Here is a 72,089-nt window from a genome sequence, read left to right on the forward strand (position 1 = left end):
GCTCATGTCTAATCGAGAGCCAAAAGATTTGTGCATTGCTTGCCATAGTTCTGAAGTGAATCGTGCATCCCGATTCGAGATAATAGAGGTTGACACTCCGTGCCTCGAAACAACTTCTTTAAGATATACGTCTGCGAGAGTGGAGAACTTATCCGTTTCCTTAATAGCTAGGAAGTGTGCAGACTTTGTGAGTCGATCCACGATCACCCAAATGGTATCGTTCCCACGCTGAGATATAGGTAGGCCAGTGACAAAATCCATGGAAATTTCTTCCCATTTCCATTGCGGTATCTTAGGTTGCTGAGGTAGGCTTGATGGTTTCTGATATTCAACTTTAACCCTTGCACAGGTCAAATATTTGCTGATGTAGGTTGCGATGAGGGCTTTCATGCTTGGCCACCAATACGTAGTGTTAAGATCGTGGTACATCTTATCCGAACATGGATGTACCGAGTAGCGAGACTTGTGCGCTTCATCTATCACAAGTTCTCGTAAACCGCCATATAGTGGGACCCAAATACGCCCCGTTACATAGTAGGCGCCGTCTTCCTTTTGTTCTAATCGCTGCCTTTAATTGCGTAAGGCTTCAGCCTTGACAATTTCTGATTTCAATGCTTCTACCTGAGCATCTCGTATCTGAGCAGGAAGACTAGACTGAATAGTAAGCTGCAAGGCTCGTACACGCTAGGTGTAGTATCTTTCCGACTGAGGGCATCAGCCACAACATTGGCTTTGCCTGGATGGTACTTGATGGCGCATTCGTAATCGTTCAGTAGTTCAACCCATCGACGTTAACGCATATTTAATTCCTTCTGCTTGAAGATATGCTCGAGACTCCTATGATCGGTGTAAATAGTGCACTTGGTACCGTACAGGTAGTGTCGCCATATCTTAAGCGCGAACGCAACAGCCCCCAGCTCTAAATCATGCGTCGTGTAGTTCCGCTCGTGAATCTTGAGTTGGCGTGAAGCATAAGCAATAACTTTATCCCGCTGCATCAATACACAACCAAGCCCCTGTATCGGTGCGTCACAATAGACCACAAAATCGTCCGTGTCCTCTGGCAATGAGAGGATAGGTGCACTGCAAAGTCTACTCTTTAGGTGCTGAAAAGCGGTTTCCTGGGGATTACCCCAACGATAGGTGACACCCTTCTGTGTCAGCAATGTAAGCGGCTGCGCCATTTATGAGAAGTCTTTAATAAATCGCCTGTAGTAACCCGCCAAACCCAAGAATTGGCGTATTTCCGTTGGTGGACGCGGTGCAGGCCAGTTCCTGATCGAATCTACCTTTGATGGATCAACATGAATCCCATCCTTGTTTACCACATGGCCTAGAAAATTGGACTTCACGAAGCCAGAAGTCGCATTTTGAAAACTTGGCGTACAGTTGTTCCTTTCGAAGAAGTTCCAAGATAAGACGCAGGTGCTGCTCGTGTTCCTCTTGACTCTTGGAGTAGATCAGGATGTCGTCGATGAAAACAATCACGAACTTGTCTAAATAGGGCTTGCACACCCTTTTCATAAGATCCACGAAAACTGCAGGCGCGGCATGACTAGAAACTCGTAGTGGCCGTAGCGAGTTCTGAATGCTGTCTTGGAGACGTCCTCATCCCGGACTCTCAGCTGATGGTAACCTGACCTCAGATCTACCCTTGAGTAGTAGCTCGACCCTTGCAACCGGTCGGATAAATCATCAATTCATGGAAGAGGATAGCGGTTCTTCACTATCACTTTGTTGAGTTCTCGATAATCGTTACACATGTGGAACAACTTCTCTTCTTGAGTATAACGGGGCTCCTTAAAGCGAAAACTAGGTCTGACGAAGCTCGAGTCCAATAATTCCTGGAGTTGATTAGACAGTTCCTGTAACCTTCCTGGTGTAAGGTAGTAAGGTATACCAATAACGAGGGTTACTTCTTGCATGATACAGGTCTGACATCCCACCTGTCGATGTGTAGATAAACCTGACAGTTCTTCGGGTAACACTTAGGGAGAAGTCACGAATAATTGGTGGATCCTCGATCCTCCTTTCCTAAGTCTTGACATCTGTGTTGAGGGTTAACATTGCGGGGTAATCCTTCTGTAGACACTCTTGGCCTTTCTTGCTGAAATGAAGTTAATCGTTGTGCCACTCTGACACGCTGCAGTAGGTAACATTTCTCCGCACAAAGTTTTCCCCCTCACTGGGTGTATGCATATGATATCTAGGTAGCCAATCCACACGGCTACTGCATCAAATCTATCAAGGGTAGCAGAAGGATGGTCGACGTTGATCATTTGTCCCACAAGGTCGAGTTTGCATTCCTACACCCATATGAGTTTTCAATAGGCTTGCCATCTGCCGTTTCCATAGCAGGTTCGGTTTCGAGATGTACCAGAGTTGAGCCGAACAGTGACGAAGTAATTTATTACGAACGCCACCATGTTGTTACAATCTTGGTGTTGTCCAAACCAATCCTGATTGCCCATCGCGAGTACCGCATCCAGTGTTGTTGCTACTGCTACTAGAGCTCCCAAAACTGTCATTGTTCTTTGGGTTGATGATGTTTTAACTTAACCCGTACAGAGGTCGGTAAGGTGCTACGCTCATCCTCCTGTCCGTCGTCATTACGAGTGGTTCAAGTAGTTCGCTATCTGATACGAGAGTGTTGCGGAAGTGATCAGACTTCGGGATCGGTGACGTCAATCCATGAGTTTCAGGAGACGAGGAGAAGTAGGAAAAGGTATCGTTCAATCATTCTACGCAGGGACATCCAACTCAGGGACGTTTGTATAAGCACCTAACATTCTACGTGGTTCGCTAGGTGTTCTGATGGGTGTTCAGGTAACACTCGACAGCATCGAGTTTCGAAAGCATCCAGCTATAAATAAGAAGTTCACGTTTGAGTTTAAGTAGGGGACAATTACTACTATGGCCCCTATAGGTTGGTTATGTTTCATACGGATCGAATAACAGGACAAAACCCCTTTTCCACTTGTTAAGCCTAACTGGGACTCACATGCGCCCCACATTATTATTATGTGTGCACCCACAATAATATTGTGATTTGCATGTTCATCCCAGCTCCTCTTAACTCATGTCAAATGGTTCCCCACACTCAAGTAAGAATCAAAGAGTATCACATAGCGTAGGTTATGAAGGTTTAGGGAAAGACCACCCTATCGGTCACTTATTACGTGAAAGTGTTCATGAATTCATATCGGTGTGCTAAACGTGCAATCACATGCAATATCGTATGTAGGTATTCACTAGTTATGTAGTACATTGAGTATAAGAGAGACGAACCTTGCAATCTGGAGCTGAGTGTCATGGTCGTATTCCCGTTTTCAGAATCTGTTCGGTTATAGTCTGGTTTTACAAAAACAGTTTCCCCTTTTTAAAACCAAGTTCACTATAACCAATGGCTCTGATACCAATCTGTCACACCCCCAAAATCCACATGCGGAGTACAACCGCTTGGAGGCGTGACTGACCAGGATCTTAACCACCAATCACATTGAACATCATAAGTATATTTAAATAAACTTTCATTTATTAACAATAGTGTACAATATTTCCCAGTTTACAGCGGAAGCATATTTAACTCATTAAGTGTTTATAAAATCACATGTAAGCTCTTAGTCTTGTGTTGCGTTTCCTTGTGTCCCGACCCATGACCACTCCAGTTTCCCAGACAGCAAGTTCCTTTGACACGCACCTAAAGGCCTGCAAGGCATGTAACAACCAGTCAACAACAATGTTCAGCGAGTTCACAGTTGGGTGTACGTTTTAAGTGTTCTACGAAAACGTATTTTGTCTTTAGCTGGCTCACTTGCCGTGGGGGTTTCCCATGTTGAAAATATGTTTAACCAGTTTATCTTATTTCCCAAAACGTATCCATAGATGGTGGGGGTTTCCCATAGTGAAAAACATGATAAATCCGTTTACCCTGTTTCCCAAACCTTTTTACGATATTTAGTGGGGGCTTCCCATGTTGTATGTTCTATTAGTGGGGGCTTCCCATGTTTGCATATACACTAGACTATTCGTAACCATAAGTGTTCTTCTTAACCCGAGAACAGTAGTACGTACAAGCTTTACGTAGGTTTTACGTAAGTGTCCTTCTTTACCCGAGGACAGTGGTACGCGTGGGGTTTACGTAGGTTTTACGTAAGTGTCCTTCCTGACTCCGGAAGACAGTAGCATGTGTGAGTTTACGTAGGTTTTACGTAAGTGTCCTTCCTGACTCCGGAAGACAGTAGTATGTACTTGTTTACGTAGGTTTTACGTAAGTGTCCTGCTTAACCCGAGGACCATGGTAGATAGTCTAGTAACCGTGTAAGTACGAGAAATTGTTCAATCCCATCATTCAACCCATTCCCTATCCCCGGGAATCCCATGCCTTGGTAAGGAGTGTGAACTCACCTTGGTTTTCTCGGTATGTTAAATTACTTGATTACAGGAAGACAACCAATCCCTATTGTGATTATTAATAATGATCAGTTATATACGCACATAATTCACACATCCCATGCACCATTTGTTCACGTACATCATGTTCACATATTACTCATTTACCAAACGTGTAGCATGTAGTTCAAGTTGTTCGTTTGAGCTAGCAATTTAATGCCCAAAGATAATCATTTAATAAGCATTCAACTCATAATCAGATTTATGTTCACACACATAACTCTTTTACCCTTGACCACATGTACATGTACAGTTATCAAATTGAGATCTTACATATAATTAGGTACAATTCGAGATAGTATAATCATGCCTTCTGTCAAAACTCATACTATATTATTCATAAAATTCGAACCAAGTATAATGACCAAAATTTCGGACCATGACCCTTATAAAGTTCGGACCTTACAAAATTACAAAAGCTCGGACCATCATCACCCCCCTTAAAAACTCGGACATGTGTATCATCATCAAAAAGGTCGGATCATGCCTATTAACATCAAAAGTCGGACAAGGCATCCTAGTTAAAAATTTGGACCCTTTATAATCATTCTAAAAATCGGACCATTACACACTTGATAAAAGTCGGACCCCTTTACCCTTATGTAAAAGGTCGGACCCCATCTACTAGATTAAAGTTTGGACATAAGATAAAAAGTTTGAACTTCATGTATATTGAATCAAAGTTCGGACCACATGAAGATGTATAAAGTTCGGACTTTTATGCACCAAGCCAAAAAACTCGGACAAGGAAATTACTCTTAAAAACTCGGACCATATATTTATGTTAATAAAATTTGGACTCATATAAAACATGAAACTCAGACTTCATCTCTCATTAAAAGTCAGACTACATACTTGAAATAAACTCGGATCATTCATGATAACAAAAGTCGGACCATATAACAAGCAAAAGTCGGACTTCATGAGTAATCATCAAAACTCGGGCCAAACATCAATCATGCGAACATTCATATGCAGTGTAACAGTTACGTTCTACGATTAAGAAACCCTAATTTCATACATTGGCCAGTGCTGTAATCCAATTATTCTAACATATCATGCATCTTAACATCAGGCAAATGATTACACAACCAATCATATCCATTTCACAATAATCAGAATCAATCAATAAACACAGAACTATTGTATGTAGAACTAGGGTTTTACATGAATCATATAATCAAGGATTAACAACAAACAATCATTAAACGTTTACCTTAGATTGATTCTAGATGGATTGGAAGATCAAGATTGATGCAAGAGAACTTATGTAGCCAAGACTGATAGCCAAGAATGATGTGAGAATGATTGTAGAGAGAATGATTTGAAGTGACGTATGATGAAAACTAGTGAGAATGATTAGGGTTAAGGGGTTTTGTTTTTATTTTCACTATTACCACTAAACACCCCTAAGTATCATCAACACCCACACCACATATGATTTACAGTTACATCACCAAGTTCATGTATTTGTCAAATAACACATAACCATGCAACAATCACAATACACTTTATCATATCACAACATATACAGTTACAAGCAAACAAATTGTATGTAAGCAACTCAACAGACAGTGAACGTGCAATAAATGCGAAAGTGGAATCTCGGAAACTCAACAAAGATCGAAGCAATCAAGAATTGGGAGACTCCAAAGACTCCAACCGAGATTCGACAATTCTTATGTTTGGCTGGGTACTATCGAAGGTTTATTGAGGATCTTTCAAAGATCGCTCAACCATTAACTTACGCAGAAGGATAAGAAGTTTGATTGGGGAATCAAACAGGAAGAAGCATTCCAGCTACTGAAAGACAAACTTTGCAACGCGCCGATTTTATCACTACTGGAAGGAACGGATGGTTTCGTGGTATATTGTGACGCCTCACGTCAAGGTTTGGGTTGCGTGTTGATGCAACGCCAGAAAGTTATAGCTTACGCGTCACGCCAGTTGAAAGTTCATGAGAAGAATTATACCACGCATGACTTGGAACTAGGCGCAGTGGTATTTGCGTTGAAGATTTGGAGACATTATTTATATGGTACAAAGTGTACAATCTTTACAGATCATAAAAGTCTGCAGCACATATTCGACCAGAAAGAGCTGAATATGAGACAAAGACGTTGGGTCGAATTGTTGAACGATTACGACTGCGAGATCAAGTATCATCCAGGGAAGGCGAATGTGGTCGCCGATGCCCTAAGTCGGAAAGAAAGGATCAAGCCCATAAGGGTTAGGGCTTTAGAGATGATTATCCAGACAGATCTTTCCCTGCGCATTCGTGCCGCGCAGAAAGAGGCTCTAAAAGAAAGGAACATTGAGGAGGAATATCTCCGTGGGATGGAGAAGCAGTTAGTGCCAAACGAGAAAGGAATGTTATGTTTCATGAAAAGGATTTGGGTTCCTCTGTTTGGTGGTTTGCGAAAAGTTATTTTTGATGAAGCTCACAAATCACGGTACTCTATCCATCCAGGAGCGGATAAGATGTACCAGGATCTCAAGGATTATTATTGGTGGCCTAGGATGAAAGGCGATGTTGCTGTTTATGTTAGCAAGTGTTTGATGTGCGCCAGGGTGAAAGCTGAATACCAGAAGTCTTCAGGACTTCTGCAACAACCTGAGATTCCCAAGTGGAAATGGGAACAAATTTCAATGGATTTTATAACAAAGTTGCCAAGAACGCCAAGAGGTCATGACATTATTTGGGTAATATGGACCGATTAACAAAATCTGCGCACTTCTTACCTATCAGAGAGAAAGATACCACGAGCAAGTTGGCCGAAATATACATGAGAGAAATCGTTGCACGCCATGGAGTGCCTCTCTCGATCATCTCTGATAGAGACGAAAGGTTTGTGTCAAGGATTTGGCAGTCTTTTCAAGAAGCTTTTGGCTCACAATTGAACCTGAGCACTGCGTTTCACCCACAGACCGATGGACAGAGCGAACAGACGATACAAACATTGGAAGATATACTGAGAGCATGTGTTATGGATCTAGGTGGTAGCTGGGATAAACATTTACCATTTGTCGAATTTTCATACAACAACAACTACCACATCAGTATTGGAGTCGCGCCATTTGAAGCTCTATATGGCCGCAAGTGCAGATCACCGCTTTGTTGGTCTGATGCAGGTGATAGACAATTGGTTGATCCTGCTGTGGTCCAGGAAACCACAGATAAAATTGCACAGATCCGAGATCACATCAAGGCGGCTCGCGATCGACAAAAAATGCTATGCGGACCGAAGAAGAAAACCTCTGGAGTTTGAGGTAGGAGACATGGTACTGTTGAAGGTATCACCCTGGAAGGGTGTGGCACGCTTCGGAAAGCGTGGAAAGTTAAATCCGTGATATATTGGTCCATTCAAGATTCTGGAGAGAATCGGTTTAGTAGCATACAAGTTGGACTTACCTGCCGAACTGAATGGTGTTCACGATACATTCCATGTATCAAATTTGAAAAAGAGTCCAACGCAAGATACTGTTGTCATTCCCGCAGACGAGATTCATATTGACGACACGCTCCATTTTGTCAAAGAATCGGTTGAAGTTACAGATTGGAAGATCAACAAAACCCGCAGGAGCAGTGTCAAACTCGTCAAAGTTCGTTGGAATGCAAGACATGGTCCAGAATACACCTGGGAGCGTGAGGACCGAATGAAAGAAAAGTACCCCGACTTATTTCCAAAGACCCCTGCAACTAGAACCAGAACCTAAAATTTCGGGACGAAATTTTCTTAACAGGGGGAGAATGTGACGACCCTCACCAAATCAGGTATCCGTACGAATTAATTAATATTTAATTAATGCTTAAATACTGTGCTCGCTTACAATTGTGGTTAAACTGCGACATGATTTCTGATACATACATAACCATGCATGATACTTTATTACTGTCACTGCATTATTTACACACAAAACTATAGTGACAAACTTGATGCACAAAGGCATAGTTAGCACAATGAACGGATAACCCAGTAAGCATGCTGATATAGCCAGCACTAGATAGACACTGTCTCTAAGGCTAGTATGAGCCGGGAATAGCTTACTACACTAGTAGGGAGTGTAGGGAGGTGAGGATTGTAAAACTGCGTCACTAGGTGATAGTTATAGTGACCGGATGTGCCTAAAACATCCTCTAATTACAAAATTCTGCACTCTATTACAAAATTCAGCATTTTATTTAACTAGTAAAGTGCAAAAACATGGGAAAATAATACTAGACACTTTCCAAAGTGTCGGGAATTCAGTGTGTCACTAAAAACACTATAAAAAGCACTTTAAAGCTTTACTTTACACTTTAACGGATCAATATCCAACCGAACAACCGGACTTTACCCGGAACATAAAAATATTGTCAATGACATTGTTTTTGCTTTTCTGAGCTAGTTAGGGTCCCCGAACACCCTAACACCCGTTATATTACATAACACACTAGTAACTAATTTAAATTCCTAACTAACATAACTAATCACTTAACTATTTGGTTGAAATCAAACCATAACCCCCCCCCTCAACCGATCGGTTCCCCAAAGGGGACACACCCCTCACATTTTTTAATATTTTATTTGATTATGTCTAATATCTTGTGAACATATTATATAATGGTTAATAGAGTTAAATGGTTTATTAATAAGCTTATAGGATAAACACCTTCATTCACAAAACACCACCACAAAATTGCTCTCTCTTTTCCATCTCCTTGTGATCGGCCGAAACCAACACCCACCATCTCACCATCATTCAAGTTTGTTCTAGCTATTCCACATACACACAAAGGTGAAAGGTGACATACGAGGAGACCCAGTGCTTTCGGAATCTCAAGAACCTCACTACATTGCTTTTATCCACCTTGTTTACGCTTTGATTCTTCCCTAGCCTCGATCTAGTAGTAAAGTGGTTAATAAGAGATTTAACGAATAAAAATCAAGAACACTAAAGATCCAACTAAAAGTCTTGAATGAAAGATGAACTAGTTGGTTAAAGAGAAACAAATGGTGTAAATCTTGTGAATCTTGTTTTGATATGATTATTTTATGTTGTTTGTTGCTAGTAGTGGAACGGATCGTCATCTAACCATGCTAGATCATGTTCATGGAACATGAGGTAGCAATATGTTAAGTGTAAAAGATGCAAGATGACGAACCCTTCCACACATAAACATGAACTTGTATAAAAGTGATTTTCCTTGTAAAATAGAATTCTAAACTAGTAGATCTAAAGATCTACAAGTGGTTTTTCGGAAGAACCAAGTGTAATATACATGTCTTGTTAAAAAGCCAGATCTATCGTAAACTAAAGATATTTTAGTGAAAAAGCAAGTGTGTAAACACTTGTGTAACAAAAGATTTAACAAAGAAATATTTTCGTAATTTTTGGACTAGAAGATGTAAAATTACATATTCTTTAAAAATAAAGTTTTCAAGAAACTGATTTTATTTTTAAAGATGGAAAGATTCACTAAACATGTTAGGAAATTACTACATATTTTTACACAACCTACAAGTTCATGAGTTTGCGATTTATGCTCATTTTTTACTAGTTTGATGTTTGAAGACTGAATATTGATGGTTGGAAAATTGTTTGATTGAACTTTAAAAGAAAATGATACGCTAGTAAGCGTGGCCACCTCCATCTACAGGGGAAATTCTAGCGAAATTTTTCCAGAAAATAACACTTAGAAATATTTTTGACAAGTGTTTATAAATATATTTTTAACTTGTTTTTCCAAACAAAATTCGCCATAATTTTTATTACAAAATAACCAAGTGTCGGAGGTGGATTTTCGTAAATAAAACCTGTTAAATATATATTTGGAATATATATTTCATAGTAAAACGCTTGTGTGATTTTATGATTATTTTGTGAACTATGTATATATTATTTTTAGAGTAAAAATAATATAACTTGAAAAATATTATGAAGTTACGACTTCCAAAATAATACCAACGCCCTCACAATAAATATTTAAGTTACACCGGTATTATTATTGTTACCACACGAACGCTAAAATGTAACTTATGTATTTTCGAAAAATACCCTTAAATGTGTATTTTGATAAAGTATTATCTTGGAAATTATATGAAGTAAAATATATTATTTTTGGGAAAAAATATGTATATTTTGGAGATATTATATTTTAGACAAATGAATTAAAATATATTTTATTAAGTGAGACTTAATAATATATTCTTGAAATTATAAAAACGCACATGTATTAAAACCCCCATCATTGGGAAGTCTATAATTATTAAATAATTAAGAAGTTCAAATACGAAATAGTTTCCTAACTATTTCCCAAAGACATTAAACATTAAGCCAAGGCACGACCGTCCGCCTAATAGAAGTTAGTACGTGTAGGTCGTCACGCAGCAGGTTGATTGAGATTTACTATTTCGAGACGCGCTTCAGTGAGTTCATGTCCCCCTTTTCTCTTAACTGTTTTCAGCTTTTATACTTCGGGGGTGAAATACATGTTACTATGATTACGAATACTCACTACAACAAAAATGGCTTTTTAGGACCTTTTATGTGGGACGCTTGTAAAAAAGGGTCCTAAAAAACTATTTAATAGGACAAATGAACTTTTGGGGTCCTTTTATAATATACTATACTAAATTGGTGTCCTAAAAAACTATTTAATAGGATGGATGATTTTTTAGGGTCCTATTATCATATAATTTAATAGGACACTTAAAATGTAGATCCTAATAAAGTACTTTATAAGACATTTAATTATTAGTGTCCCATTATGTGGTATTGTATTAGGACACTTGATCACTGGGGTCCTATTATAACATAACTTAATAGGACAAGTTGTAGTTAAGTCATAAATGTTCAGTGTTATAGGACCCTTTCTGGTCGAAGTCATATTACAACTTAACTTAATAGGACAGTTAACACTTGGGTCTTATAACTTTAAACTTTGTAGGACGCTTAATCATTGTGGTGTTATTATAATACACCGTAATAGGACACTTGCTATTTGAGTCATAAAACTAATGTTTTATAGGACGCTTATTCACTAGAGTTTTATTATAATATAATTTCAAAAGACACTTGACACTTGGGTCTTTTAAATTTAACCTTTATAGGACGCTTAATCATTGTGGTGTTATTATAATACACTATAATAGGACACCTGATATTTGAGTCATAAAACATCAGTTTTATAGGACGCTTATTCGCTAGAGTTCTATTATAACATAACTTAATATGACACTTGACACTAGGGTCTTATAACTTTTACCGCTATAGGACGCTTAATCATTATGGTGTTATTATAATACACCGTAATAGGATATTTGATATATGAGTCGTAAAACATAAGTTTTATAGGACGTTTATTCGCTAGAGTTTTATAATAACAGTAGGTTATTGACCCGTGATTACACGAGATGGTAGTAAACAAACAATAATTTTGAAACTAAAGTTTCATCATTCATCCTGCTACATTCATTTCCACCCTAGGTTGTGGTTTTCTATGGTTGAAAGTGCGACACAAACTCAATCAAATTTTGTTTGAATGGCCAACTCAAACTTTCATTCATAAATTAAAACCGAGCAAGGTGTTGGGGTATACACCATCTAAACCCCACGGTTACACCATTACATTAAAGTACATAAGAATTTTTGTCTAGCCCAAACATGACAAGTCAAAACTACTCCATCTATTCCAAGTGAGTTCCAACCCCAAGTACTTTATGATAGAACATCCAAGGCAAGATCTGATCTAACCCAGCAGATGTACTAGTTATGAACATATCTGTTCACATAGACATAACTATTAAAAAACAAGCAATAGCGATGAAAAAATAATTATTATCAGCGATGCAGAAAAAAAAATCAAATACAAGTATTGAATATGCGATGAAAGAAATCATATTACTAAATAACTAATTGAAATCATGAAGCAGCTTCAAATAGATCTTCATCTCCGTCAAAAACTAAGGTATTTTTGTCAACAACGGTCCCATTTAAACCCCTTCTAACCAATTCAATATTCATATTTTCATCAAGTTGAGGACCCGTAGATGTGTCACTCTGCAAATGTGTTTCGACATTCTCAAGACATGTTTGTTCATTCATGTCATAAGAATCTCTAGGCGTTGTCTTGATCACAACTTTCCATCCTTTGTCAACACGATCTGCAACATAAAATACTTGTTGTGCTTGACAAGCTAGTATAAAAGGGTCGTTATGAGGGTTCAAACCTTCAAAATTGAGTAGAGTAAACCCATTCTCATCTTGCTTTTTCCTTGAACCATTCGAGATCCAATCACAATGGAACAAAACTACTTTCCTGTCAACAGCATATTCCAACTCAATGATATCATTCAAAACCCCATAGTATGTTACATCTCCCATGACAGGATTGTTATCTTTAGCACTTGAGAAGCTATTAGTCATGGCCTCAAGCATAACTCCACTATTTTGTGTTTTCCTATTCTGTTCCAGATCTTTTGTGTGAAATCGGAAACCATTTATGATAAATCCCTTATATTTTTTCACAAACTCAGCTGGGCCACTTGCCAAGTTTCTTAGATCTTCTGTGATTCTATGATCCCCTCTGGTATGCAGCTCCTCAACCTGAATTAAGGCAAGATGTGTGAAATTTTACGTTATACATTTAGCGATTAGAAGCTTGAAAACGTTATATCATTAAAATTGAATTTTTAAAGTAATACATCTATGTCTATTCCGTACATGATCTTGAAACCACGACTCAAAAGTCTCACTATGCAAACGCTGAATCTCACGCTCACGTAATTTCCGATTTTCATGACGAACATTCGTCAGATGTTCTCTGCAACGTCAAAAGATGATAATGATGATAACAACAAAAACAATTTTAAATATAATATAATAAACGGAACTCACAACTTCTAAATAAGAACTTACATTCGAAATTCATCAACTTCACTACAATTGAATAACACATATGAATGTGCTTTAGCCAAAATGTCAAGGTCAAGTATCTCTACCACTGTAGCACCAATCGGCCGACCCGACATAGAAAAGATAGGCAAAATATCCTCGAAACCACCGTCATCATAATTCCGGCTTGTCTTATTATGTATGGTCTCGACATCACTTGATATGTACAATGAACAAAATGACAAACATTCTTCAGCTAAATATCCTTCTGCAATGGAACCCTCGGGTTTACTCCTATTTTTGAGGTAAGATTTTAATGTAGATAAATACCTGAGTGATAAAAAAAATATTAAGATCAGATTCAATATTATCTTTAAAAAAAGTATTTACTAAAATATAAACGCACACCTCTCGATTGGATACATCCAACGGTAATGAACTGTCCCTCCTAATTTGGCCTCTGAAGCAAGATGAACCGAAAGATGAACCATGACATCAAAGAATGATGGTGGAAAAATCCTTTCTAAATCACAAAGGATTTTTCCAATCTCATTTTCCATTTGAACCAGATCATTTGGATTAAGAACTTTTGAGCATAACTGTTTGTAGTAACGACATAGCTTCATCACAGGATAACGCACGTGCTTAGGTAACACATTTCGCAAAGCAATGGGAAGCAACTGTTGCATCAAAATATGGCTATCGTGACTTTTAAGGCCAAACAGTTTTGGAGGTTTTAACTCTACGCATCTTGATATATTAGCTGCATAACCATCTGGAACTTTAACCTTTTTAAGAACACGACAAAATATATCTTTCTCTTTTTTATCCATTGAGAAACAAGCAGGTGGCAAATACACTTTGTTGTTATTCTGAACTTTAGGATGAAGTTCAGGTCTAATACCCATTTCTTGCAAATCAAGGCGTGCTTTTAAATGATCCTTGGTCTTTCCATCTAGATTCATTAATGTTCCAACAACACTGTCACAAACATTCTTCTCAATATGCATTACATCTAGATTATGGCGTAGCAAGTTAGTTTTCCAGTATGGTAACTCAAAAAAAATACTTCTCTTCTTCCAGTTAAATGGTAGATCAGGGTTGGTCTTCACAAGTTTTCCAAATTTAATTTCAAAACCATTTAGCTCATCAAGTACTTCTGATCCTGTTAAGCCACGTGGTTGCCTCTCCGTTTCTTTTGTGCCATCAAAAGACTTCTTATCTTTTCGAAAAGCATGATCACCTGGAAGATATCGACGATGTCCCATGAAACAATATTTGTTGCCATGAGTTAAGCGTTGTGATTTTGTATGTTTATGGCAGCAAGGGCATGAAAGTTTTCCTTTTGTGCTCCATCCGGATAAATTCGCATAAGCGGGAAAGTCACTTATCGTCCATAACAAAGAAGCACGCATCTTAAAGTTACTCTTTGTCGATGCATCATAAGTCTCTACTCCATTAATATCCCATAACTCCTGTAGCTCAGCCACTAACGGTTCCATATAAACATCTATATTGTTCCCAGGAGCTGATGGGCCAGGTATAAGTAAAGATAAAAAGAAATAAGGTTGTTTCATGCACATCCAAGGAGGTAGATTATATGGCATCAAAACAACAGGCCATGTACTATGAGAAACACTCATTGTTCTAAAAGGGTTAAACCCATCACTCGCTAAACCAAGCCTGACATTACGAGACTCGCTGGCAAAATCAGGATAATTAAAATCAAATGTTTTCCAAGCTGGGGAATCAGCAGGATGTCTTAAGTAACCATCTTTCGTGCGACTCTCTTCATGCCATCTCATGGAGGCAGCAGTTTTAGATGACATAAACAACCTTTGCAGCCGTGGTATGAGCGGAAAATGACGTAAAACCTTTGCTCCAATCTTCTTATCCGTAACAGGTATGGTTAACTCATCATCAGGATCATTTTCATTTGCTTTATACCTTGACGTATGACATATATCACATTCTGTTTTCTTACTGTTTTCTTTCCAGTACAGCATACAATCATTAGGACATGCATCAATTTTATCATAACTAAGTCCTAATTCTCTTATTATCTTCCTTAGGTCATACAATGACTTCGGTATGGAAGCATAAGGGAAGGCTTCCCTCAATGTATCAAGCATCATGCTGAAACCCTTGTCATTACATTTCCCAATACACTTACTATGAAATAGTCTAATGATAAAAGAAAGAACCGAAAACTTCTTACACCCAGGATATAGTTCTTTCTTTGCATCTTCTAACGCTTTATAAAACTTTTTCGCATTTGTGTTTGGCATACTTTGACTTTCATTTTGTGTCCCTATTTCATTTTCATGTTTGTTCTCACCAAACCCGTTGAATGCATCATGCACCAACCCTTGCATGTCATCTTCAGCATCCAACATAAGAGTTTCACATGATTCGGAAATAAAAGGTGCAATTCTGTAGCCTTTAATAAACCCGACACATTGGAGATGCGTTCTAGCCTCCTCCCGATCAACCCATATTTGATTACTGCAATCAATGCATGGACATGATATTTGACCATTTTTACCCTCGGTAGAAAAGATAAAATCAAGAAATTTGTCAAGACCGTTTTCATATTCAGTAGTAGCTCTTGGTAAAGACATCCAACTCGTATCCATCTTAAAACTGGATTAAACAAACAATTAGTTATTTCATAAGTCATATATACATGCACCCAATTCATAAGTAACTAAAGAATGTATTTGGTGGCCTCAAGTAAACTAAAAATTTATTTAACACAACTATAACACTTGAATTAGCAATTAAGCAAACTGCCTTTTAATTTATAACACTTAAAGTACTAATTAACCAAACTATCAGAGAAGATGAATCAAAACTAACCAAATTTTAGATTGCCCTCTACATTTGCCTATTGATCTTCTTAATCTCTTGAGTAGACCTGGCAAACGGGCCGGGTCGGGTCGGGTCATGGGTCAAAACGAGTTCGGGTCAAAATGGGTCAACTAAAAAAAAGGCTAGTTTTGGTTTGGGTCGAAACGGGTCCGGGTCCGTATCGTCAACTTAATACAAAAATAGCACTGCAAGTTAGGAAAATAAATTAAATTACTAAATATTAAATTATATTATATTAGTTTTTCCGTTCCCCCGTTTCCGTATCGTCAACGTACCCCGGTTCCGTACCCGTTCCAATGCTACATAGTCGGTAACAAGTGGGTAAAATCGTCCCCGTATCCCAGTCCTAGTCCTGTACACCGGTCCCGTACCCGTTCCGGTGCTATATAGTCGGTAACCAGTGGATAAAATCTGTCGATGTTTAGTGAAGTGGCCATAGATGATCCGTTGGTAACAGTAATTTATCGGTGATATTTGAGTGAAGTCTTTACCTATAGCTGAATTTCTCACAAGTGTTTGCACTGACAGAGTATCGAGGAATGTTACAAATATTGATGAGTTGAAACTTCACTAATCTGTAGTGAATTTCTCAATTTGTGGTGTGATGAACACATTACTACTTTAGACTAGGCAACATAAAGAATCTAGTTATGTGAGTCTACAGTCTTAAATACTAACTGTGGTCAAGAATTGGGGTAGCATGCCACCGTCCCTCCATCTGGTGCTTTGCAGCAGGTAATAATGGACAACTAACAAATCACAGCTATCTAGTTTTATATAATTCAAAATGCAACTGTTTTGCCTATCTGAATGCATTTACCTCATCCTAAAAAACACATTTCTCTAACTTTATGACTAAATTAATTTGTGATAAACTTTTACCTAACGAATTCGAGTCAAGACCGGTCTGTGTCAGAACCTATTGCGCCCACAAGATCCACTTTAAGGCCATCCGTAGTCATAAACTCCTTTGTGGGGCGTTATGCGACACGTGTCGTGCCACGTCACACAGGGGCTTTATGGGGCGTTATATCACTAGAGCCCGTAGTCATAAAGCCCCTACCCATCATAATTTTCGTTTTTATTAATTAATTATAAACACCCATGTTTTTTTGTGATTGGTCTAATTTTGAAAAGCATCTCCAAAACGCCGTGATAATAATGGCGCCTCCCCCAAATTTCTGAAACATGGCGCCCCTCGTTTTGGTGTTCGGGGCGCTATGGGGGCTTTATGAAGGAAAAGGGCGGTATATGGAGCCCCATTACACATGCTCTAAGCCTTTCACTCTTCCACCAATATACAAATTCATACCAAAGCTTGTGATCTCAAACCAAAAAGAAGAACTAATAAGACATTCCAAGCAAATAACAAAACTTCTAAGTCACGATCTACTGAAGTTAAGAACTCTTATAATCAAAATAGTTTTGCAAGTAATAACAAAAATCAACTACAAAGTAAGACTAAGTTCAAATTTATAATACCTAAATACCATATCTCATAATCATATAGCAACTTTCAAGAATTTAGACACAATAATCAACAAATCAAACAACAATTTTAGCAAATTGAGTGAAAAAAGTTATAGAAAAAACACCTGAGAGTGAGAGAATTCAAGGGCAGGTGGGCGGTGGCTGCAGGAGTTGGACGAACGGGGGAGGTCTCGATGACGAAGGGGCTGTTGATTTTGGAGTAATGGTGTGGTTTTGGTTTTGTTTCTTCGATGGACAGGGAAACCAAGGAAAGGAACCAATGAATTGAACATGAATACAAAAAGTCAAAAGCCCTAATGCATTTATTTAGGTTTTTTTTTTTTTAAAAGTGCAAACATGGAATGTTTGTTTATTTATGTAAGTATATATAATCTTTTTATTTTTTAAAACTTTTGTTTAAAGTCCTTTTTTTAATTTTTTAAAAAGGTTGGATATTTATGTTATTACACAATTAGTCCGTGCAAAGTGAATTGACAAAAATGCACTCATCTGCAAGGCACATGACCAGATTTAACTGAAACATCTAACTGGGTTAGGGCTAAAGGACATAACGTGCAAGATTTTAAAACATTAAGTACAAGACTCGTCAATTTGAAAGATAAAGGACACCGTCTAAAATTCACTATAAAGATAAAGGACAAAATTTGAAATTCACTCTAAAAGAATCGAAAAGGTGTGATTGGCAATGGTTAGACACTTGGTAAAGTGGTAAACAATATAAAAAAAGAAAAAATATGTGATTGGTTGAGATTGGAATGGACCCCACCCCACACTACCCCCTCTCTCTTTCCCTTCCCTTCTCACCGATCGGCGTTTAGTTACCGAGCGACAACGAAACCGAGCGGCAAAGGGTGTTGGCGGCAAACCCCCTTTCCGCATTCGTTTCCCGCACTACACCGTATACCCTTATGACTTATTAGGACTTATCAACTTAGGGTGTTAGGAGTGGTTAAACACTTGAGAGTGGCAAACTAAAAAATCGACCAATCAGAGTGCGCCACGTCAATGAGTGAAAAGTGTTTAAACTTTGGTGAAAAGTGTTGGCAATGGTATAGACATCTGGTGAAGTGGTAAACTTTTTAAATAAAAAAAAAGAAAAAGCTGTGATTGGTTGAGATTGGAATGGATCCCACCCCACACCCCCTCTCCTTCTCCTTCCTCCCTTCCCCGCGTAGGTTATGCCTCACCGAATCTGTGCCCATTTCGTCAAGCACCCATGCGGCAAAGGTGTTGGCATTGGTTGTCGTGGGTTTGCCGATCGGTGCCGGGTGGGTTTGCCGCCCCCACTCCGGACATCCTTATAACTTATCCAAAATGAGTTTTCAAAAAAAAAATGTTTCGATTAACTTATGTGGTGTGAAAAGTCAATAAGGCCCTTGGGTATACTTTAACCTAACTTAACTCCACCTAAGTGACACATCAACTTTTTTTCTCAATTTCCCTCTTCAACTCCCCTCTTGCCTTTAATCACAGTGGGTGGTTTAACCCAAACCATTTAAAAAAATAGTGAATTTCAAATTTTGCAATTAAATATAAAAGAGTTGTATACGTTTCGATATAAATTTTATTGAATATAGAGTTGTATTTAAAAAATATTTTCGTATCATAAATTATACCAAGTACTGGTAACGTATCAATACCATGCCACTACTAGTGATGTACCAATAGCGTATCGTTAACGTATCAAACTAACTGGCTCCAACCGAACAACATTGTTACTAGTGCCGTATTCATTTATTAGTGTTTTTGGTTTCAATACGAATCAATTTAGTTATTTTTTGACAACTTTCATTACCGTTACCCGACTGGTTTATGCATATACCGAATTTCATTCGCACTACACAAGAGAATTTTATAGTACAAAGAAAAGAGTAATGTTAATACTATTTATGAGTATTATGATGTGATTTTAGTAGATATTTAATAAATAGGAAAAATATTATTCATGAGTATTTTTTTTGAAAAGACATTCATGAGTATTATGATATGATTTTAGTAGATATTTATTTGACTCTACCAGTGACTGACTGAGATCACGTGAGTCTATTCAAGGAAAACACCATATTTGCGATATTGAGTAAAAAAATTAGAAACTCCCTCCATTTTCATTCTTTTAATTCCCGTCTTAATAGGATCTCAAACTTGCACTCAATTTCGTTTAACCCTTGTGGAAAAGCTCAAGGAAAATCAAAAGCATCAAACACTGAATAATCTTCTTCGGCTAAGGTATTTTTCAGTTTTAACAGTCTATTTCATCACCTCCATTCTATAGTTTGATTTATGTATTGTGTGTATTAACTGAAGAGAATAGTATAACCCTAGGCTTTCAAGCTTTAGTATAACCCTAGGTTTTCATTCTTTGAATTCCCTTCTTAAGTCAATTTATATGAACCATCATGTTAATTACAGAATACAATAGTATAACCCCTAAGTTTTCAAGCTTTAGTTGAGTCTGCGATTGATGAAGATTCATTTAATGAAAAGGTTGAGCATTTATCCAATGACCATCTTAGACTATGGGTTATGGGGTGGGGGTTGGGGCGTGGGTTGGCTGAAAACGCCCAAGTCACCGCTCCGGGTGGGCTTCTGTTTGGGCGTGGCCCCTTGGGCGGGAGTTTCAGTCCGGGCGTTGGGCATGCCTAGCGGTCCTACGTGGCCAGCTCTTATTCGCTTGTTGGATAGGTCATAGCGGGCCATGTTTAAATTTTAAAATCATAAACTCCTTTGTGTAGATAATTTTTTTTCTTTTATTTTCCATTTTTTAACAACATGCTTCCCAGTTAATGGTGCAGATACCCACTCTGCATTAGTTTGTATAGAAGCAACAGAACCCTTATTTGACAACCCTTATTTGACACTGAATGTCCCCCTTTAGTGATATCTACAACCACAGGTGTACTTTTTACCTCAGATGACCCGTTCATCTTCAATCACCATTTCAGAATCAACTTTCGGTAATACAAATAACTTCCAAAACGTGATCGGTAATACAACCACAGGTGTACTTTTTACCTCAGATGTCCCCCTTTTTACCTCAAAAGACATCAACCAACAGCTTAACCGCTGCAAGCTGGACCGGTTCTCACCAACAGCATACAGCAACTATAGTACATTTCAAAAAACTTCAGTAATATGCATGCAAACATGAAACCAGACACTCACAAATATCCAAAAGGATAACTCTTTAACACAAATAAAGAAAGAAATCCAGACTGCAGAACATAAAAAACTACATACGCAAAGAGTACAACGGAAAAAGGTTTAACCTTAGAAATACGCATATGAGTTCAAGAATTCATCCAGCTCATCAGAAAAAGGAACATCGCTTTTAATTCATGCAGTCTTCAACGATTTACTTCACTTTTCACTCCTGTAAAACAAAGTTCGATTATCAAGACCTCATGAATATAACTTATAAGCTACAGCCTACTATATGTTTTGAAAAATGATAACAATACATATATAAAAAATACTCACGTCAGCATCAGATCGTTGTGGTGATGGGCTTCGAGAGTCAGACCTGCCACGGGGTGAAACACTTTTTGGAGTAGGCGACCGCTCCTTTTCATCACGAGCTACGGGACTTCTGCTTCTAGAAGGTGACCTGCGCGGAGACACGCTCTTCCGCGGGCTAGCACTGCCCCGAGCAGGAGGAGAAACACTCCTACACAGTTCAACAGAGTATCATGAAGCATTCATTCATACAGATACCAATGTGTATATGCAAGTGTGTGTGGGTGTACCTGTTAGGAGACGAACTTCTGCCCTTATCATCATCGTATCTCCCTCTTCTACGTTCTCTGCGATAATCAGGACTTCTGCTGCGACTTCTGCTTCTGTAACGATCCCTGTCCCTACCTCGATATCTCTCATCATATCGGTCCCGGCTTCTGCTACGGTCTCTCTGCCTATAAAGCGAACGAACTTTTTTCGACCCAACATCGAGCCCATATTTTCAGCTCGCTAAAATTATCGAATTGAGCCCAAGCCCACTCGGGCTCGGTTCGGCCCGGCTCGTTTACAACCCTAATACCCTAGTTCATATATAATTCATATATAATCCAATAGTATCGATACTTGTATTCTTAGGGTTGATTTACATTCTGATGGTTGCAAATAATATTAAAGAAACCCAAACACTAGGTGTTTGCAGTGATTTAGCAAATTCTATAGAATAAGCAGATCTATAACCGTAAATATTTTTATGAAAGCTAGTATTTACGTTGACTGTAAATATCTATGACTGTAAATATTTTTATGAAAGCTAGATATGTATTTTATTTTTAGTTTTTATTCTTTTATCTTTCTTTTTATAAATCTTTATTTCTTATTTATTTGGGCCTTTTATGAATTATTTAATGAGATTTTTCTTTTTTTGTGTACACCAGTAATGGAAGATAAAAGTATGCAAGGACAAAGCTCCAAAAGACAGATGAATCCTTATGAAAAGAGTAGAATGTCAAGGGTTCAAGAGAACCAAAAAAAATTACAAGCTTTGGGATTGAAAAATATTGCTAATTCTTTGACAAGTCTAGTAGAGAGTGACAAAACAAAGAAAAAGAAAAAGAAATCAATGGATACGAGCGAGAAAGATATAGATGTAGAGTATATGCCTGGTTCTGATGTTGATGTTGAGCAAGATTATCAAGAAGCTGCTACAAAAATCTCTAAAAAGGTACTAATATCAAATACTCATAATATAATTTCTTTCGGTTTCTTCTCTAACAATTCGACTTACAGAAACAACGTCGAACATACATTGCTCCGCAGTCCCTGAAAAGATATACTAATTTAGCACAGAAACGATTCATTGCTCCGACTGTCTCCCGTGTGCTAACTTCAGAATCTCATATGCAAAAGGGACAAGTAGTTGATACAAGAGGGAGATCAATTGTAGCTAAGAGAAAGTTATTAGCAGTTGACAACGATGATGACCACGGGGAGCGTGACATGAGATTTCATGGTACCTATGTTTGTTTTTCAAATATTTTATGTATGAAATTTAATTAATATTATGTCTAGATTCAATTAACTGTTTTTGATGCTTACTTTTTTTTGTAACTATAGATATCAATGAAGAACAAGATGATGTTGAATCTGATGATATTGAAGATATAGATATGAATGAAGATTATGAAGAACAAGATAGTTTTAAAGATGATGGAGATAAAGACACGGAAGATTTAGAAAAGGTGAATGATTTAGAAAATCAGAACGATGAAGTACTGGTTGAAGAAGAACGTGAAGTTCCAGAAAATGAAGATGAGCATGAAGTTTCACAACAAGAAATTGAAGCAGGTTTATTTGATATACTTGTTTGCTTCATTTTTTTTGTTAAATCATATATTTAGTATTTTTAATGTATACATGTACAATGTAAATCATTTTCACTTTTTGTAGTTCGGAATGTACGTAAAAGAGTGAGAGGACCAACGCGTATGCCAAAGGTTTGGGCCCAAGAAAAAGGGGATAGAATTCCTATTTTAGTTAATGCACACGGACAACCTATTAATGACAAAAGTAGTCAACTGACCCATTTCATGGGAACCCTCTCAAGGAGTGGAAAGTATTGTCCGATTTATAAACCATGGAATAAAGTTAAGGCCGCCAAAAAAGAAGCGTTGGTTGCACTCTTAAAGGTACATAATTAAAAATATGTATGTTAATGACTTAAGTATTTGTTTTCTCATGTAACCTGTTTCATTTTTAGACAAAATTTGATATTCCTGAAGTTGCTAAAGGCTGGATATTGCAATCATTTGGGCGGAAGGTGAAGAACTGGAGGGCAAGAATTAAGGAACTATACCATGATCCGTCTTTGTCACTGAAGGAACAAATAAGTTCTAGGCCAAAACAAGTGCAAAAAAAACAATGGAAGAAACTTGTGAAGTATTGGAATAAAGAAAAGTCTAAGGTATGAAATAGCCTACCACTTTAAATAACATTAGTTTATTTCCCATTCTGAAATTTCACTTGTCTACTGAAGCTCGTAAGTGAAAAAAACAAGGCGAATCGGGCAAAGAAGAAGATGTTTCAAGTAACGGGTAAAAAAAGTTATGCTCGAGTCCGCGAAGAGCTAAAGGTGATTGTATGAGATAGTGCAATTATTAATGTAGCATGTCGATATCCATTGTTAATACTTATTTTCTTTTTATTCAAACAGGCATCTAAGGGACAAGATCCAAGTCGATTGGAAATGTTTCGTGCATGTTTCTCCAAAGATGGAACTACCAAAAATTTGGAAGCTTCAAATGCAATTGTAAGTAATATGCTTATATATTCATACACATATTTTTTCTATGTGTTCTTGATGCTGTTAAAAATACATACCTTATTTTTGTGACTATGCCTAATATAGGCACAGATGCAACAACTTAGTTCTAATCTTCCCGAGGGCTCGATCGATAAGCCTGGACCAGATGATGTTTTTTCTAAAGTAATGGGTAATGATCGAAATGGTGATGCGGTTATGTATGGTCTGGGTGTTCGTGCTGCTGATGTTTGGGGTGTAATACCAAGTCGTTCAGCATGTCATAGAGAAAACATCCAATTGAAGTCTCAATGTGAAGAACTTACTAGTATTGTGGTCCAGTTACGAGCCCAAGTATCAGAGATGGAAGGGTCGAGGGGTGGTTCCAGTGTTCAACCTCTTGCATCACAACATTTCCCCAATGTAACCAATGGACATCAACGTTTACGGGTATTTTTCTATATAAATCTTTAAAAATCAATTTTCCTTAGTTTTTCTATAAAAATTTTAGCCTGCTAGTGTAAAACTTTATTAATTTTTTGTAAAATGATTTTTTGCACTATTATGACTAGAGTTTAATAAATATTTGTTGAAAACTAAAATCTAGGTCGGAGATGAAGTTTTCCTCAAAAGCATTCTAAACTCTACCGAGATTGTAGCAAGAGGAAGAATCCAGAGCTTGGACCCAAATGACCTAGTTGGTGGTACAGAGATTGGACCAGAATGGTGTGAGGTAAACGTTCAAGTACCAATAAAAAAAGATGAAAACTTGGTAAGACCATATGGTTTATTTTCTACAATTCAAGATTGTATTGGCGCATCCATCGCATGGCCGTATCCATTCATCTCGGTATGCATTTGTTAAATTTGTGATACAAATCATTTTAATATCATGGAACTTAATGCTTATACATGGATGGTTTATTTGTAGGTAGTCCATGAGGATTGAGGACGCATGATGACTCAAGATTTTATGCTTCTTATTTCATTTAATTGCTTTTAATTTCTTTGTTAAATGTTAAGACTTTATGTTAGATAATGTTATAATTTATTTATGGTTAGTGTTTTTGTTATGAACATGCTTTTTTGAAATATAATGAAGTTTTATTTCTTTCATTAGTTGATTTTATACAATAACTATTAGGATGTCATATGTTGATGGTCTGTTTATAAAATTGGTTTTATAATCTCATTTGTGATATTAGGACCATTTTCTTGATATTAAAGTAGCTATAACGTTACATCATAAGGGTCCTATAAATTAATTTTTAAGGACGCTTGTATGTGTATCAAAAGATTAAAAGTAGGTAATCACATATTAGAACATTGTAAAAGTGTCCTAATATGTTCCTTTTTGGACGCTATTTAAGTTGTCTATATACATATTATGCGACCGTAAAATTGGTTTCATGATCTTATTTGGTATATTAGGACCCTTTTCTAGGTACTAAATTAGCTATAATGTTACATCTTAAGGGTCCTATTAATTAATTTCTAAGGACGCTTGTAAGTGTATCAAAAGATTAAAAGTATGTAAGCACATGTTAGAACATCGTAAAAGTGTCCTAATATGTTTTTGTTAGGACACTATTTTGGTTGTTCAAAGACATATTATGCGACCATAAAATTAGTTTCATAATCTTATTTGAGATGTTAGGACGTTTTTTTAGTTCCGAGACTTTTTACGACCCCTTTACATGAAACGCTTTTACCATTGGTCCTATTAAATGAAAGGTCCTATAAAATAACATTTTATGACGCTTTTACGTGTACTAAAAACCCAGTTTTCTTGTAGTGACTTTTTACATGGTATGGTTAGCGTAAGGAGGGTTACTACTTAGATCATGTGAGTGAGTAGGCGGAAACTGGAGGCCATTAATCCTCATTGTAGGACCGAGGGTCATTAGCGGTAGATCTATCTGGGTGTAGCGAGCCCAACTCCAGGCCCAACAGAACGGACCGAGGGTCATTAGCGGTAGATCTATCTTGGTTTGAGTCTTCCTACTGCACTTCACACATATCATTGGCCTTGCAAACCAATGGTGATCGCATTTTTCCTTATTTGCTACATACTAGGGATTTTTATACCTACAAATGTATTACAAAGGTTTTACATACTCACTTTACATGAACTCGCTCAACTTTTGTTGATTTTTCAACTTACATGTATTTCAGGGAATTAGGGATCTGGCGAGGTATGCTATGTTTTCGAGCTGCGTAAGAAGGGTGATGTCATCCAAGTTTAGGGGTTGTGGCTTTTACCTGGACGAGTCATAAGTCTTAAGTTGTGTTTATTTCATGTTTGTGGTTGTGTCTTTCGAACAAGATTTCATTTTGTTGTGTTGTATTTTCGTTGCATGTGTCGACGTTTGAGAACAATGTTGTGGTATTTTACTTTTAAAACTTGGAGTAATGGATGATTATCTCGGTTTTATTTTTATATAGCGTTGTTGTGATTAAGCTATGGTATTAAGAAGTCACACCAAATAAACCCACGCTTCCGCAAAGCCAGGGTGTAACATTCCATTAGAATCTCGGAGATTAAAACAACAGTTGGTGTGGCTGCATGTGTTACATCAACAGCAATCGTTAAACTCATGTGTTTAAGTGTGCATTATGTTCTTGATGACTATTAGCAAAAAAATAGAGAAATGAATTATTGCATCTAACCCATCCCCAAGGCTGTGAGCTTGACGTTGTTGTAACGCTTGATGTATTTCTGTCATCATTAACAGATTAAGTCAATACAAGAAATAACATCATTAAACACATTTCAATAGTCAATCTACCCAAAAGAACTTCAGGAATGATCCCATTCAAGAACATAAGCGAAAACACAAATCTATCAATTTCTCTATCAGGGTATGACAATAAGCACTTGCGAAAACATATGATAATTAAACACGTATCATTGTGACTTACAAACCCTAATGAAGAATGAAATCACACATGATCATGTTTGTAAACTAAGAACAGAACCACACCAGATTAAGAAAGTTCAATAGCCAGACTAAGAATAGAATTCAAATGCAGTTCCGTTTGAAAATTGTGTGCATAACCTTAGGAATGATCCCGTTGCATTCCCCATTGTAGTTTGTGCCCATTGTATAAATTTTACCGGATCCAGTATATAAAAACAAATAAACAGTAGAAAAAAACAATCTTCAATTTTGTAACACAAGTACTTATCTAGTAATAAAAATGCTAAAAAGCTTAACCTACATAATTTACCATAAATAAACAGATAATGCACAAGGAATTGTAAAAAAAAATATACTTGTCCATAAGCTAAAACTGATGCATTATACCCATGGCGAACCGGTACTCCTGTAAACATAATCAAAGGTAAACGTATGCGAACCAATTTGTACCTAAACAACAGATCCAGTACATATACAAATCATTTTACACGAAATTAAACAATTATCATACACAACAGCCTCACTATATATGAATCATGCCTTGATGGAGACGACATTTGTGTGCTGGAGCAGTAAAAAGATCCAATACGCAGAAACCCTAGGAAAAATCATTTGAAAATCAAAATCAAGATGGAAGGATAAGAGATGGATCTGAACGCAGAGGAGATATATGAATCAAAAACAAAAATTCGTTATGAAATCTAACAAAATAAAGAAAGAGATTGGATTATAAGATGAAATCATACCTTGAAGATGAAGATAATCAATTTCACAAAGAATGGACGGGAGGCAGAGAACGGCGGGTTGGAGTTGCAGAAACCCTAATCGATTTGAAGAAATAATGAAAACTATAGACGGGTTATGAGTATTTATATGGATCCGATTGTAGTTGGATCTGGTAATGCGAAATAGGGCTTCATTGCATCCAGATGTCAGATTTGCATATATTAAACTACACAAATAACAAATATAAGTATGAGAATATGAACACGTGATAATGAATTTGATGAAATTAAGGATAGAGATATAGGTACCTTCATTGGACACGAAGGAGAAGGAGGAGGCTGAAGTGAGAAGAAAACCAGGTGCCTTTGATGAAGATTGGTTGGGGATGTTAAGGGATTTGGAGTTTTAAGCAGGTGTGTTTTGGTGTGTTCATGGTGGATTAGGGTTTGAAGGTTTGGCTTGAAGTAGAAGGAAGAATCGTGAAGGAAAAGATGTGGGTGTAGGGTTTGAGAGCATTGAAGAAGTGAAGGAGCGTGATGTTTAAATAGGATCCGAAAACATTGGGTCGGGTAGCTCAAATCATGCTCCGCGTCCCATATCTTGACCCAAGAAGTTTTCCCGCCAAAAAGCAAAATTTAGAGCCCTCCTAGCATGACACATCAGCAAAATTTAACACATTTATTATATATAATAGATATCAAACACTTTTTGACACAAGATTTTCACTTATCAACTCTAGTAGTCGGACGAGGTATTGCAATATGTGCACAAGCCATGAATTTGACACACTCACAAAACCTATGTACTCGCCAGCTTTTTATGCTGACTCTCTTTTCACATATGTTTCAGGAGCTGTTGTTTGATGATATGATGCATAACATAGGATGGACGCGAGCTTTAGTGACTTAAAACTTGAAATACAATATGTTTGAACTTGTTTCTTTTTATTCTAAGACAATGTAAAACACTTATCAATTCAATAAAACGCAAACTTTAAATGCCTTGTGTTGTGAAACTATTTATCCTGTGATGTGACTCCCTAAAGTTTCTGTTGTGGTTTGTTGTTTTACGCAGTCGGGGTGTTACACCCCCCAAATAACAAAACAGTTAAGTACAGTTAGGTTAAAGTCAGTATAGTCAGAGTCTAGTATACATAGTTAGTATAGTCTCATGGGTTCGATACTCGGACTTACTTAGGTATACTGCATTGACCGGTACACTTGCCGGTTGTGTGGTTTAGGTTTAAATCGAGCCTAAGTTTATAAATTTAAAGCTAAGAGTTTACACGACCAAACGAGTCGTTCAGAAGAGTTTTTGTCCAATACGAAAGGCGGAAACAGACGTATTGGAGTAGAAACAGCTTGATATTCACTTTAAATGTCTTTTTGATTGATATAACAACTTTTTACAGTGAGTAGACTCTTCAGCAGCACTTCGGCTCTGGAATCGAAAAGTTACAATTGAGGATCAAGACACTAACTACTATTTATAGGCAGGGTATTCTGCACGAAATCATTCAAGCGAAATGGATAAGCTCATTTCGTACGAAATGAACCTTTTAACATGTTTTCTCGTTTTTCGTGCCCTGATCTATCTATTCTAATACAAGACTCGATACAAGACGAAGTCGACAGACATATGCACCAACAGACTCCCCCTTGGATGTTGACGAAGTCTTCAGTGTCGAGTCTTCAATCTTCAGTCTTTATCAGTCTTCTTGTTCTCTCTGAAATATTTGACACTGTATAGCATCCTCAATCTCTCTCTTCTCTTTATCAACTAATCTCCCCTTTGGATGTTGATCTATCATCTCCATTGCCTTAGAATCGCAATCTGACTCTCGATCTTTCTAATTCTCTTGATCAGGTCTCTTGATTCGTTCAGTTCATCAGTATCAACAGTTAGCATCTGGTTCTTCTTACTTCAGACTCCCGTTTGCTAGCAGACTCCCCCTTAAGTTGTGCTTGGGATTGTAGTCTGGCTTTCATAGAATCAGAACCGTAACCTGACTCTCTATCTCACTCAGAATCAGAAACCTGGCTAACCTGCACATCTTCTACCTCATAATAAATTTCATAAATTTAAAATTTGACAAATTTATAAGCCATATTGTAAGAATCAAACAAACAAAACATGATTTTACAATTTTAATCTCTGATGAACCACTTGCAGGAAATATCATTTAACAAACTTTCCCAACCCATTGTCCATCATGTTTAGCACTTGGAATTTTGAAAATCAGCTTTTCAATATCAGTTGTCTAAAATAAGATGAAATAAAATCTTTTTAGATTTTTCAAAATTTTATGCTAAAACACACTTCAAATCTTTTTGGAATTTTGAAAAGTAGTAAAGAAATATTTACAGACAATATTTTTATGAGTTTGTGTAAGAGGATCATATCAGTTTAGTTTATGAGACAAATCACCAACACCGTTAAGCTTTAAACATTTTAAGTTCTAAACGATTCACTTAGATTGTCAGTATACTGATCCACTTAAATTTTCACACAAAGTTCAACTGTTTCGAGATACAAAAATTAATGTTTTAAGCACTTAAACTTATTCGCGTGTACCACCTCAGAATATACTCCCGTATCCAGACTACTATATTCAGTCTTACAGGTGAATGTACACTAATGATATCTGTAAAACAGGTAATGCGAGACCATGAGAGCTCAGGTTAGAACTTCCGTTCAGACAAAGAGATGATGGCTCGTCTTTAGGTGTGTCCCGTTTGGGGATCTTTTCTTCAACAGCACATGATTAGCATTTTTCAACGTTTCATCATTTTTTATGCTGAGGGTGGGCTTTATATAATTAAAGCTATTCAAAGTATTATACGAGGACTAGGCTATTGCTCCCGCAAAATCAGAAGTCCTGGTATAATACCCCAGATATCATCACGCACAAAGACCTAGTATGTCAGAAATAGAAAGCCCTTCAAACAAGATTTCAGGGGTTACCTATATATCCGAGAGATGTTCCCCACGAAATAAGCAAGTTTGATTTTTAGGTTTATATCTCGAAAACAATCTACTGAATGAGTAAAAACCTATTGGCATATCCGCAGTGAGATCATTTATCACATTTGACTTTCCAATTCTTTAGCGTGCTGTGATAGTCCAGTGATGTACTATCATTTCCTCTTTTTCACAACAAAACTCATTTTTGAATTTTTCGATGTTTTTGGATTTTTCAAATTTTCTAATGTTTTTGGATTTTCTGAAATTTCTTACTCCCCCTAAAATTCAAAACCATTTAAAGAAAATTTGACAAACTGATTTGAATTACTTCAATTCTCCATTCACTTGGCATAAACAATCAGAACTCCCCCTGACAACAAACTATTTTCCCATTATGATTTCAAAACACTTAAGTTTGTTTTAATCAAAATGGTTTTTCCATAAATTAGTTTTGATGTTACCACTTGTAGAATAGGGGATAAACTCATCACTTTGTTTCTCTTTTTCTTTGTACGAAAGTGAAATCAAGTTCAACTTAATGACCTTGATTTACCATTTGAAGATGAAAACCTCTTTTTCAACCACATGTAGGAACCAACACTTGTAGGTTCACTAACCAACCTTACCATTTGTAAAATGAAATATAACAATTTCAAGAAAAACTACCACTTGTAGGTCGAAATATCACAGATGTGAATTTCTCAAGAAAGATGCCGATTCCTGCTCCACGATTACCAACTTGGGAGCTCCGGCAAGTCAGGATTTTACATATAAAAAACAGACATCCAAGCCTGACCAAACTTGGATGTGACCTTATCACCTTCACTTGGGATTTGAACGTTTCTTTTTTCTTCATAAAAATCTTTTACCCCTTTGGCCTTTCCTTTGACCATCTTTCCAAATTTTTTTTAACTTTCCCATTGAATGCTTTCTCGACATCAAATTCTTTCTTTTCAGAATAGAATTGATTCGAGATCTCAACCTTTCCAACTTTTTGTTTAAAATTTTCAGCCCGCAATGGTGGAAAGTTGACATCATCCATTGGCGGTACTGAATTTTCTTTCTTTTGAACAACCTGTGGCTCTTCTGATTTTGTGGAATCAGATTCATTGCCAGATTTTACATCTGATTTCTTAACAACCCATGTTTATTGTCAAGATTTCCCCTTCGTTTGTAAAACGTTTTTGAACATTCACCAACTTCATATGTTGAATTTTTAAACACTTTGAATTTTTCAATTGGTGGTTTAGATTGATCAACAACTTTTTCTTTCAGTTTAGAAACAACTTCCTGTTTTGTGTTGGTAGCCATTGGACAGTTCCAGACGATGTGTCCAACTTCATGACATCTGTAACAGGTTCTTATCTCCTTTCTCTGATAGGCTCCATTCTTTTCAGACTTTTGTTTTTCAGCAATAAACTCCTTGTTGGATTGCTTCCAGAATGAGCTCTTTTCTTCTTCTTTAGAACTTGTCCCTGAAACAAATACAATATTTGTTTTATAAATTTTCTCATTTTTATGATTTTCTGGTGAAGTAAAACCCAATCCTTTCTTTTTGAAATTACTGTTATGGTTTGGTTTCTTTTGAAAACCAGAACCAGAACTTTAACCTTTTTTCTTGTTTATCCTTTGTTGAACTCTTGAGGTGTAAGGTTTAGGTTTTTTAGAAAAATTTACATCTTTTATTTCAGAAATATTAATTTCTGTTAATTTAAAAACCTTTTTGATCACATCAGTTTTAACACCTCTTATTGGAAATTCTTCATCAGAATATAATTTGTCTGAATCACTCAAAGTATATGCCACTTTGATTGGTTCGTCATTCAAATTAAATTTTGATAACATAAATTCTTTATTGTAAACTCGTTTGACTGATAACTTTGATGATGAACTTGAACTTCCTGACTCAGACTTTGACTCTGACTCCTCATCCTTATCCAACACTTGATCGACCACTTTCTTTATTAACACAGACTCATGATCAGTGTCAGACGATGTGAATGTGACGTCAATGTTATCTGGTAAATCATCAGTTGTTTCGGACTTTAACTTTATATTGACAGCCTTATTGACCTGTTCCTCATTTGGTTTTCTGGGAGAATAACCTTCCCAGATTGGAGGCGGACACTTGTTATAACTTGTACTTTGTTTCTTACCAGTATCCTTCTCTTCAGTCTTCTTATCTTGAAAAGAACCTGCAACAGTTGGATAAATTCGATCAATCAAATAATCAGAACTAGAATAACTTTGCAGTAATCGTCTGATTCTTTCATTCTCTATTTTTTCAGTTTCCAACTCTTGTTTCAACTTAGCACACTCCTCAATGTAATGGTTGATAGCCTTCTGCTTAGACATCATTACTGCATTTATCATGTTTAAAGCATCTTCTCTTTCAGAATTTGTCCTTTGCAAACCATTCACCGTTCTGTTCAAGACATCATTTGATTCTTTCACATAATTGACATCAAACAATAACTTTTCTTTCATCTTGTTAAGCTCACTCAACTTCTCATCTTTCTCTTCACACTGCTTGCAAGATTCCAAACACTTTAGACATGGTTTGATGACCTCAACGACTTTTTCAACTTCAATAATCTTTTCAACTTCCACTACCTTCTCAACTTCAACCATCTTTTCAACAACTTTAACTTCTTCACCTTGTTCACACTTCTCTTCCTGAGCAACCTTTTTGCATTTCGCCTTTTTCTGATCCTTTGCTGCTCGTTTCTTTTTCAGCTTCTCCAGTCTATCTGCAAAATAAAATTTAAAACTTTCAGGAGATAATTGAGTTTTTTCAATGTTTATATATATTTCTTCTTCATCATCACTGCTATCAGATGATGATTGATAAAAAACTGTTGTCTTTTTAGGACTTTCTTCTGATAAAAAACTCTTCATTTTGTCTTTTCTCAACATTAGCAAACATGCCCATCCATTCCTTCATTAAATCTGGTTCTTGAACTATCTGTGCAATGAATGCTCCTAATTTTGAATTCGGTGGAACATACTTGTCCTAACTAAAACCTGCTGCCACTTTCTCATCATCTTGATCAATTATGCCATAATAAGCTTTCTTATTTGACTCTTCGATCACCTTCTTCTTTCCATCTTCAATAAAATTTGATGATGATGGTTGTTGAGCAACTTGTTGATATATTGCTTTTCGATAATAATCATTATTTCCGAACGGATTCTTAGCTCCACTTGCTTCCCGATTGGTACATTCCCTCTTAAAATGTCCTTTTTCCCTGCATCGAAAACAAGTAACTTTAGATTTATCAAAACCTAAAGTAGTAACATTAGCCTCACGAAAATCATCTCTTCCTATAATTATCTTAAATTTCTCAGCTCTCCTCAACACACTAGCTAAACACCACTTAATATCCATCAGCTCCATTTCCTCTGCATCGATCTGATCGTAATCCTCTTTTGTCAGCATAGGATTCCCGATCCTTCCTGCAACCAAACCCTCATATGATTTTAACACTGTAGCTAACAAAGCCATATGACTTTTAGCCACTTCTTCATAAAAACTTTGACCGTTCTGAAGTTGCAACGCAATGTTGCATTGTATCACATAACCATTTCCGTTATTTGAACCCTGAGACTGATAAATTGAGGTTGAAACATTTGGATTAACATTCGAATATGGAGAAAATCCACTGCTACTGTTCGGGCTTTGATTAACTGATCCAGATGAGTTTTCTGCGCTGAAAGCAGTTTGGACTTTCGGACTTGCTTCAACATTCTGAACACCTCCTTTGAAGTACATCTTGACATCCTGTTGACCACTAGGATTATTCATTCTTGCGATCTTTTGTTGTTCAAGATCTTTTCCTTCAATCTTTTCAATAAACTGGGAAATTGTCAATTTATCATATTCTCCAGTATTCTTTAAAATCATCAGATATGTACCCCATTCTTTCTGAGGTAAAGCGTCAGGTAATTTGTCAACCCATTCTTCATGATCTTTGTTAATATCTAACAGTGACATAGATCGCACTAAATGACAATATCTTTCAATCAGCATCTTTGTTGTTTCACTCGGTAAGCTTGTAAACAAGTCAAATTCTTTCTTTAATAGTGATTTCTTGCTCCTGATCATCTTCTCACTTCCCTCAAACTTAACTCGAAGTGCTTCCCAAATTGAACGTGAAGTATTATCATGTTGAAGTAATACAAAGATGTCTTCTTTCACAGCTTGTTGTAACAGATTAATCATCATTTTTTCTGCTTTGTACATGTCTCGTTCTTTGTCTGACAACTCAGAAATCGTTTTGTTTACACCCAAATCTGTACGAGGCTTAACATACTTCTTCTCAATACACTCCCAAGATCTCAAATGATTAGCTTGAACCCAATTTTCAAATCTATCTTTCCAACCATAGTACTTTTCAATACCCATTAGCTTCGGAGGTTTTGCAAAGTTCCTGTTTCATTTTCCAAGTTCATACTCTGTGCAATAGTAACAGGAGTACTCGGGGATGTTGCAAACGCATTGTAAAATTCCTTTTCCATAATTCGGTTCTCCCACAAACAAGTTTTCAAACGAAATGACAAATTTGGTGCGGACGATTCAAATGAAGTGAAATCCTTGAAACGAAATAGCCTGTTTCGTGCGAAATAGATGATTTCGTACGAAATAGGTGATTTCAAACGAAATGAAGACTGAAACTTCCAATTCATGCGAAAAGAACCAACAATAGTGATTTCGTGCGAAAAGAACAATGGCTGAGACTATTCCGTGCGAAATGAGAAGCTCATTTCGTGCGAAATGTTGCTGATGTCATCATGTCGGACTGTTTTTGCCAAAATTGACCAAGTTTTAAGCTGATTTTCGGTCTGATTCTTTCAAGGCTTTGTTAAAACATAGTTTTGCTTATAATGTGAGAAAGTCAAGCCATTTTAACCACGAAATTTTGTTAATTTTGAAAAAGAAGGTGTAGAAAACAGAATTTTGAGCTGAATCGGTAAGAACTCTTCCTCCTGAGCTCTGATACCACTTGTAGGATCGTTTACACGACCAAACGAGTCGTTCAGAAGAGTTTTTGTCCAATACGAAAGGCGGAAACAGACGTATTGGAGTAGAAACAGCTTGATATTCAATTTAAATGTCTTTTTGATTGATATAATAGCTTTTTACAGTGAGTAGACACTTCAGCAGCACTTCGTCTCTGGAATCGAAAAGTTACAAATGAGGATCAAGACACTACTATTTATAGGCAGGGTATTCCGCACGAAATCATTCAAGTGAAACGGCCAAGCTCATTTCGTACGAAATGACTTGTCATTTCGTGCGAAATAGCTTATCCATTTCGTGCGAAATGAACCTTTTAACATGTTTTCTCGTTTTTCGTGCCCTGGTCTATCTATTCTAATACAAGAATCGATACAAGACGAAGTCGACAGACATATGCACCAACAAATTTAGGTTAATATAAGATAGTTTTATTTGACCATATTTAGCACATCAAGTTTTTGGCGCTGTTGTCAAGGACTCTTTGGCAATTACGTTAATTGCTCTGTTTAGACTTGCTTAATCTCATACGTTCTAATTATTTATATATTGAGTCGTAGGAGTCTAATTGTCCATGTCTTTTATTTTTTTTTTTAATTTTATGTTATTATTTTGAGTTTAACAAATAAGTGTAAAATTTGTGGAGGGGCCCATTTTACAGTTAAATGCCCACAATATGAGGGGTCCTCTGCAGATTATTATACTAACCCCTTTGTGCAGCCGCAGCCATACGCTTCGCAGGGGTATTCGACATATCAGTATGATGACCCATATCAGCAGCCATATCGAGCAGAAATAACCTATACTATGGAGAGATTATTCGTCAGCTAAAGGAGGCAAGAACTGAATTAGCAGAAATAAGGAGAATAATGAACGTCCCAGAAGCATAAGTAGAACCGAAGACCATAATGGACGTCTCAATCCCACCTCCAGTTCAGCAGGAAGAGCGAGAAGAGAATACGGGTAATTTCATAGTTAATTTTTCGTGTCGTAATGAAGAGATAGATGCTCAACTGGTTAGATATAGGAGATTGATGGGAGAAGACCCAGAGAGAGAAGAAGAAGAGATAGAAAGAAAAGAAGAAGAGGAAGAAGAAGTTGAGCAGCCACCTAGTGAAGATCAGATGTCCTGGGAAAATGAATTTAGGGAAGAACTAGATGAGCTGCCGGTGGATGAAGAGGTAGAGGAGTTTGATCTGAATGGGGGCCTTGCTTACTTAGAAGCTTTACTTGAAGGAAGCCCAATGACGGACATCAAACAAGAAGAAGAAATGGTAGTAGAGAAAGAGTACCATAGCTGGCCGTTGGTATTAGTGATAAATGAAACTTCAAAATCAACAAAACCACGGGAGAAGGCATGGAAAATAAAGAGAAAGGATCGAAACCGGAAGAGGACCGAAGGATGGCACAAGATGGAGAAGAAGAAGACATTGAAGTTAAAACACGACCAATCTTCTCGTTACATGTCATGCATCCGGTTAATTCCAGGTAAGTTTAAATTTTGGTGGTCTGACCCGTTAAGAATTTTTAAAATATTTTATAGTTCTGTCGTTAAATTTTTAAATGTTTATGAGGACCGAGTGGAATTAAATGGGTTAGATAGTGTCGAGATCAAAGAAAAACCTCCTGATCAAGTTTAAGTGTGGGGTGGTTTTGTAGAGTTTTGTAATTTTATATATTCGGTGTATTTTCTGTTCATTTACGATATGTGTTTATCTGTATTATGAGTCTTTTATTCTGTACTATGAGTCTAATTTAGTAGTTTTTAGTCAGTTTTTTGTGTCAAGGCGGTACTGCTTTGGTTTTGCTTGTTTTTGATTGTGCAGGTTTGAATAAGTACCACCAGTACTCAATCTCTATTCGGGTGATTTTGGAGTTGCTTTTCAAATTTCAAAGAATTTACCAAGTGTACTAGTCAGAGTCAAAGCTGGATTGGACGAGACTTTGGAGCTTACGCGTTATTAACCAGCTAAGTCCTTTTCATTTTTGCCCTTAGTTTTTTTTTATATCTTCTTTATTTTTAGTTTTTTTGAGTCGGTTTCTATCCTACATTGAGGGTAATGTAGAGTTTAAGTATGGGGATGAGAAACTACCGTTTGAGTTTGTTTAGTGTTAGTTTGAGTCATAAAATTTGAAAAATACAAAAAAAATTCAAAATTCAAAAAAATTGAAAAATAGAAAAATGTTCCTGATTTAAGAAGTTTTGCAAAAAAAAAAGTGGAAAATGATAGAAAAATCGGGCATATTTGGGCTTCAAATAATAATAATAATACGAGTATAAAAAGTTAAGCTTGTGTCTAACTTGGGATGTGTGAGTAGGCCCGATTCGGTTTCTAGGTTCATTTGATATTAATATAACTAGTTGTTAGTTTGCTACTGGGTTCTCATCTAGGAAAAATATATAGCCGAAACCCCCAATAATAGTATAAGAAATGCCGTTATAAGCTAAAATTGTTAGAATTTTTGATCAAAAGAAAAATAGAATAAATGAGCTAGATTGAAAAACGAGGCCTATGTAATCTTTGTTGCGGATGGTGACTCTGACTTAGATTGCCTCTAGGTTAAGTTAAGAAGAAAAACAAATTATTACCGACATTCACGTTGTCGCTTTCGGGGATGGTGACTCTGGTTGAGACAACCTCTAAGTTAGGTATGCAAAGTCTAGTGTTCAAAAGAAAAGAAAATAAAAAGGGAATTTTTTTTGATGTTAAATTCTTTTAATTTTGGTATAAAACGGTTAGTAAATAGTTTAATGACTGTTTCTTTTGTTTCATGAGCTTGAGCCGAGATTAGGCGAAACTGCGGCTTCTAGTGTGAGTTTAAGTGGACACATATACTTGCAATCGCGGTTAACACGAGTTTCAGTTAAATAAGTAACCTAGATTTTGAACCCGGATATTTCTGATTCCGATTTTGTTCGAATAAGTCTTTTCCATGGACGGAAAAAGTTTAAGTGTGAGGATATTTGATGTGCGGTAAAATACACGTATTTGTCCCATGTAAAGTGTATAATTTTCGTATAGTTTTTATTTGTTCTTTTTAGTTTTTTAGTATAGTATTATACTATTTTGTGTTTTGCTAGGTCCTGGTGCAAATGGAGCAAAAACGAGTAATATGGAAATAACCAGCCAATTAAGCAGAGTAGAACGTCAGTTACCGAATTATTAATTGCAGCTATTTTCTTTGGGTGGGCCGAGTCCACTATCTCCATTTTATAATTTTATAAGTCAAGAGGACGAATTTGAAAGAGAAATGGTTTGGGCCTACAACTAAAATATTAGTGGGCTATAAAAGTAATTAATTGAGAATGACTTGGGCCTTGATCCAGATGTTTTATGTTGACCTTAAAAAAGGGCTTCACAAGACAGTGGCTAGAATATATACTACATCAAATTAAAAAGAAGCTGCTGGCATATCATGATTGTGGATGAATCTAATCTAACTTATAATAAAAGACTTCAAATAATGACACATGGCATTATCTCCTTCAATCTTATAAATTTTATTTATATTTATTTATTTAATAAATTTCTTTTAATATTAATATTAATCAATAACCAACATATAGATATCACTTATTTTTATTCTTATCTTTATCTAAAATTAATAAATAACTTCATTTTAGCAATTTAGATCCTTTGTTTTTTTATTTTTAACCCAAAGTTTTTCATTTTTTTCCAATTTAATCCCAACTCTTTTTTATTTTCAATTTGGTCCACCATACTTTTCATCTTTCCCAAGTTTTTCGTTTCGTTCTAAATTTTGTGAGTTAACGCACCGCAACGTGCGTGTGGGGTTCAACATTTTTTCGTATATTTTTTCCCGTTTGACTGACCCGTTGCATCACATCTATTTTCTGCATTTGACAAGTTCGTCCAACACGCGGGTCCTGGATGGACTTAGTTATTTTTTCTATGTTTTACGTTTCGGTTTAATTTCTCAGCAACGAGCGTGCGTGATTCAAAGATTTTACGTCTACTTTTCGCTCGGCGTTATTTTTTTCCCGTTTTTATTTATTTTGTTTTTACGAGCTTTTCCGGTGTTGGTGGTCGCTGATAAGGGTATAGTATTGCTACTACTTAACACAGTTTTATGACAACCGCTGCAACGCAGAGGCAGGGGCTTAATACTTGTGAGAAAATAAAAAAAAAGCATATTATATATATAAGGAGAAAAGATATTATTGTAGAAGGCTGCCATATTGATGAGAGTTGTTGGCGACTGTTATAATTTATTGGTGGTTGGCGGCTCCAAAATCAAAAAAAAAGAGAAGATGCAATTGAATAAAAAGCAAAATCGAAAAAAGAAAGAATTATTTGGGACTACGTGGGCCGCCAGAAGCAGACAAGCCCAGCAGTAGTTAATTCGTGAATGTGATGGAGTCTTGGGGCCATGTGAATGAATGAATTAAACATTGTACATATTACTTCTTGAAACCCTAGTCCACCCATAATATACTTGGACGTGAAATAAGGAACTTAAGACGAAACAAAAAAAAAAAAAAAAAACTGAATTCATATATTATTATTAGATAGGCTATTATTATCAATCTATACTTTCTATAAAAGGAGAAATCCAAGTGACATAAGAAAAACTGATGTGTCAGCAGAGGGTGTCTAACAAGGCTTTTCTTATCTCATTATTATATCATAAAGCCTAATATATAAATCACTTTAATTTGATTTCAGACCACTGTCTTGTGTATTCAAATGGTCTGGCCCACATTCGAATGGGCAAGCATCTGCTCTTCTATAAGAAAGTAGCAGATGCTGCCTTTGGCAAATGTATACCTAACAACAGTTGTTTTGAAAATGCGGGTAATTTGAAATTCAAAATGCATGGGGATATGTAATTTTCAGTTAATGCATGTCACTCACTCACTTCTGTCAATTATCTTCTTATATAAACGTGTTCTCTACTTTTGTATTTTCAAACCACATTTTTAATGTATCTCTCCCTCAAACCCCTTCTTCTCAATATTCGGCATTTGTTCATAAAGGATAACAGAAAACTGAAGTTCTCTCTGTCCCACTTTCAGAAAAAATTTTGGGGATATGTGGTTTTCCTTGATCATGGTAATGTGATATATATGATTATGTTTGTTTTTCTTTTTGATTTTTACTAAAGTTTTGTTATCTGAGTTATGACTAAATGATGATTGTGAATGATCTGCTGCAGTTGATGATGATGATGATTGTTCTACAGTTGTTTCTAGTGTCATTGTTTCAGCATGGTGTAAAGTATGTGTTTTTTGCTACTCCAGTTTTGAAATTTTGAATTCTTAATTTTGAAGTGATATACTCTAATTCTCGGTTTATATTTCAGTCTAATCCCAGTTGTTTGAAATTCATACAATCTGCTACGGGTTATTATAGGTTTGTATTAAAAGAAGCATAAAGTTAAATTAAACACAAAGAAAGATTATTAATAATGTTCATTTAAATGATGATTATGTGCATGATTTTGGGCAGATGATGATAATGTAGAACCCGTAGTAGTTCCTACTAAACGCAAGAAAGGATCTGCTACTGCTGTAAGATAACATTTTATCTTACTAGAGTAATGGTCTTTCCTGCAGATGATGATGATGATGATGATGATGATGATTGTTCTACAGTTGTTTGCAGTGTCATTGTTTCAACTTCGTGTAAAGTATGTGTTTTTTGCTACTCCAGTCTTAAAATTTTGAATTCTTAATTTTCAAGTGATATACTCTAATTCTCGTTTTATATTTCAGTCTAATCCCAGTTGTTTGAAATTCATACAATCTGCTGCGGGTTATTATATGATTTTGGGCAGATGATGATGATGTAGAACCTGCAGGAAAGACCTTCTAAACGCAAGAAAGGATCTTCTACTGCTGCATCTTGATCTGTTCACGAGAGATCAGGTTTTTAGAAACTTGATGTTGATGCATTGAGTACTTCCGTGGAGTTCATGGCGATTCTCGAAGATATACATTGATGCAATTTAAAGCTAAAAGCACTAAATTTGTAGCTAAAAGCACTAAATTTTAAGCTGAATTAGTATTATTATCTAATTTTTATTATCATCGTGTAATTGCAGTTTGGGACTTTTGATGTATAAGTGAAATTGTTTCTGAGTTTAATTAGATTATGTTGATATTGTACCAATTTCTGTTAGTGTATAGAGAACATCTGCTCTAAATCATCATCTGTTGATCTAACGACTGTTTGACTTGCTACTGTTGTCAATTGCTATCATCTGTTGTTGCCAACATCTGATTGACTTGCTACTGTTGGAAACAGGAGATACTTAAACAGATGTTCGCAATATCTTTGTATTTCAAACTATTGCTCTATATTTAAATGTCAAAGGTCTGGCCCACATTCAAGAGTGTAAACTACTGCCCATAACTAAGAAAATATAACTTAGCAGATGTTTCCTTTGGTAAACATATAGCATAGCAGTGGTAAAAAAATTGCCGGTAATTTCAAATTCAAAATACCTCGGGATATGTACTTTGCAATTAATGCACGTCACTCAATCACTTCTTTCTTATGTTAAAGGCGTCTTATCGGTAAATGAATAGGTTATTTTTAATTATAATAACGTGTTTAATTTTATATTTTTCCCATGTAAATGCATTAAAAGCCTAACGACTGTCGCATCATATGCTTTAGTCATAACCGCCTTCATTGGGTATATAAAATACATTGGGCACTGGTTTTGATCATTACCGTTTTCATCCATTTACTCAATCATCTTCAAAAGTTTGTTGACGAGATTTTCACAAGGCTCTCTTCAGAATGGAAAGAAAGGCTTTCAAGTGATTGTTTACGAGATTTTCACAAGGCTCTCTGCAGAAGATATTGGCTGTTTCAAATGTCTTTCCAAGAATTTTTATAGCGAATTATCAAGTCATGCATTTCAGATGATGCATACTCTCCGAAGAGGAGATTCAGTACAAAAGAAACTATTATCTTTTAAAGACACGTCAATTGTCATTGACGACGTAGTTGCTGGTAGTTTGAATGTTGTTAGAAGCAAAACCTTAAGTTTTCCTAACAATGTCCACCCTAGCAACTTACGTATTCTATCGTCATTTAATGGTTTGTTGTTAGTTTGCAATCAAGGGATTTGCTGTCAGTTGATTCTTTGGAATCCAACTACCAGGCGCTATAAGGTTTTGTGTGATGACTACTTCAATTACAATCATCATCGAAAGTCTGATATTAGTGGAACTTATTTTGATCAGTTCAATGATCTGAAAGTGCTGAACATCGGATGTTACACTAATGTAACTGCTGCTCGTGTTTACTCACGACGTCGTGAGTCATGGAGAATAATAAATGCCGGTAGCGTAAACAATTATGGTTCAAGTGGTTATTCATGGTCTACAGGAGTTTATGCTGATAAAACCATATATTTTATGGTTTCAAATTATTGGTATCCACTAGGTGAGAGGAACATCGTTGCTTTTGATGTTCTAAGTGAGACTTTCAGAATGCTTCATTTTCCCAAGAGTATTGTAGTCAATCCTTGTCAAGGGCATTTTTTGACCATCGCAAAGAGGCTGCATATGATTGTTATTGGAAAGTCTGCTGAGCTAACTGCTGATTTGCTCAGATATGAAGAAGAAGGCTGGATGAAGGTGTTTGTTTTCAATAATCCTCGTGTAGTTGATTATGTAGATAGGCGCCGAAGGACTAATATAATTGAAGACAACAAATGGCTGATAACAAGCATCTGGGGGGATATAATTGAAGTTGATCTCAGCAATGAACTTCTGAAATACCTCCAACATGTTGACAACTTCAATGGTCCGAAAGGAGCTTTACTTATCGAGACTACTGTTTCACCAATTGATTAGGAATTAGGATCCTGTATTTTATTGAATGCTATTTGCTGTTTTGACAATTGTATTTTATATATAATTAGTTATGTTAAAATTATTAATCAAAGCTCTGTTATTTGCTGCGTTAAAATTTTATTGAATGAATATTGATGTTTGAGAGTGTAAAAGCTTGTAATATTGGCAACGGTCTATTTAAATGATCAAAGCTCTTTTATTGCGAACAGATGTTTCAAAATAAAACAGTGGTTGATACATCTGTTGACTTGGGTCAACAGATGGATGAACTTTGTATGCTGTTTGACACTTGTAGTTTTTATATAATTAGTTCTGTTAAAATTATTAACCATGTTTGTTATTTAAATTAAGTAAATAAATATTTAGGTTAGAGAATGTAAAACTTGTAATATTGGCAAAGGTATGTTTAAATGATCAAAGTTCTGTTATTGAGGACAGATGTTTGAAAATAAAACAGTGGTTGATACATCTGTTGACTTTGATCAACAGATGTATGAAAACAGATGTTTGTAACTACTGTTGAGAAAACTGTGGTTGAAACCGCTATTTTGTTAAAATGGTGGTTTAAAACCACTGTTGTGTTAAAATAGTGTTTTGTGGAGGTTGAAGGGGATTGAAATGACTGATGGGTTAAAATATTATTTTTTTGGATAAGGAAGATTCTTGAATTACTGTTTATATAATGACTGTAGTTAAAGCTCAGTGTTTTAATCCACTGATAAACTATCCACTGATAGTTATAGTTAGCTACTGTTTTCATTTTCAGCACTGTAATATTGGCAAAGGTATGTTTAAATGATCAAAGCTCTGTTATTGGGAACAGATGTTTGAAAATAAAACAGTGGTTGGTACATCTGTTAACTTTGTTCAACAGATGGATGAAAATAGATGTTTGGAACTGCTGTTGAGAAAACTGTGGTTGAAACATCTGTTTGGTTAAAATGGTGGTTTAAAACCAGTGTTTGGTTAAAATAGTGTTTTGTGGAGGTTGAAGGGGATTGAAACGATTGATGGGTTAAAATATTGTTTTCTGGGAGAAGGAACATGCTTGAACCACTGTTTATAAAATGATTGTTGTTAAAGGTCAGTGTTTTAATTCATTGGTAGTCTATCCACTGATAGTTATAGTCAGTTATTGTTTTCATTTTCAGCACTGTAAACTATTGATATTGATTCATCAGTGGTTTCCTAACAACTGTCATCCATTATCCATCAGAGGTTCTCACGTGGATAGTACTTAGCCGTCAGATCTTTTGTAACCGCTGCCACGTCAGCATTCACTTTTTCCACCTATAAAACCTTGATCAAAACCCCAAACAGGGTTTTTACTGTCGAGTCGAATTCAAAATTCCTTTCAAAAGCAGTTTTCATCAAATTCTCTCAAATCACTCATCTTCTTCCTTTGTTCTTAACTACCTTTTATTTATCATGGATCTGCCATTCAAAATCTGTCATAACTACGTGAGTACACTTGCAAAAACAAGTAAAAACACAGGTTTTCATTCCGTGATTGATGCACTTTCATCTTCAAAGTACAAAACTTTGTTGACTTGCAATGAAACCATCTACGTGGATACCCAACGAGAGTTCTGGAAAAATGCAAAGCTTGAAACTAAAGACAAAAAGTCCTTGGCTATTACTTCATCAATAAGGGGAATTCCAGTGGTCATTACACCTCAAACCATTTAAGAGGTTTTTGAAATCAATGATCTTACAGGTAAAAGCTCTTTCCCAAAAACAGAGTACCAAACTGATTTCTCTGAGAGAGGGTATGAAGAAGAAATGAAAAAGGATATTTTAGAAAAAGGCAGTTTTCCTCCTGCTCCGAGGTTTTTATTTCATACCCTCTTGATTTGTGTGTCAAATAAAACAACAGCTTTTAATGAAATACCATTGAAAATTCTATACCTGGGCTATGCTATCATGGCTGAACAAAATTTTAACTACTCTTAGGAAATTTTCAATGATATGGTTAAGAATGTTAATAAAAAATCATTTTTATTGTTTCCAAGGTTTTTAAGTTTTTATCTTCAAAAGAAATTTTCAAAGGATAATGCACATGTGCTTATCCAAGGAAATCCTATTCAAATAAACAGTCTAACTTCTGAAACATTCACAAGGCTGTCAAAACCTTTAAAAACCCAAACAGAGGTACCTAAGCAGAATTTAGTAGTAACAACTGCTCCTCAGGCCCCTGTTGTTGAGCCCACTACTCCTGGTGATCACAGAAGCACAACCACATCTGTGAAACCCACACAAAAAATCACCAAAAAGACTAAAAAGAAAACTATCCAAAAGCCCTCCAAACCCACCAAAAAGGTGACTCTGGAAGACGAGATTCCAGAGGTAACACCTGTGACAACACAAAAGTCACCTGAAACCACTGCTACTACTTCCTCATAGCAGATGGAAGAAAGATCTCAACCTGAGCCTAAAACTCCTCCTGCATCATCTCAAAAGGATCAGGTTGTATCAACAGGGACACCACAATCAGTGATACGTCTGTTGGATGCACTGGATATAGCTCAGATAAAAATCGGTTCTTCTCAATCACCTGTCAATGAGGATATACCACAAGTGACTGAGTCTCGTGTTTCTATATCTGTTAACCTACCAACAGTTGAGAAAGCTACACTGCAGGAATTACAAGTAATTCCTGTCAGTAGTTTAAGTGGAGCAGCTACTACTGTTGTTGAACCCACTGGTTTACACCTGGACAGTAGTTTCATTAGTGAGATTCCCTTGAAGGCAATTTCTTCTTTGGGAACCATAGTGTCCACTGGTGTGTTTCCATTATACGCTGGTTACCTTAAAATGGTAAGCTCTGCTGAAGAAAGAAGTCCACAGTACCGAGAACAAGGGGCATTAGTGGATGATTTTTGGGAAATTTTTCCTAAGTCAACCTTTGATAAAACCACCACTGGTGGGAAATCAGATGATCCCATTAACTTGGGTGATGGTTTAAAGTACAAAGAATTGACGGAGAGGGTTGATAAACTTGACACATCTGTCACACCCCCAAAATCCCACACGCGGAGTACCACCGCTTGGAGGCGTGACTGACCAGGATCTTAACCACCAATCATATTGAACGTGTAATTTAGTTAAGTGTAGCGGAAGCATTTAAGTAACCCAATATAAATAGTAATGTATGAATCATCATAAGTGTCGAAATAGCATTCACGAGTTCTTGTCCACAACGACCCGCCTCTCCTCTGGTGCAAGCTCCAAGTATACCTAAGGTCCTGCAAGGCATGCAGCAAATAATCAACAAACTAGTTGAGCGAGTTCACAGAAAGTAAGTTCATAATCATAGGGCGTGAGTTAACTAGTGGGGGCTTCCCATGTTTATCCAGGCTAATGAGGGCTTCTCATTAACGGTACTTACTAGACTAACTTCCGACCATGTGTTCTTCTTTACCGAGAACAGGAAAACGTACAGGGTCACGTAGGCTTTACGTGACGTGCCCTTCCCCGAGGACAGTGGTACGCGTGGGGGCTACGTAGGCTTTACGCAGCGTGGCCTTCCGACCTGGAAGCCAGTGAATGGTATTGGGTTACGTAGGCTTTACGCAACGTGTCCGTCCCGACCCGGGAGACATATGGCAAATATACTGGGTTACGTAGGCTTTACGTAACGTGTCCTGACTAACCTGAGGACGATGGTCTATAGTCTGGTATATGCGTAAGTACGAGTAATCATTCCACATTCATCATATCCAACCCAATTCCCAACCCGGGAATCCCATGCCTTGGCTGTGTGAACTCACCTTGGTTTGCTCGGCAGATACACAAAGAGTATAGATAAGCTAGTAAATGGTCAATCACGTCCTAGCAGGGTTACCACACAAGTCAGGATTTGACTAAGATAATGCACGTATGACTCACATAAGTTAACACGTCACTATCACGTATAGATCATGGCAACGTTCGACAGATAAACAATACATTCAACCCGTACAGTTTGAACAAATAGGCCCAAACTATCCGGCCCAATGTGCATAAGTGGCTTGTGCGAGTCCGTTGGGGTTGTGCGATTTGGGATTGGGCTTGAGGCCCAATCGGTTAAACAAATAACTTATGAAGTTAACTCATTAGGCCAAAGTAATCGGTCCAACATATAAACAAGCAGTTCAACATAAACGGCCCAACTAGAAAGTCAAGTATAAAGGTCTCGGCCCAACATAACATCGTGTAACTCTTGTGCGACCCGAATGATCTTGTACGATCAAGTTGGGTTGTGCGAGATGTCTTGGGCTTGTGCGATCTGATTGAATCGGTCCAATAACATACGGCCCAAAGTTACTCAACATATAACAACCTGCTAACATATCAGCCCAATCGAATAACAATCATGTGCGATTAGCTAGCTTGTGCGTTTTATGTGGATTGTGCGACTGGTCTAAGCCCAACAGCTATCCGGCCCAACTATTAGATAGGACAGGTGACTTATGTGACCCATCTACTTTGTACGATCCGGGGATCTTGTGCGTGTGTGCTCTTATGCGGTTTGTTTAGCATACCCGAAGATCAAGCAATTCAGTTACAGTTTGCTTATCAATTTCCAAACATACATCAATCAATTAACGTAACATTCAACTATTCGGTTCACCTAACACCGATCAATCAAGCAAAGATTCAAATGTTTTTATCCAGACTCTTATGAACCCTAATAACTCATGCTCATGAACAATATATCTAAACCCTGCATAAACATGCGGACTTAACAACATAAAGCCAATTTATGAACATCAACAACACTCTACATCATGTCCGATTCAAAAGACAAAAGCATATCAGCCGATTAGCATCTATTCATTATTAACCATCAAATCTAATACAACCCAAACCTCGATTCATCACAACCGAGATCATATATATATTCGGTTTAGTTAACAACTAGTTCACGCAGTTTATCAATCCTATAATCAATCATGGCCACAACAAACAATCAACATAAACAATAGAAATCATATTAACACTAACCGATAGAGAGGAGGTGAGTAGGATTTGATCCGAGCTTGAATCCTTGATGCCGTCGGCTTCAAGAGAGAGAAAGGGACGAGAGAGAGGAGAGCTAGGGTTTGAGTGTTTTTGTGTTGGTGACCACAATGAGAAACAAGACCCCCTTACCTCTTGTTTGTTCACGTGAAAGGGAAATGGGCCGGAACCCCTAACGGGTCGCCCTATTGGTCCGTGTGCAAAGGTAAGGCCCAACCGGCCTTGTGCGAATGTTGTGGGCTTGATCGGTTCAAATGGTGTTGTGCATTTGGTTCGTGAACAATTCGCTTAACATACATACATCCCATGCAATACATACACATATGCACAAAATAATAAAATATCCACTAAATCATGGTATCACATAATAAACATCATGCATATACACAACGTTCACCCCATTCAATCATAAAAATTAAGTTCACATAAGCACTTAGCGTTATACAAAACGAGTCTAAAGTTCGAGTTGTCACATTATCCCCAACTAATTGGAAATTTCGTCCCGAAATTTGGTATGCACTCACTGAGGAAGCTAGGTAAACTGTACTGTTCACTGATTTTCCTGGGGTGTCACATCCTCCCCCCGTTGATCTGGAATTTCGTCCCGAAATTCCGAAGTAGTAGCTTCAGCCTCAGTAGTGGTTGCCTTGTTCCCGAATAACTGGGGGTACTTTTCTGTCATCCTGTCTTCGCGTTCCCAGGTGTACTCTGGGCCACGTTTGGAGTTCCAACGAACTCGAACAAGAGGGATTCTCTTGTGTTTGAGGACCTTCACATCCCGGTCCGTGATTTCTACTAGTTCCTCAACGAACTGCAACCGCTCGTCGATAGTGAGTTCCTTAAAAGGAATGATGAGGTTTTCATCTGATAGGCACTTCTTTAAGTTCGATACATGAAAGACATTGTGAACCGCCCCGAGTTCAGCTGGTAGGTTCAACTTGTAGGCAACTTTGCCAACCTTTTCTATGATTTCGAAGGGTCCGACGTATCGCGGATTCAGTTTGCCCCGTTTGCCAAAACGAACCACACCCTTCCAGGGTGAAACTTTCAATAAAACCCGGTCCCCGACCTCGAATTCCAATGGCTTTCTACGCTTGTCCGCGTAGGCTTTCTGACGGTCGCGTGCTGCCGCCATGCGTTGTCGTATCTGTGCAATCTTTTCTGTGGCGTCCACAACAATCTCTGGACCCGTGATCTGACTATCTCCCACCTCTGCCCAACAGAGAGGTGACCGGCATTTACGCCCGTACAATGCCTCGAATGGAGCGGCTTGTATGCTGGTGTGATAACTATTATTATACGAAAACTCCACTAAAGGGAGATGCTTTTCCCAGCCGTTGCCGAAATCGATAACGCATGCCCGAAGCATGTCTTCAAGTGTTTGAATCGTACGCTCAGACTGCCCATCCGTCTGAGGGTGGTATGCTGTGCTCATGTCTAACCGTGAGCCGAAAGATTTGTGCATCGCTTGCCAAAGTTCTGACGTGAATCGTGCGTCGCGATCCGAAATGATGGACGTGGGCACCCCGTGCCTCGAAACAACTTCTTTGAGGTATACGTCTGCGAGAGTGGAGAACTTGTCCGTTTCCTTAATCGGCAGGAAGTGTGCAGACTTGGTGAGTCGATCAACTATGACCCATATTGTATCGTTCCCACGCTGGGATCTAGGTAGGCCTGTAACGAAATCCATGGAAATTTCTTCCCATTTCCACTGAGGTATCTTAGGCTGCTGAAGTAGACCAGCTGGTTTCCGATATTCGACCTTGACTCTCGCACAGGTCAAGCACTTTCCAACGTACGTAGCAATGTGGGCCTTCATACTAGGCCACCAATAAGTAGTACTGATATCGTGGTACATTTTATCCGACCCTGGATGTACCGAATAGCGAGACTTGTGTGCTTCGTCCATCACAAGTTCGCGTAGACCGCCATAAAGTGGGACCCAAATACGGCCCGTTACATAGTAGGCGCCGTCTGCCTTCTGTTCCATCTGCTGTCGTGAGCCGCGTAAGGCTTCAGCCTTGACATTTTCGGGCTTCAATGCTTCTACCTGAGCATTTCGTATCTGTGTAGGAAGGCTAGACTGAATCGTAAGCTGTAGCGCTCGCACGCGCCGTGGTAGTGTGTCTTTCCGACTGAGGGCATCAGCCACAACATTGGCTTTGCCTGGACGATACTTGATAGCACATTCGTAGTCGTTAAGTAACTCGACCCATCGTCGTTGACGCATGTTCAAATCCTTCTGCTTAAGAATATGCTCGAGACTCCTGTGATCGGTGTAAATCGTGCACCTGGTACCGTACAGGTAGTGTCGCCATATCTTAAGCGCAAAAACAACAGCTCCCAGCTCCAAATCGTGCGTCGTGTAGTTGCGTTCATGAATCTTGAGTTGACGAGAGGCGTAAGCGATAACCTTGTCGCGCTGCATTAACACACATCCAAGTCCCCGAATGGATGCATCGCAATATACTACGAAGTCATCTGTGCCCTCTGGCAAAGAGAGGATAGGTGCGCTGCAAAGTCTATCCTTTAGGTGCTGAAAAGCAGTCTCCTGGGGCTCTCCCCAGCGATAGGTAACACCCTTCTGTGTCAGTAGCGTAAGCGGCTGAGCAATCTTCGAAAAGTCTCTAATAAACCGTCTGTATTAACCCGCCAAACCCAAGAGTTGGCGTATTTCCGTTGGCGTACATGGTGCAGGCCAGCTTCGAGTCTACCTTGGATGGATCGACTTGAATCCCATCCTTGTTCACTACGTGGCCTAGAAAGTAGACTTCACGAATACTATGACGAACTTGTCTAGGTAGGGTTTGCACACCCTGTTCATAAGGTCCTTAAATACGGCAGGTGCGTTCAATAATATCAAACCATCCATCATATCAAACATAAAGTATAGTAGTTAAAGTAATTCATAAAACCCAATACGATTGATGTTTAAACCAAACTTTGTTTGAGTAACAGAGACATAATAATGAAAACCCAAAATAAGTTATAAGTTCAAATATCGTCCATGGCGTCTCCTCGTCCTAACACGAAAGCTCGACCTCTTGCCTCGTTGCCATTGTTGTTGTTGTTGTTGTTCCCGTTGCCCTGGTTATTGTTGTGGTCATGATTCTGGTTCAACTGAGGGCAATCGCGCTTGTAATGACCTTCCGCCCCACACTGGAAACATCCCCGATTTCCACGCTGTGGCTGCTGCTGCTGTGGGTTCTGTGGAGCTGGTTGTTGTGGTTGCTGATCCTGATTTACAGGCCGTGGGCTCCTACAGTCTTTGGCCTCGTGACCCATCTTGAGACATCTTTGACAACGACCCTTGTTGCACTGGCCGCTGTGATGCCTGTTGCAGTTGTGACACTTGGGGTGAAACCCTTGATACCTTCTCTGTCTAGGACCACCAGAGGATTGCTGACTGGGGCTCTGATTGTGGTCAATCTTCTGCTGCTGAGCTTGAGACTGAACGGGTGCTGAACTTTTACTAGAGTCTCCATCCCACTTTCTTTTACTGTCACCAGTGGTAGCAGGAGTAACTGAGGTGGTGACGTTAGCAGTAGCATTAACACGCTTGGGCAGTTTATTCTGATCCACTGCCTGATCGGTGATACGATGAGCGAGACGCTGAATTTCCTGGATGTTTTCGAGGTTAGCCGACGTCACGTGGCTCTGAATTTCTGGCGCCAATCCCTTGAGGTACAACTCAATGCGCTTGTATGGAGGGTCCACCATAGTAGGACACAGAACGGCCAACTCATTCGACCGTTTAGTATATGCTTCGATCTCAGATCCCACCATCCTTAGATTATACAACTCGTCTTCCAGCTTGTGAATATCTTCACGCGTGCAATATTCCCTCTTAATGAGTTCCTTGAAGTCGTTCCAGGGTGTGGCGTTAGCAGCTGCCAACCCCAAGATTTGAACTTGGGCGTTCCACCAAGTTAGCGCGATTCCTTCCAAGGTGCCGGTGGCAAACTTGACCTTGCGAGCCTCAGGGCACTCGCACATTTCGAATACTGATTCTAGCTTCTCAAACCAATGGAGGAGTCCCACTGCCCCCTCGATGCCGCTGAAAGAATTTGGACGACAGTCCATGAAGTTCTTAAAGGTGCAAACTTGCTGCACTGGTTGACCTATTGTGTACGAATAGGGCAAAGTTTAAATACAAGGGCTAGTTTAGGAGTGTAGGATCTAAAGATCCTAGCGTAAGTTATGACTACAGGATATACTACCTGCTTGAGCAGCTGCAAGTGCCGCAGCAACTTGAGCTTGAACGAGAGCCTCTAGCTGGGCTTGTGTCATGTTAATTCTTCCAGACATGATCTTCATAGTAAAAGTAACGTAAATGAGAGTGGTTCGCGAGTAGGGCGATGACAGAAAAGTGTAAGCACGTAGGGATTCTCATGCTATAGTATCATGTGTATCTAAACGTAATGCGAGCAAAGTACTAAGCAGTTCTAGCAAACAGGCAATAAACATAAACCTTATTACCTAGGATGTCGAGTCTTGCACGTGGAGCGAAGCGTCGTTGTGGATCGTTGAGAGCACTGTTCTGGTTATAGTCCGGTTTTAATAAAAACATTTTCCCATATTAAAACCAAGTTCTCTATAACCAATGGCTCTGATACCAATCTGTCACACCCCCAAAATCCCACACGCGGAGTACCACCGCTTGGAGGCGTGACTGACCAGGATCTTAACCACCAATCATATTGAACGTGTAATTTAGTTAAGTGTAGCGGAAGCATTTAAGTAACCCAATATAAATAGTAATGTATGAATCATCATAAGTGTCGAAATAGCATTCACGAGTTCTTGTCCACAACGACCCGCCTCTCCTCTGGTGCAAGCTCCAAGTATACCTAAGGTCCTGCAAGGCATGCAGCAAATAATCAACAAACTAGTTGAGCGAGTTCACAGAAAGTAAGTTCATAATCATAGGGCGTGAGTTAACTAGTGGGGGCTTCCCATGTTTATCCAGGCTAATGAGGGCTTCTCATTAACGGTACTTACTAGACTAACTTCCGACCATGTGTTCTTCTTTACCGAGAACAGGAAAACGTACAGGGTCACGTAGGCTTTACGTGACGTGCCCTTCCCCGAGGACAGTGGTACGCGTGGGGGCTACGTAGGCTTTACGCAGCGTGGCCTTCCGACCTGGAAGCCAGTGAATGGTATTGGGTTACGTAGGCTTTACGCAACGTGTCCGTCCCGACCCGGGAGACATATGGCAAATATACTGGGTTACGTAGGCTTTACGTAACGTGTCCTGACTAACCTGAGGACGATGGTCTATAGTCTGGTATATGCGTAAGTACGAGTAATCATTCCACATTCATCATATCCAACCCAATTCCCAACCCGGGAATCCCATGCCTTGGCTGTGTGAACTCACCTTGGTTTGCTCGGCAGATACACAAAGAGTATAGATAAGCTAGTAAATGGTCAATCACGTCCTAGCAGGGTTACCACACAAGTCAGGATTTGACTAAGATAATGCACGTATGACTCACATAAGTTAACACGTCACTATCACGTATAGATCATGGCAACGTTCGACAGATAAACAATACATTCAACCCGTACAGTTTGAACAAATAGGCCCAAACTATCCGGCCCAATGTGCATAAGTGGCTTGTGCGAGTCCGTTGGGGTTGTGCGATTTGGGATTGGGCTTGAGGCCCAATCGGTTAAACAAATAACTTATGAAGTTAACTCATTAGGCCAAAGTAATCGGTCCAACATATAAACAAGCAGTTCAACATAAACGGCCCAACTAGAAAGTCAAGTATAAAGGTCTCGGCCCAACATAACATCGTGTAACTCTTGTGCGACCCGAATGATCTTGTACGATCAAGTTGGGTTGTGCGAGATGTCTTGGGCTTGTGCGATCTGATTGAATCAGTCCAATAACATACGGCCCAAAGTTACTCAACATATAACAACCTGCTAACATATCAGCCCAATCGAATAACAATCATGTGCGATTAGCTAGCTTGTGCGTTTTATGTGGATTGTGCGACTGGTCTAAGCCCAACAGCTATCCGGCCCAACTATTAGATAGGACAGGTGACTTATGTGACCCATCTACTTTGTGCGATCCGGGGATCTTGTGCGTGTGTGCTCTTATGCGGTTTGTTTAGCATACCCGAAGATCAAGCAATTCAGTTACAGTTTGCTTATCAATTTCCAAACATACATCAATCAATTAACGTAACATTCAACTATTCGGTTCACCTAACACCGATCAATCAAGCAAAGATTCAAATGTTTTTATCCAGACTCTTATGAACCCTAATAACTCATGCTCATGAACAATATATCTAAACCCTGCATAAACATGCGGACTTAACAACATAAAGCCAATTTATGAACATCAACAACACTCTACATCATGTCCGATTCAAAAGACAAAAGCATATCAGCCGATTAGCATCTATTCATTATTAACCATCAAATCTAATACAACCCAAACCTCGATTCATCACAACCGAGATCATATATATATTCGGTTTAGTTAACAACTAGTTCACGCAGTTTATCAATCCTATAATCAATCATGGCCACAACAAACAATCAACATAAACAATAGAAATCATATTAACACTAACCGATAGAGAGGAGGTGAGTAGGATTTGATCCGAGCTTGAATCCTTGATGCCGTCGGCTTCAAGAGAGAGAAAGGGACGAGAGAGAGGAGAGCTAGGGTTTGAGTGTTTTTGTGTTGGTGACCACAATGAGAAACAAGACCCCCTTACCTCTTGTTTGTTCACGTGAAAGGGAAATGGGCCGGAACCCCTAACGGGTCGCCCTATTGGTCCGTGTGCAAAGGTAAGGCCCAACCGGCCTTGTGCGAATGTTGTGGGCTTGATCGGTTCAAATGGTGTTGTGCATTTGGTTCGTGAACAATTCGCTTAACATACATACATCCCATGCAATACATACACATATGCACAAAATAATAAAATATCCACTAAATCATGGTATCACATAATAAACATCATGCATATACACAACGTTCACCCCATTCAATCATAAAAATTAAGTTCACATAAGCACTTAGCGTTATACAAAACGAGTCTAAAGTTCGAGTTGTCACAACATCTGTTGGAGAAATCAAAACTATGCTGCAACAGTTGTTACAAGCTCAAAAGGCTACACCCACTATTGCACCATCTGCAACATCTGATCCATCTGCTGCTGAGCTATGGCATCTGTTTCAACCCTTGTTTCATACACAAAGATAATATGCAGATCAACAGCATGAAGTTCAACTTCAAATGGTCAGAAATGTCATGGAAGCTAGGTACAAAGATACTCAAGCAGATATCAAAGCCATTAAAGCTCATCTGCTTCAAACTACTGGCACTGCTCCTCCTTCAATCATCTTTGTTGAAAATCTTGATGATGTCAAAAAGTGGGAGAAAACTAAAGGGAAGAAGGGAAAAGAAGATGGTTTATACATGCCAGCAGATCGAATGTCCAAACTTGTGGTAGAAATCCCAAGACCAGATGGTTCCAAAAAGGTTGATGAGACTGAAAATGCATTTGCTGCATTAAAGGCAAACATGAAAGGATCTAAAAAGTTTGAGGAGGAGAAGAAAGTTTTGATGGAAAAAGAAGAGCAGGGTACTTCTAAACCTAAAAGAAGACAGCCTACCAGAAAAGTAAGTCAACGCAAAACCACACCTTCCAAAACCACCAAACAAACTCCTCAAATTCCCAAAATTTCCTGTCATCAAACCTCCAAACCAACAGATGTTAAAACTCATGTTGTATCAACAGTTGTTGGTACTTCAGTTGTTTCAACAGATGTTATCTCAACAACTGCCATTACTACTACATTAACCCACAGTCAATCCACTGTCATACCAAAAACAATATCACCATCACAAAATCCAGCTCCCAAAAAGCAGAAAACAACAATTGACACATCAACTGTTGTAGTGACCATAGTGGTTGGAAAACCAGTTGTTTCAACAGGTGTTAATCAGATACCAACTACTTCAATCTCTGCCACTGAAACCATAAATACACCACCAACTTCTCCAAAGCACAAAAGGAGAAAGATAACAAATAATGTAGTGGAAGATGACACTTCCCCAACTCTAACATCTACACAACCACTGTCCCTTGTCACCATTCGAAACCCTGTTCCATTATCTTCAGTTCAACTCATCAATCAAAACACTGCCATTGACCGTGCAGGAGTACAATATCCTTTAGATCTTCCAGCAGTCAGGGAGGAAATCAAATCCTTCTACTCTGAAGATGATCCTGAAAAGAGGAAACTCCCATCTGTTCAAGGTTATCCTTTGCCAAGAAATATAGAAGAATATCTCAAAATAAAGGCCCAACAAGCAGAGGATATATCTAAAAGAGATACAGAGGAAAAGTCTGACAAAGAGATTCAAACAAATTATCAATATCTGCTCAGTAAAGTTAGAACTTTAGAGCAGTTCTCAAATGTCTTTTGTCAGAAATTATCAGAAAAATATGATGAAAGCATGAGAAATTACTATCTTGAATACATAATAGCATACAAGAAGTACAAGGCAGAAAAGTATCAATACAAAGAATGGACCATCAGTGAACTGCAAGAGGAGACAGTCAGAATTCAAAAGATGATTCAAGACAACGTAAATGGGCCAATTACAAGAAAAATGTACCAGAAAGGACCTTGAAACTGAAAAGAATGAAAGAAGAGCTGATAGCTGCTGATTATGGGTCAAGAACGCAGGTTACAAGGTGGAGAGAAGAAAAGGTGTTTGCTACCTACAAAAAGTTGGAAGAGTTAAGGAAGAGAGATCCTAGTGCTGCTAAAAAACCTGATTATCCGAAAGCAGTGGTTCCAGTCAAACAACAAAAATTGCCAATCAGGAGACCCACTGCTCCACATGCTAGCATCCTTTATCAAAGAAGTAAAGAAAAGCAGATGGATGAATTAACAAAAGAAGACAAGGCCCAAGAAGATTACATCATCAAAATGGTTTTTCAGACATTTACAGAAGAGAAACAAGACTCAGCAGAATCTAAACTTTAAGTTTTTATACTCTAAACTTTAAGTATTTACTGACTGACTTATTTATTTATTTATTTATTTTATTTATAAGTCTATATAAATATAACTATAATCTTTGTTTATATTTGTTATGCATGGTTTTCTAAGAAACCACGTGTATTTGCACAATCTAAACTTTAAGTTTGTTAGACATCTTTTATTAAGTTTGTTAAAATCTTTTATATTTACTTATATAGTTGTCTTTTAGCTATAATAAATAACACATTTTGGTAAAATATCTATACACATATCTATATGTTCTGTCAATATGTGTTATGCATGGTTTTCTAAGAAACGACCCGTATTTGCACACGGGTCTTACCGCTAGTCTGCTATAATAGAAGAAACCAAATTTTGGACACGTATCTTTCATTGAAGGTATCCTCAAATCTTTATTTATCTTATATTAACTAATTAACTAAATAAATAATAAATTAATATTAAATGTTATCATACTTTAATAAAATATTATCCTCAAATCTAAATTTTTAATTTAATATATTTTTAAAACAAATACCTCTCTTTCCTATTTATCTTATATTAAATATATAAATAATAAATTAATATTAAATGTTATTCTAATTTATTAAAAATACAACTTTTTTTATTATTTGTTATACAAAATTATATTTATTCGACAAGTGTAAAATGCGGGGTTTTGAAAACTTTTTTTATTATTTACTATACAAACTTACATTTATATAACCCGTGTAATACAAGAAGTTTTTAAAGATATAACTTTATATCATTTGCTATGTAAAATTAGATAATGTTTTTATTATTTGGTAGATTTTTCAACCCAACTATACACGTGTTTTTTAAACATACGGCGTTTTTTTATTTCATATACAAAATTACATTTATTTAATATGTGTAATACACATGATGTTTAAAAGATATAACTCTTTTTTAGATCTATTCAACACGTGTAACATACTGGGTTTTTAAGGATGTAATTTTTTAATTATTTGGTAGATTTATTCAACCCGATTATACACCGTTTTTTTCAAAGATACAACTTTTTTAGTATTTAGTATACAAAATTACATTTATTTAATCTGTGTAATACGCATGGTTTTTAAAGAGATAACTTTTTTATTATTATTTGATATATAAAATTACTTTTATTTAACCCGTACAATATACGGGGTTCATAAAAATATGACTTTTTATTATTTAATATATAAAGTTACATTTATTCAACCTATACGGGGTTCATAAAAATATGACTTTTTATTATTTAATATATAAAATTACATTTATTCAACCTGTGTAATACACGGGGTTCTAATCTAGTTATTATAATAAAGAGGAGGCTGCATATATTATAAAAGGAGGCTATTATTATTATTATAATAAAGAGGAGGCTGCATATAGTATAAGGGGAGGGGGGTGGTCACTAGTGAGAAAATTTCATCACTCACAATATCCAATCATGTTCCGCCATGTCAGCAACCATTATTCCATCACTCACAACCTTTTTTAGTGGGGGTGGTCATCACTCACCACCACACCCAACAATTTCCCCCCAACCAACAATTACCCTCACAAAACTAAACAATAACGCCGTGAAGAAAATAACGAAAATTGATTTCGTGGAAAATATCATGCGTGGAACTTTGTTGTGGGGGTGGATATCACGCGTTATATATTGATTTCGTGATATTATCACGCACCGCCCCGGGCGGCCTAAAAGGAGGCCGAACGAACAGAAGCTGGGGGGACACAAAATTGAGAATCAGAGAGGAGGGAATATAGAGAATACAAGAAGGCAATTATTTTGAGGGTTCAAGCCGCGATCAAGACTTAAGTCCGGGTTTGCAAATAGCTAGTGTTCAGTTTTAATAACTTTGTGTTTTTTTTTAAATTGATTGCTATGACTTATTTATTATTTGAGACTTGTTTCTTTTTCTTAGTTATGTTTCTTGGCTAGTTCTTTTATACTGCCTAGGCTATGATGAACACCATGTTTGACTAATTAATTTTTATTTGGTTTATAGATTCTATTTTGTGGATTTAATAATTAAAGTAAAGACTTGGTTTTTATGGGTTGATGTATATGCGTATTTAATCTGGTTCATTAAATAATTATTATCCATCATGTAGCTACTTGAATGTCTTTCAAATAATAGTTGCATGCTAAGTCGATTACTGTGTGTCTTTGACTATTAGATGGTTTGCTAGACGTAGTGATCCATAGGGGTATAATTATAATTTGAATAGGGTTAAGTATTCTATCAATCTCGATGGCTGTGAGGTGAGAGGTTGTCGATATGTCTTTAGTATTAGATTGCTAGGGTTAGATACTTTGTAAGAAGATCCCCTTAGTTGCCCTTTCACTATTTGCTTATCGAGTCTAATCATAAAACCACAGTTACCCTTGACTTTTGTGCTGCATGGTAGATTGTCGAATAAGGGTACTTTATTATTACATTAGGAAATACTACAAGGGAATCCTTTAAACCGGTATTAGAACAGCTTAATAGGTTGTTATAGGTGTCTTCTCGAGAAGGGTCGAGGGTCCTATTCGGTTGTCCTTTAAGTTTAGCATCTTAAGATCCCGGTTTCCACAATTAATTCCATAACCAATAGAAGTTGTCATACATGTTTAGGATTCTGACATAGGTGGTGTACTTCTCATCTCTGATCGTTTCTTAAGTTCTCAGCCTTAGTTCATGTTTCCTTTAGCTTAAGTTAATTTAGTTAATTCTAGTTAATTTAGTAGTTTTTTTGAAAACCCCCAAACAACAAAACAGTTAATACAGTTAGGTTAAAGTCAGTTTAGTCAGAGTCTAGTATACGTAGTTAGTAGAGTCTCGTGGGTTTGATACTCGGGCTTACGTAGGCTATACTGCATTGACCGGTACACTTTCCGGTTGTGTGGTTTTAGGTTTAGATCGAGTATAAGTTTATAAATTTAAAGCCTTGAGTGTCTAATTTAGGATAATATTAGTTAGATTTATTTGACCACATTTAGCACATCGCCTACCTCCGGTGTACGGTAAAAAGAGACGATTTAAGATTGGAGATTTATTTTTCTTTTTAATAGAGAAATATCTAAAAATAGAAAGATCACTCGAAAGGACTTTATAAGGAAAAGAGAAAGCTTTTTATTTCATGGTGGATGATTTTACAATGGTTGATGTTTGGACAAGATACAAACGCTAAGAAAAATACCACACACTTTTAGTACATGAAATACTTTTTTAAAGACTTGTTGAAGCTCGATGCCCTTTATTCCTCCTTCTTCCTCTTTTTATATCCCTTTTTTTCTAGATAGGCTTCAGGTCTTTTTACTTGTCTTTTTCTCTTCACATGCCCTTATTATGATATGAGCCTTTCTTGTAACTCTAATTTTGTCAGGAGGTCTTGAAAGTTATCGTTTAGAAAGAAAGTCCACCCTTAGGAATTTGGATTTCTTTAGTCATTATTTCCTCTCTTGCCACATTCATGCTTGTCACATAAATTTGGGGGACATGGGGAAGGCAAATTTTGACTCGATGCGAGTCTTTAAGACTTAGTTTAATGCCTATATTCGTAGGATATTGAATCAGATTATAAGTTATTTGAAAATCGTATTTAGAGTATATGATTTATAGAATCCTTAATCATCATATATTTGACCCTCATTTTGAGAATCAATACTCATGTTGTCCTTTTGTTTAGAACATATTGGACATATATCTTTTTTATGATTCCTTAATAAGCAAACCTTTTCTTGAGCCCGAGGACTCGATTTTGTTTTGAATTTCTCCAAAAATTGAATTTTCTCCTCTAAATATTTTTTGGCTGACGGTGGAGTATTCCTTGATGGTGAAATCATGACAGAAGAAGACATATTTTTCTCACCATAAGTCCTAAATCCATTTTTAAAGGTAGCTTGTAATGCTTGGATTATTAATTTATTCATAATCCTCTTCTATAATATATATTATTTTCATTAAAGTTTTGAAAAATCTTTCTTTTAGCTAAATTAACCTTTTCTATCTGAATAAAGTAAAAAGCTAGATAATAAAATTCATTATAAAAGTCAGGCCCTGCAGAAAAGAGTTTTAGAGCCATGACATCTTTTGAAGTAATTGTAGGGTTATTTAGATAACAATCCCTTACTCCATCTTTAACCCATTTTGGTAAAAAAGAGATTTTAGGAAAATAAGGTAAAGTAAAATATGTCTTATTGATGGCTCCAAAATCATACTAGTACCTTATCTTTTCAGCAGAGTTTCCTTGTAGATAATTGATTCTAGGGAATATCCTTGTAAAATCAATATATCTTATATCTGTATTTTGAAGGTTATATAATTCCTTCATCTTAAACCATTGTTATTCAACAGAATTTGGTTGAGTTTACAATTCTTGGAAAATATTTTTAAAGGTAGAAGTTTTCCTTGTATTAGGGTTAAATGAAAAAGATTTTTCTTTAGGTTCTTCCTGATCAGAGGTAAGATCTACCGTTTGTATTCCTATTGATGAAGTGGAAGGATTATCTCTTTTTTCCCTTTTTACTTCAGGATAAATCTAAATGAAAGAAAGCTATATTATTTCTTTTATTTGATGCTTTACCAGAAGCTTCATACTGGCAAACTCATAAAATGATATCTTAGAAATTATGAGAAGACAATTTCTCTCAATCAAATCCTTTATATCTGGGATCTTCTCAGGGATTGTTTCTATGATGTTTAACATTTCTCCCATATCTTTTGCAATTGCTTTTATCGACTTTATTTGTTTACCCATATCTTTAATATATTTAGCCATCCTTTGGGCAAATTCTTGCTTCTTCATCCCTAGTTTGGAAATCTGCTAAAACATTTTTATCGGATTTGATTATTTTTATATCAAAATGATACTCAGATAATAGTGTTTGTCATCTAATAAATCTTTTATATTCTGGTTTAGAAGGCAAGTTATTTTTAATAAAAGCCTTTAACTGTGTATTATATGTCCTTGGCAAAAAAATATTTGGTAATAAAAAATAATAAAGCTTTTGGCGACTTTTAATAATTCTTTTTCACTTATATGATACCTTGTTTCAGTATCACTAAAATTACCCAAACAGTATCTACAAATAATTTCACTTTTTCTTAAGTATCCCACTCCAATAGTATTCTGAGGCACCAGTTTTTAAAATAAGATTATCATTTTCTTTAGAAAGTTGTAATTTTGGTAGGTTTTTACAATATTCCTTAATCCTTTTACCTTGGTATTCTAGATTTTTATCAAAAGTAAATATTTTATTCTTTTTAAGTAGATTTTGAAATAGTTTTCTTAATTCTGCAAGATTTTTATAAAATCTAAAGCATAATTGAATATACCAAGAAAACTTTGTACCTATTTTTTTATCTACTAACTTTTATGGAAATCCTGTGATGTTTTGCAAGAATGTGGACTTTGGAGTTCTATTCCTTTTCCATCCATTTTCATCCCTAAAAAGTCTATTTTCTCCTGTAATAGACTAGTTTTCTTTTTAGACAAGGCTAATCCATGTTTTATACTTAAATCTACGAAAATATCAAGATGTTTTAGAGGTGCATTAATTAACATATCATCTACGTAAACAAAAATAAAATTATAATTTCTGAATATTATATCAATTTTCCTTTGGAATATTTGTGGTGCATTTTATAATCCAAAAGGCATTACAAACCATTCAAACTGCCCTTGTGGAGTAGAAAACGTTGTGTATGCAACGCTACCAGGATGCATTTTTATTTGTCAAAATCCACTTTTACAATCAAACTTAGAAAATGTCTTTTCATTTTTGTCCAATTTATTAGACTTTCTTTATGAGGTAAAAAATATCCATAAAAAACAGTATTATCATTTAATTTTTGATAATCTATCACCATTCTAGGCTTACCTCTCATAATTTCTGCATGTTTTCTTACTATGAATGCAGGAGAGTTGTGAGGGCTATGACTAGCTTTGGTTAACTTTAAATCCAGGAGCTCTTTTATCTAGGAACTAAATTCCTTTCGGTCTTCTGGATTATATCTCATAGGCTTTACTCGAATTTCTTTATCTTTGTCTTTCATTTCTAATTTTGCTGTTATCTAATTTTTACTCCAAAATTGTAAGGGATTATCTATATAACATAGTTTTAACTTATATTTTATATTTTCTATATGGGTATCTAAGTTTCTTAGATTTACTTGGTAATAATGTCACACCCTCAAATTCTACTTGCGGGGTTTTACCGTAGCGCGTGACAAACTAGGATCCAAGACGCTAGTCATATAGAATGACCTTTATATGAGTTTAAAACTTTCCTGTTTGCTCATTCCTGAGAAAATATTGTTTACACATCTAAGTTGCGGAAGTGTTAATATTTACAAAATCAAATAGCTAAAGTAATTAAAGCTGAGTCGAAATGTTTGATGACGTCAATGTGACTCCATAATGCATCCTAGTCCTGATGTGTGATACCTTAGCAACCCGAGAAGACATGCAAGAACAATTGTCAACACATAATGATGAGTGAGTTCACAGGTTTTGTTCACATATGTAAAAACATTCATTGTTTCAATTGCTTACAATTCGTAATAGTGATTAGTAGTTTCTTGTTATACTTGTTGGTAGCTAACCTATACGTTATGTCACTAAGCGTTCGCAACTGAAGCTGACTGATTATGCGTTGTGATAGGCAAATTAACACCCGTTTTGGCCATTACTAGTCGAGTTAGTGTGACTATCTCGGGTGGGGCTTGTCAGGCCCAGTAGTATTACTAAAAATTCCCTCGCTATGCTCCAATAATAACGGTCCGAGATGAAGGACTTACTTGTGATAAATGTGCACTTTTATGATCATAACTAGTATAACAAAAACTCTAATAGTTGTGGCGTTACTTTTCCATAACGTTATGACATTACTCTACTGTAATGTAGTGCATGCTTTCTCCCCCTGTGTTTTAGGAAAAGTTAAAAGAGTAGGGGCCATGAACTCACATTTGATTTTTTTTTTCTAATAGAATTATGTGACTACGAGTTGTTAGAGTAAACACGTCCTGATACGTTTACATGTTGTTATTAGTTAAATGGTTTGGACAACACGTTGGGGCTTCACGTATATTATCGTACAGACATTCTACATCAAGGATCATGGCAAGTTCATGCATACACATACCATGTAAACACACGTAGATCCTAAATGACATTTATTCATGTTAGTCACCTTAAGAACACTTTAGGTAACAAATTAGATACATTCACAAACAATAACATAAAGTTCAGAAACTTTTACCTTTGCTTCAGTTTTTAAGCTTGTTTGAGTATTTTATAAATAATAGCAAACATGTCAGAAAAATAAATTATGAGATGTGTCAACAAGTCCACATTGACATATATATTTTTCTGAAGGCCTAAATGTTCACAGAAAAATCATCAAAATTCCTATAGCACGTAAAGGTTAAATTCATCACATTCTGTTGATAGTTTATGGTTTATTTTATCTAAAAATCCTCATTGACCCGATTGACGAAATTACAGTTGGAGAATTTCATAATCTCCTAGGACTATCTAACGTAAAAATTTTGAGACATTAACTCCAATTATTGACCAAGTTTATCACTCAATGGACTGCGATTTCTGTAGAAAAACGCAGCTTCCACATATGTTTTCATTTAAATCGTTTAACTAACCAAAACATGTCGGAAAAATTCAAATCCATGGTGTTTAAAAGCTATTTCCGTGAACTTGACTCTAGACTTAAGAACCATTCGATTTCATTATGATTTGACCAAGAAAAGCCGTTACAAGTCAATACAAAAATCTGGACAGAAGCTGAAATTCTTTCAGCTCTTGTTAAAACGTGTTCATGATCCTTTTAACGTGTTTTCTGGTATCCAAATCAAGCACATAAAATCACCGATCAGTTCTAACACATATATCTATCAACATCATCCTATAATGCTAAACCCTAATCAAGTTTACACAACTAATTACACACATACACATGAAATTATACGATCAAATCACGTAAACACCAACGTTCAGGGTCAGACTCGTGTGTGATTCAGTAATTCGATAAATTCGCCGAATTGCTGTTACGTAGGTGAATATATACGAACTGACACAATTAATTAATCTTAATTAAGTGTAATGCAATAATGGATGTTTTAAATCATGTTAAAGATAACAAAGTTGTGTTAACGAAGTTAACCTAAAAATGTCGGGTGTCACAGGTAATCTAGTGGCTCTTCTAGATAATATTCCAAAATTGGTATACCTTTTTCAAGTTTGGAGTTTTGTTTGTATCCTAAATCACCACGCTGGCTTGCGCGTATTGTAATATTAATTGGAAATTTTCTCACATATGCATTTTTGTTCTTTTTACAACTATTAAGTGGTGACATGGTGTTTTTAATATTATCTGGTATGTTATTATATCAAAAGTTATTTTGTTAAATATTTCTAGAAAATCATTCCCTAATAACACGCCTGATCCTGAATTATAAAAATAAAATGGTGGACATTTAATCATATCCTATTAATATTGTTGGATTCTTTATTCCTATTCTTAAAGGGAATATATTTTTTTTGAAAAACTGATACCATTACAAGGTGTTAAATCTTCATGATATTTTTTTTCAAAAGCAATCGAGTTTACATATACATAACCCTGATCCACTATCTATATAAGAATCAAAGTATTCCAATAAGGATGTATATACTTCTAGGACTTGCCATTTTGGTATTTATATCATCTTATCATTATATGTGATTTTTAATCCATAAGAGGTTATTTGATAGGGTTTAATATTTCCTAAAAAAGGTTATTTGATAGGGTTTAACATTTGCAAATGGTCACAAAGTTTGTGATTAATAGAATTTCCATTTGCACTTGTATATCAGTATATTTATATGAGAGAATTTCCTTCCATTGAAATATTCTCCTTGTATTTCACAATTTCTTATGTTATCTTCTTTAGCATCAATGATACTATAAAATCTACTAGAATTAACTAACCTTGTAAGAGGATGACTAACTACACCTTTATTTGATAAGGATAATCTAGAGAGGGTCTGGTTAGTTAATAGAATTGGTTTATCTTGTAAATCAAGATTTAATAGTCTTGAATCTATTTCATCAATTTTAGGTAGGGTTGGTATTTGTATCTGGCATACTTCATTAAATAAAAATGGAAAATTAATAGTATCTTTTGTACCAAAACAATCAGAATGGTGAGCATTCGATATAGCATATGTAATAGAATATGGTCTATTTTGTTGTCTAAAGAAATCTTTTCTCTTAAAATCTTGTAATAAACTTAAAGTTTTATCAAAATCTTTGTCTTAGATATAGTAGGAAATTCTTGGATCTATATTAAACTTTAGTTTACCATATTGTAAATTTCCTCTTAGTATTCCTAGACATTCTTCTTCTCTGTTTTGAATTCTATTTTCCATAACTGCTAATTCTGTAGGGGTATCTATACCTTCTTTAAAGGTGGATTATTATTTGGATAGTTCCTACGTGTACATATTCCAAAGTATTCCTTATTTCAGGTTTTATCATTTGTAGTTTTTCTTGGTTATTTTTTTTGGACAGTAACGGTATCATTACTTTGTTAGATGTTATATTAATATCTAAAGCTCGTTCTTTAATATTCAAGCCATAATATAGATAATATAGATGATGATTTCTTGGTTTTTTCCCCAACTTTTGTAAAGTATTTATTTTAAATCCCGAATAATTTAATGATAAAAAATATTCATGTTGTGTTTGTTTTAATTTTTTTTATCTATTAAAATTCCCTGTTTATATTTGGCTAGTTGCTCTTCTTGACAATCTATTATAGCATTATCTGTTTTACTAGTAGTAGCTATATTAGATTTATTCCTTCATTTTCAGGGGATGTATATTCAGTTTCGGTTAGAATAAATATACTTTCATTAGGATCTATATTATAAAAATTGTTAATTTATATAAATCTCCTTGGTCTATCATTTTTACAATATCTTCATCTATTTCAAATACTTTAAGATTTTTTAAAACTTATTAGGACTTTTTATTTTGCATAATGTCCTTCTCATGACAAATAAAACATCTACATTTTTTAGGAATTTGTTTTCTTTTGTATGTAGGTTTGAAAGTCTTTTTGTATCCTTTTCTTGTATATTATTTGGTTTTACGCTTTAAAATATATTTTTTTTCTAAAATGGCTTCTTTTCTTGTATTTTCTTTTTATCTTTTCATAGTAATAAGAACTATCGCATCCTATCATTAAAGACATTTTTGGGCTACTACAACATAAAGATATCTTTCTTTCTTTTTAAGCCTTTACTCATTTTAGCTAATACGGCGTCTGCACACCATTCGCTCAATTTATCTCTAGCATGCATTTTTCTTTTTCCTAAAGTATTAGCTGTTCCTGGGTTGTATGTACTAATTAGTTTTTGTCCCCATGGATTAGGTATATTTGCAAAAAAAGGGTAAATAATGTATCTGGTACTTGATTATAGATAAGATAATAATAAACCTGAAAAACACAAGTATATCTATCAATTTCACAGATATCACATAATTGTAGACGTAATAAAGCTGTCAAATATTTTTATATAGCTGTTCGGTCTCTTATTATATTACATTCCCTACAAAACTCTAATCTAAAAGTTTCAACAACTCTTGTTATTATATTAGCTATATTTTGATCCTCCGATTCAAATATATAGTTTTTTTGCATCATGGCTTATGTTTAGCCAATATCTTAAAGTACTGTTTAAAAGGGGTTTTTTCTAAAAATCCTTTTATTATTTCAAGGTCCATTTTATTTACAGAACCTGCTATTCTAAAAGCAGTTTCCCATTTATCATTTCCTCCTAAGTATTATTCACACAATCTAGATCTAAGTATATTTCAAAAAAAATAATTGGTTCATTTTTCATAACCTGGTAGGGTTTATAATTATCTTCTTGTTTCATTGTTGACTTTATTGCAACATATCCTATAGAAGGACTTTGAGATTCATTTCTTATTGGTATATTTTTATCATTACTTGTAGTAGGTGTATCATTTATGTTAAATGTCACACCCCCAAAATCCACACGCGGAGTATCACCGCTTGGGAGCGTGACTGACCAGGATCAAGCCACCAATCATATTGAACATGCATTTAATATTAAGTAAAATAACTGAAAACCATCCATTCAATACAAAAGGTGATCAAACAAATCATCGTTTCAAAATGTAGCGGAAGCATAGTAAATAAACCAGTAGTAGTTAACAGTTTTAAGTATCATAATAGTTCAAGAGAAAAGCCACGATCCTTGTCCACAACGACCCGCTTCTCCAGTGCAAGCTCCAAGTACCTAACGATCTGCAAGGCATGTAACAGAATGGTCAACAAACTAGTTGAGCGAGTTCACAGTTAATAGTTTAGTTTGGGTAATAATGCGTTCGTTCAGTCAAGTCTCATATTGTATCAGTTCCATCGCGGCCTCCCAGGCATGTGTGCGAAGATTAGATTCATTAGTTCGCGACCGTAGTCTTTACCGACCAGGGTGTGTGCGAAGGCAATTTATCAGTTCGTTCGCGACCATAGTCTTTACCGACCAGGGTGTGTGCGAAGGCAGTTGAGTAGTTCGTTCGCGACCATAGTCTTTACCAACCAGGGTGTGTGCGAAGGCAGTTCGACAAGTATCATTTAAGCATGCACAAATAATCATCCAACCCATTCCCACCCTGGGAACCCATGCCTTGGCTGTGTGAACTCACCTTGGTTTGCTCGGTATGCTAGGTTATGCACTCACAAGTAATTAATCAAGTCCTATTGTATGCACGTATAACAAATCAGTTCATGTTCACAGTGATACGCATGCAATTTAATATTCACATAACAGTCAGTTTGCATATCGGCACAACACGTATTGTTTCACATCAAACCATCAGCTAGTGTACACGAATACCAATGTTAACATTCATCACTAATCATGGCATGCCAAATAAATCAAACATACATTCCAACATTAAAATATGTTCATAATTATATATCTTTCGATCCACCCTTATCTTTCGGTACATTAGTGATCTTTCGATACACAGTTATCACAGTTATCCTTCGGACCGAAAGTTATGTTTCGAACCAATGCCATCTTTCGACCAACTGTCATCTTTCGGTCACTTAATTATGTTTCGGTCAATGCTATCCTTCGGTCAATGCTCCTATGGTTCGGTCAAAGCTATCCTTCGGTCAACACTACTATGGTTCGACTAACAAGCATCTTTCGACCACAACTATGTTTCGAGTAGCAATATCTTTCGACAATTAACAGTTACGTTTGATCACAATCAGTTACGGATATCATGCAGTCAATTACAGAAACAGAAACCCTAATCATCTACAGCCGTCATCATCATTAACAAGCACATTTCATATATTCAATCTCAAGAACCCTAACCGAAATCATGAACAATAACCATATTCATTCGGATTACTATCAAGACATAACAACCTCATGTAAACTGATTTCATAATAACCCGATTTCACTAATATATCAACAAGTTATCAATCCGGAGCATACATCGTCACAGTAACATAACAAGCACCATTGAATCGATTTAAACTTATTATCATGCCATACAACTACAAGATCATCTTTATACGATTCATATCATTCAACATACAATCAATTCGAGTCGTTCTTAATCAAAGCATGTAATAATAATAACATCATGTCATCAACGATGATAGTGAAACACTAACCGGATTAGGGGATTGAAACTAGTGGGGTTTCGGGTGCACAAGAACTTTCAGCCGACTCCAAGACTTCGAGAGAGAGGGAAAGGTATTAGGGTTTTTAGAAACTAACTGCCGGTTACATGCATCACGTATTTAAACGTATTACAGAAATGGGCCAAGCCCATTAGAAAGGCTGGGCCGAAAGATGTCGAAGGATGGAGTCTTTGGTCGAAGGATATGTTTCGAGATCCTTCGAACCGGAAGCTGATCCTTCGAGTCGAAGGATATGTTTCGAGATCCTTCGAACTGTGTGCCATGCTTCGTGATCTAGACTAAGTGTTTTTAGACCAAGTGTTTTTAATAATAAATCTAATATTATATTCTACCACAGCAAGTAATCACATATGACAAAACGACAATACGTTTCATTAAAATAGTTTAGTTTGGGTAATAATGCGTTCGTTCAGTCAAGTCTCATATTGTATCAGTTCCATCGCGGCCTCCCAGGCATGTGTGCGAAGATTAGATTCATTAGTTCGCGACCGTAGTCTTTACCGACCAGGGTGTGTGCGAAGGCAATTTATCAGTTCGTTCGCGACCATAGTCTTTACCGACCAGGGTGTGTGCGAAGGCAGTTGAGTAGTTCGTTCGCGACCATAGTCTTTACCAACCAGGGTGTGTGCGAAGGCAGTTCGACAAGTATCATTTAAGCATGCACAAATAATCATCCAACCCATTCCCACCCTGGGAACCCATGCCTTGGCTGTGTGAACTCACCTTGGTTTGCTCGGTATGCTAGGTTATGCACTCACAAGTAATTAATCAAGTCCTATTGTATGCACGTATAACAAATCAGTTCATGTTCACAGTGATACGCATGCAATTTAATATTCACATAACAGTCAGTTTGCATATCGGCACAACACGTATTGTTTCACATCAAACCATCAGCTAGTGTACACGAATACCAATGTTAACATTCATCACTAATCATGGCATGCCAAATAAATCAAACATACATTCCAACATTAAAATATGTTCATAATTATATATCTTTCGATCCACCCTTATCTTTCGGTACATTAGTGATCTTTCGATACACAGTTATCACAGTTATCCTTCGGACCGAAAGTTATGTTTCGAACCAATGCCATCTTTCGACCAACTGTCATCTTTCGGTCACTTAATTATGTTTCGGTCAATGCTATCCTTCGGTCAATGCTCCTATGGTTCGGTCAAAGCTATCCTTCGGTCAACACTACTATGGTTCGACTAACAAGCATCTTTCGACCACAACTATGTTTCGAGTAGCAATATCTTTCGACAATTAACAGTTACGTTTGATCACAATCAGTTACGGATATCATGCAGTCAATTACAGAAACAGAAACCCTAATCATCTACAGCCGTCATCATCATTAACAAGCACATTTCATATATTCAATCTCAAGAACCCTAACCGAAATCATGAACAATAACCATATTCATTCGGATTACTATCAAGACATAACAACCTCATGTAAACTGATTTCATAATAACCCGATTTCACTAATATATCAACAAGTTATCAATCCGGAGCATACATCGTCACAGTAACATAACAAGCACCATTGAATCGATTTAAACTTATTATCATGCCATACAACTACAAGATCATCTTTATACGATTCATATCATTCAACATACAATCAATTCGAGTCGTTCTTAATCAAAGCATGTAATAATAATAACATCATGTCATCAACGATGATAGTGAAACACTAACCGGATTAGGGGATTGAAACTAGTGGGGTTTCGGGTGCACAAGAACTTTCAGCCGACTCCAAGACTTCGAGAGAGAGGGAAAGGTATTAGGGTTTTTAGAAACTAACTGCCGGTTACATGCATCACGTATTTAAACGTATTACAGAAATGGGCCAAGCCCATTAGAAAGGCTGGGCCGAAAGATGTCGAAGGA

At 36.7% G+C, this 72,089-nt stretch overlaps 2 protein-coding genes and 1 long non-coding RNA gene across 5 annotated transcripts; 1 reads left to right on the plus strand and 2 right to left on the minus strand.

Moving 5' to 3' along the window:
- Nucleotides 1-12,253: 12,253 nt before the first annotated feature.
- On the minus strand, nt 12,254-17,950 carry LOC110940508. Its single transcript, XM_022182039.2, has 5 exons — nt 17,796-17,950; nt 13,738-15,972; nt 13,354-13,659; nt 13,159-13,258; nt 12,254-13,041 (listed from the first exon to the last, which is right to left on the minus strand). The coding sequence occupies exons 2-5, from the start codon at nt 15,963-15,965 to the stop codon at nt 12,358-12,360; spliced, it is 3,318 nt and encodes a 1,105-aa protein (XP_022037731.1). The 5' UTR covers nt 15,966-15,972; nt 17,796-17,950; the 3' UTR covers nt 12,254-12,357.
- A 1,784-nt stretch (nt 17,951-19,734) lies between these two features.
- On the plus strand, nt 19,735-25,002 carry LOC110940506. Of its 2 annotated transcripts, none has more exons than XM_022182038.2 (11): nt 19,735-19,917; nt 22,080-22,366; nt 22,462-22,654; nt 22,759-22,989; nt 23,092-23,330; nt 23,402-23,605; nt 23,678-23,773; nt 23,855-23,950; nt 24,050-24,391; nt 24,549-24,791; nt 24,873-25,002. In XM_022182038.2, exons 2-11 carry the CDS (start codon nt 22,082-22,084, stop codon nt 24,888-24,890), a joined length of 1,947 nt encoding a protein of 648 aa, XP_022037730.1. In that variant the 5' UTR covers nt 19,735-19,917; nt 22,080-22,081; the 3' UTR covers nt 24,891-25,002. The 2 variants fall into 2 exon arrangements, with proteins under 2 accessions (XP_022037730.1, XP_022037728.1); XM_022182036.2 differs by having other exon boundaries at nt 19,736-19,917; nt 22,432-22,654.
- LOC110940507 lies at nt 20,725-21,601 on the minus strand. Of its 2 annotated transcripts, XR_002593267.2 has the most exons (4): nt 21,435-21,601; nt 21,169-21,355; nt 20,958-21,061; nt 20,725-20,793 (listed from the first exon to the last, which is right to left on the minus strand). It is a non-coding gene; the product is annotated as an uncharacterized LOC110940507 (long non-coding RNA). The 2 variants fall into 2 exon arrangements; XR_004893234.1 differs by lacking the exon at nt 20,725-20,793 and having other exon boundaries at nt 20,889-21,061.
- Nucleotides 25,003-72,089: the final 47,087 nt, after the last annotated feature.

The sequence above is a fragment of the Helianthus annuus genome, chromosome 5 (assembly GCF_002127325.2).
Source record: "Helianthus annuus cultivar XRQ/B chromosome 5, HanXRQr2.0-SUNRISE, whole genome shotgun sequence".
Taxonomy (NCBI): domain Eukaryota; kingdom Viridiplantae; phylum Streptophyta; class Magnoliopsida; order Asterales; family Asteraceae; genus Helianthus; species Helianthus annuus.

Excerpts from the sequence above, each read along its gene's own strand:
- LOC110940508 (XM_022182039.2), bottom strand. The coding sequence starts at position 15,965 with ATGGATACGAGTTGGATGTCTTTACCAAGAGCTACTACTGAATATGAA. Across the intron at positions 13,660-13,737 it reads TGGATGTATCCAATCGAGAG|GTATTTATCTACATTAAAAT; the intron begins GTGTGCGTTTAT and ends TTTATCACTCAG. Across the intron at positions 13,042-13,158 it reads AGTCGTGGTTTCAAGATCAT|GTTGAGGAGCTGCATACCAG; the intron begins GTACGGAATAGA and ends GCCTTAATTCAG.
- LOC110940506 (XM_022182036.2), top strand. The coding sequence starts at position 22,082 with ATGGAAGATAAAAGTATGCAAGGACAAAGCTCCAAAAGACAGATGAAT. Across the intron at positions 23,331-23,401 it reads CGTTGGTTGCACTCTTAAAG|ACAAAATTTGATATTCCTGA; the intron begins GTACATAATTAA and ends TTTCATTTTTAG. Across the intron at positions 24,392-24,548 it reads ATGGACATCAACGTTTACGG|GTCGGAGATGAAGTTTTCCT; the intron begins GTATTTTTCTAT and ends ACTAAAATCTAG.